The sequence below is a fragment of the Schistocerca nitens genome, chromosome 2, assembly GCF_023898315.1.
Source record: "Schistocerca nitens isolate TAMUIC-IGC-003100 chromosome 2, iqSchNite1.1, whole genome shotgun sequence".
Classification (NCBI taxonomy): domain Eukaryota; kingdom Metazoa; phylum Arthropoda; class Insecta; order Orthoptera; family Acrididae; genus Schistocerca; species Schistocerca nitens.
The window spans coordinates 1,131,285,443-1,131,357,531 of record NC_064615.1 but is presented as its reverse complement, the minus strand read 5'-3'; positions in this window follow the sequence as shown (position 1 = coordinate 1,131,357,531).

Genomic DNA, 72,089 nt, shown 5'->3' with positions numbered 1-72,089 from the left:
TCATATGGACGCAAATTGTATGTTAATTCGTCAATGTGAGGGAGCGAGGGATGCAGTAAAGGAGGAATAATGCATCGGAAAAGAGATACGCGGAACCCCAAAGAAAATTCTATCGTTTCCGTAGAAACGTATCTCGATTTAGAAGGACAATGCTAGGAATCCAGAGTATTTCATATGGGCGCAAATTGTGTGTTAATTCGACAATTTGAGGGAGCGATGGATGCAGTAAAGGAGGAATAATGCATCGGAAAAGAGATACTCGGAACCCCAAAGAAAATCCAATCATTTCCGTAGAAACGTATCTCGATTTAAAATCACAATGCAGGGAATCCAGAGTATTTCATATGGACGCATATTGTGTGTTAATTCGTCAATGTGAGGGAGCGAGGGATGCAGTAATGGAGGAATAATGCATCGGAAAAGGGATACGCGGAACCCCAAAGAAAATCCTATCGTTTCCGTAGAAACGTATCTCGATTTAGAAGGACAATGCAGGGAATCCTGAGTATTTCATATGGACGCAAATTGTGTGTTAATTCGTCAATGTGAGGGAGCGAGGGATGCAGTAAAGGAGGAATAATGCATCGGAAAAGAGATTCTCGGAACCCCAAAGAAAATCCTATCGTTTCCGTAGAAACGTATGTCGATTTAGAAGGACAATGCAGGGAATCCAGAGTATTTCATATGGACGCAAATTGTGTGTTAATTCGTCAATGTGAGGTAGCGAGGGATGCAGTAAAGGAGGAATAATGCATCGGAAAAGAGATACTCGGAACCCCAAAGAAAATCCTATCGTTTCCGTAGAAACGTATCTCGATTTAGAAGGACAATGCAGGGAATCTAGAGTATTTCATATGGACGCATATTGTGTGTTAATTCGTCAATGTGAGGGAGCGAGGGATGCAGTAATGGAGGAATAATGCATCGGAAAAGAGATACTCGACTCCCAAAAGAAAATCCTATAGTTTCCGTAGAAACGTATCTCGATTTAGAAAGATAATGCAGGGATCCCAGAGTATTTCATATTGACGAAATTTGTGTGTTAATTCGGCAATGTGAGGGAGCGAGGGGTGCAGTAAAGGAGGAATAATTCATCGGAAAAGAGATACTCGGAACCCCAAAGAAAATCCTATCGTTTCCGTAGAAACGTATCTCGATTTAGAAAGACAATGCAGGGAATCCAGAGTATTTCATATGGACGCAAATTGTGTGTTAATTCGTCAAAGTGAGGGAGCGAGGGATGCAGTAAAGGAGGAATAATGCATCGGAAAAGAGATACTCGGAACCCCAAAGAAAATCCTATCGTTTCCGTAGAAACGAATCCCGATTTAGAAGGACAATGCAGGGAATCCAGAGTATTTCTAATGGACGCAAATTGTGTGTTAATTCGTCAATGTGAGGGAACGAGGGATGCAGTAAAGGAGGAGTAATGCATCGGAAAAGAGATACTCGGGACCCCAAAGGAAATCCTATCCTTTCTGTAGAAACGTATCTCGATTTAGAAGGACAATGCAGGGAATCCAGAGTATTTCATATGGACGCAAATTGTGTGTTAATTCGTCAATGTGAGTAAGCGAGGGATGCAGTAAAGGAGGAATAATGCATCGGAAAAGAGATACTCGGGACCCCAAAGAAAATCTTGTCGTCTCCGTAGAATCGTATCTCGATTTAGAAGGACAATGCAGGGATTCCAGAGTATTTCATATGGACGCAAATTGTATGTTAATTCGTCAATGTGAGGGAGCGAGGGATGCAGTAAAGGAGTAATAATGCATCGGAAAAGAGATACTCGGAACCCCAAAAAAAATCCTATCGTTTCCGTAGAGACGTATCTCGATTTAGAAAGACAATGCAGGGAATCCAGAGTATTTCATATGGACGCAAATTGTGTGTTAATTCGTCAATGTGAGGGAGCGAGGGGTGCAGTAAAGGATGAATAATGCATCGGAAAAGAGATACTCGGAACCCAAAAGAAAATCCTATCGTTTCCGTAGAAACGTATCTCGATATAGAAGGACAATGCAGGGAATCCGGAGTATATCATATGGACGCAAATTGTGTGTTAATTCGTCAATGTGAGGGAGCGAGGGATGCAGTAAAGGAGGAATAGATGCATTAAAGGAGGAATAATGCATCGGAAAAGAGATACTCGACTCCCAAAAGAAAATCCTATCGTTTCCGTAGAAACGTATCTCGTTTTAGAAAGATAATGCAGGGAACCCAGAGTATTTCATATTGACGCAAATTGTGTGTTAATTCGGCAATGTGAGGGAGCGAGGGATGCAGTAAAGGAGGAATAATGCATCGGAAAAGAGATAATCGGAACCCCAAAGAAAACTCTATCGTTTCCGTAGAAACGTATCTCGATTTAGAAGGACAAAACAAGGAATCCAGAGTATTTCATATGGAAGCAAATTGTGTGTTAATTCGTCAATGTGAGGGAGCGAGGGATGCAGTAAAGGAGGAATAATGCATCGGAAAAGAGATACTCGTAACCCCAAAGAAAATCCTATCGTTTCCGTAGAAACGTATCTCGATTTAGAAAGACAATGCAGGGAATCCAGAGTATTTCATATGGACGCAAATTGTGTGTTAATTCGTCAATGTGAGGAAGCGAGGGATGCAGTAAAGGAGGAATAATGCATCGGAAAAGAGATACTAGGAACCCCAAAGAAAATCCTATCGTTTTCGTAGAAACGTATCTCGATTTAGAAGGACAATGCAGGGAATCCAGAGTATTTCATATGGACGCAAATTGTGTGTTAATTCGTCAATGTGAGGGAGCGAGGGATGCAGTAAAGGAGGAATAATGCAACGGAAAAGAGATACTCGGAACCCCAAAGAAAATCCTATCGTTTCCGTAGAAACGTATGTCGATTTAGAAGGACAATGCAGGGAATCCAGAGTATTTCATATGGACGCAAATTGTGTGTTAATTCGGCAATGTGAGGGAGCGAGGGTTGCAATAAAGGAGGAATAACGCATCGGAAAAGAGATACTCGGTACCCCAAAGAAAATCCTATCGTTTCTGTAGAAACGTACCTCGATTTAGAAGGACAATGCAGGGAATCTAGAGTATTTCATATGGACGCAAATTGTGTGTTAATTCGTCAATGTGAGAAAGCGAGAGATGCAGTAAAGGAGGAATAATGCATCGGAAAAGAGATACTCTAAACCCCAAAGAAAATCCTGTCGTTTCCGTAGAATCGTATCTCGATTTAGAAGGACAATGCAGGGATTCCAGAGTATTTCATATGGACGCAAATTGTGTGTTAATTCGTCAATGTGAGGGAGCGAGGGATGCAGTAAAGGATGAATAATGCTTCGGAAAAGAGATACTCGGAAACCCCAAAGAAAATCCTATCGTTTCCGTAGAAACGTATCTCGATATAGAAGGACAATGCAGGGAATCCGGAGTATATCATATGGACGCAAATTGTGTGTTAATTCGTCAATGTGAGGGAGCGAGGGATGCAGTAAAGGAGGAATAGATGCAGTAAAGGAGGAATAATGCATCGGAAAAGAGATACTCGACTCCCAAAAGAAAATCCTATCGTTTCCGTAGAAACGTATCTCGTTTTAGAAAGATAATGGAGGGAACCCAGAGTATTTCATATTGACGTAAATTGTGTGTTAATTCGGCAATGTGAGGGAGCGAGGGATGCAGTAAAGGAGGAATAATGCATCGGAAAAGAGATACTCGGAACCCCAAAGAAAATTCTATCGTTTCCGTAGAAACGTATCTCGATTTAGAAGGACAGTGCAAGGAATCCAGAGTATTTCATATGGACGCAAATTGTGTGTTAATTCGTCAATGTGAGGGAGCGAGGGATGCAGTAAAGGAGGAATAATGCATCGGAAAAGAGATACTCGGAACCCCAAAGAAAATCCTATCATTTCCGTAGAAACGAATCTCGGTTTAGAAGGACAATGCAGGGAATCCAGAGTATTTCATATGGACGCAAATTGTGTGTTATTTCGTCAATGTGAGGGAGCGAGGGATGCAGTAAAGGAGGAATAATGCATCGGAAAAGAGATACTCGGAACCCCAAAGAAAAGCCTATCGTTTCCGTAGAAACGTATCTCGATTTAGAAAGACAATGCAGGGAATCCAGAGTATTTCATATGGACGCAAATTGTGTGTTAATTCGTCAATGTGAGGAAGCGAGGGATGCAGTAAATGAGGAATAATGCATCGGAAAAGAGATAGGCGGAACCCCAAAAAAATCCTATCGTTTCCGTAGAAACGTATCTCGATTTAGAAAGACAATGCAGGGAATCCAGAGTATTTCATATGGACGCAAATTGTGTGTTAATTCGTCAATGTGAGGGAGCTAGGGATGCAGTAAAGGAGGAATAATGCATCGGAAAAGAGATACTCGGAACCCCAAAGAAAATCCTATCGTTTCCGTAGAAACGTATGTCGATTTAGAAGGACAATGCAGGGAATCCAGAGTATTTCATATGGACGCAAATTGTGTGTTAATTCGTCAATGTGAGGGAGCGAGGGATGCAGTAAAGGAGGAATAATGCATCGGAAAAGAGATACTCGGAACCCCAAAGGAAATCCTATCGTTTCCGTAGAAACGTATCTCGATTTAGAAGGACAATGCAGGGAATCCAGAGTATTTCATATTTACGCATATTGTGTGTTAATTCGTCAATGTGAGGGAGCGAGGGATGCAGTAATGGAGGAATAATGCATCGGATGAGAGATACTCGACTCCCAAAAGAAAATCCTATCGTTTCCGTAGAAACGTATCTCGATTTAGAAAGATAATGCCGGGATCCCAGAGTATTTCATATGGACGAAATTTGAGTGTTAATTCGGCAATGTGAGGGAGCGAGGGATGCAGTAAAGGAGGAATAATGCATCGGAAAAGAGATACTCGGAACCCCAAAGAAAATCCTGTCGTTTCTGTAGAAACGAATCCCGATTTAGAAGGACAATGCAGGGAATCCAGAGTGTTTCATATGGACGCAAATTGTGTGTTAATTCGTCTATGTGAGGGAGCGAGGGATGCAGTAAAGGAGGAATAATGCATCGGAAAAGAGATACTCGGAACCCCAAAGAAAATCCTATCCTTTCCGTAGAAACGTATCTCGATTTAGAAGGAAACTTCAGGGAATCCAGAGTATTTCATATGGACGCAAATTGTGTGTTAATTCTTCATTGTGAGGGAGCGAGGGATGCAGTAAAGGAGGAATAATGCATCGGAAAAGAGATACTCGGAACCCCAAAGAAAATCCTATCGTTTCCGTAGAAACGTATCTCGGTTTAGGAGGACAATGCAGGGAATCCAGAGTATTTCATATGGACGCAAATTGTGTGTTAATTCGTCAATGTGAGGGAGCGAGGGATGCAGTAAAGGAGGAATAATGCATCGGAAAAGAGATAGTCGGAGCCCCAAAGAAAATCCTATCGTTTCCGTAGAGACGTATCTCGATTTAGAAAGACAATGCAGGGAATCCAGAGTATTTCATGTGGACGCAAATTGTGTGTTAATTCGTCAATGTGAGGGAGCGAGGGATGCAGTAAAGGATGAATAATGCATCGGAAAAGAGATACTCGGAACCCCAAAGAAAATCCCATCGTTTCCGTAGAAACATATCTCGATATAGAAGGTTAATGCAGGGAATCCAGAGTATTTCATATGGACGCAAATTGTGTGTTAATTCGTCAGTGTGAGGGAGCAAGGGATGCAGTACAGGAGGAATAATGCATCGGAAAAGTGATACTCGGAACCCCAAGGAAAATCCTACCGTTTCCGTAGAAACGTATCTCGATTTAGAAGGACAATGCAGGGAATCCAGAGTATTTCATATAGACGCAAAATGTGTGTTAATTCTTCAATGTGAGGGAGCGAGGGATGCAGTAAAGGAGGAATAATGCATCGGAAAAGAGATACTCGGAAACCCAAAGAAAATCCTATCGTTTCTGTAGAAACGTATCTCGATTTAGAAGGACAATGCAGGGAATCCAGAGTATTTCATATGGACACAACTTGTGTGTCAATTCGTCAATGTGACGGAGCGAGGAGTGCAGTAAAGGAGGATTAATGCATCGGAAAAGAGATACTCGGAACCCCAAAGAAAATCCTATCGATTCCGTAGAAACGAATCCCGATTTAGAAGGACAATGCAGGGAACCCAGAGTATTTCATATGGACGCAAATTGTGTGTTAATTCGTCAATGTGAGGGAGCGAGGGATGCAGTAAAGGAGGAATAATGCATCGGAAAAGAGATACTCGGAACCCCAAAGAAAATGCTATCGTTTCCATAGAAACGTATCTCGATTTAGAAGGACAATGCAGGGAATCCAGAGTATTTCATATGGACGCAAATTGTGTGTTAATTCGTCAATGTGAGGGAGCGAGGGATGCAGTAAAGGAGGAATAATGCATCGGAAAAGAGATACTCGGAACCCCAAAGTAAATCCTATCGTTTCCATAGAAACGAATCTCGATTTAGAAGGACAATGCAGGGAATCCAGAGCATTTCAAATGGACGCAAATTGTGTGTTAATTCGTCAATGTGAGGGAGCGAGGGATGCAGTAAAGGAGGAATAATGCATCGGAAAAGAGATACTTCGAACCCCAAAGAAAATCCTATCGTTTCCGTAGAAACGTATCTCTATTTAGAAGGACAATGCAGGGAATCCAGAGTATTTCATATGGACGCAAATTGTGTGTTAATTCGTCAATTTGAGGGAGAGAGGGATGCAGTAAACGAGGAATAATGCGTCGGAAAAGAGATACTCGGAACACCAAAGAAAATCCTATCGTTTCCGTAGAAACGTATCTCGATTTAGAAGGACAATGCAAGGAATCCAGAGTATTTCATATGGAGGCAAATTGTGTGTTAATTCGTCTATGTGAGGGAGCGAGGGATGCAGTAAAGGAGAAATAATGCATCGGAAAGGAGATACTCGGAACCCCAAAGAAAATCCTATCGTTTCCGTAGAAACGTATCTCGATTTAGAAGGAAAATGCAGGGAATTCAGAGTATTTCATATGGACGCAAATTGTGTGTTAATTCGTCAATGTGAGGGAGCGAGGGATGCAGTAAAGGAGGAATAATGCATCGGAAAAGAGATACTCGGAACCCCAAAGAAAATCCTATTGTTTCCGTAGAAACGTATCTCGATTTAGGAGGACAATGCAGGGAATCCAGAGTATTTCATATGGACGCAAATTGTGTGTTAATTCGTCAATGTGAGGGAGCGAGGTATGCAGTAAGGGAGGAATAATGCATCGGAAAGAGATACTCGGAACCCCAAAGAAAATCCTATCGTTTCCGTAGAAACGTATCTCGATTTAGAAGGACAATGCAGGGAATCCAGAGTATTTCATATGGACACAAATTGTGTGTTAATTCGTCAATGTGAGGGAGCAAGGGATGCACTAAAGGAGGAATAATGCATCGGAAAAGAGATACTCGGAACCCCAAAGAAAATCCTATCGTTTCCGAAGAACGTATCTCGATTTACAAGGACAATGCAGGGAATCCAGAGTATTTCATATGGGCGCAAATTGTGTGTTAATTCGTCAATGTGAGGGAGCGAGGAATGCAGTAAAGGAGGAATAATGCATCGGAAAAGAGATACTCGGAACCCCAAGGAAAATCCTACCGTTTCCATAGAAACGTATCTCGATTTAGAAGGACAATGCAGGGAATCCAGAGTATATCATATGGACGCAAATTGTGTGTTAATTCGTCAATGTGAGGGAGCGAGGGATGCAGTAAAGGAGGAATAATGCATCGGAAAAGAGATACTCGGAACCCCAAAGAAAATCCTATCGTTTCCGAAGAACGTATCTCGATTTACAAGGACAATGCAGGGAATCCAGAGTATTTCATATGGACGCAAATTGTGTGTTAATTCGTCAATGTGAGGGAGCGAGGAATGCAGTAAAGGAGGAATAATGCATCGGAAAAGAGATACTCGGAACCCCAAGGAAAATCCTACCGTTTCCATAGAAACGTATCTCGATTTAGAAGGACAATGCAGGGAATCCAGAGTATTTCATATGGACGCAAATTGTGTGTTAATTCGTCAATGTGAGGGAGCGAGGGATGCAGTAAAGGAGGAATAATGCATCAGAAGAGAGATACTCGGAACCCCAAAGAAAATCCTATCGTTTCCATAGAAATGTATCTCGATTTGGAAGGACAATACAGGGAATCCAGAGTATTTCATATGGACGCAAATTGTGTGTTAATTCGTCAATGTGAGGGAGCGAGGGATGCAGTAAAGGAGGATTAATGCATCGGAAAAGAGATACTCGGAACCCCAAAGAAAATCCTATCGTTTCCGTAGAAACGAATCCCGATTTAGAAGGACAATGCAGGGAACCCAGGGTATTTCATATGGACGCAATTTGTGTGTTAATTCGTCAATGTGAGGGAGCGAGGGATGCAGTAATGGAGGAATAATGCATCGGAAAAGAGATACTCGGAACCCCAAAGAAAATCCTATCGTTTCCATAGAAACGTATCTCGATTTAAAAGGACAATGCAGGGAATCCAGAGTATTTCATATGGACGCAAATTGTGTGTTAATTCGTCAATGTGAGGGAGCGAGGGATGCAGTAAAGGAGGAATAATGCATCGCAAAAGAGATACTCGGAACCCCAAAGTAAATCATATCGTTTCCATAGAAACGTATCTCGATTTAGAAGGACAATGCAGGGAATCCAGAGCATTTCATATGGACGCAAATTGTGTGTTAATTCGTCAATGTGAGGGAGCGAGGGATGCAGTAAAGGAGGAATAATGCATCGGAAAAGAGATACTCGGAACCCCAAAGAAAATCCTATTGTTTCCGTAGAAACGTATCTCGATTTAGGAGGACAATGCAGGGAATCCAGAGTATTTCATATGGACGCAAATTGTGTGTTAATTCGTCAATGTGAGGGAGCGAGGTATGCAGTAAGGGAGGAATAATGCATCGGAAAGAGATACTCGGAACCCCAAAGAAAATCCTATCGTTTCCGTAGAAACGTATCTCGATTTAGAAGGACAATGCAGGGAATCCAGAGTATTTCATATGGACACAAATTGTGTGTTAATTCGTCAATGTGAGGGAGCAAGGGATGCACTAAAGGAGGAATAATGCATCGGAAAAGAGATACTCGGAACCCCAAAGAAAATCCTATCGTTTCCGAAGAACGTATCTCGATTTACAAGGACAATGCAGGGAATCCAGAGTATTTCATATGGGCGCAAATTGTGTGTTAATTCGTCAATGTGAGGGAGCGAGGAATGCAGTAAAGGAGGAATAATGCATCGGAAAAGAGATACTCGGAACCCCAAGGAAAATCCTACCGTTTCCATAGAAACGTATCTCGATTTAGAAGGACAATGCAGGGAATCCAGAGTATATCATATGGACGCAAATTGTGTGTTAATTCGTCAATGTGAGGGAGCGAGGGATGCAGTAAAGGAGGAATAATGCATCGGAAAAGAGATACTCGGAACCCCAAAGAAAATCCTATCGTTTCCGAAGAACGTATCTCGATTTACAAGGACAATGCAGGGAATCCAGAGTATTTCATATGGACGCAAATTGTGTGTTAATTCGTCAATGTGAGGGAGCGAGGAATGCTGTAAAGGAGGAATAATGCATCGGAAAAGAGATACTCGGAACCCCAAGGAAAATCCTACCGTTTCCATAGAAACGTATCTCGATTTAGAAGGACAATGCAGGGAATCCAGAGTATTTCATATGGACGCAAATTGTGTGTTAATTCGTCAGTGTGAGGGAGCGAGGGATGCAGTAAAGGAGGAATAATGCATCGGAAGAGAGATACTCGGAACCCCAAAGAAAATCCTATCGTTTCCATAGAAATGTATCTCGATTTGGAAGGACAATACAGGGAATCCAGAGTATTTCATATGGACGCAAATTGTGTGTTAATTCGTCAATGTGAGGGAGCGAGGGATGCAGTAAAGGAGGATTAATGCATCGGAAAAGAGATACTCGGAACCCCAAAGAAAATCCTATCGTTTCCGTAGAAACGAATCCCGATTTAGAAGGACAATGCAGGGAACCCAGGGTATTTCATATGGACGCAATTTGTGTGTTAATTCGTCAATGTGAGGGAGCGAGGGATGCAGTAAAGGAGGAATAATGCATCGGAAAAGAGATACTCGGAACCCCAAAGAAAATCCTATCGTTTCCATAGAAACGTATCTCGATTTAAAAGGACAATGCAGGGAATCCAGAGTATTTCATATGGACGCAAATTGTGTGTTAATTCGTCAATGTGAGGGAGCGAGGGATGCAGTTAAGGAGGAATAATGCATCGCAAAAGAGATACTCGGAACCCCAAAGTAAATCATATCGTTTCCATAGAAACGTATCTCGATTTAGAAGGACAATGCAGGGAATCCAGAGCATTTCATATGGACGCAAATTGTGTGTTAATTCGTCAATGTGAGGGAGCGAGGGATGCAGTAAAGGAGGAATAATGCATCGGAAAAGAGATACTTGGAACCCCAAAGAAAATCCTATCGTTTCCGTAGAAACGTATCTCTATTTAGAAGGACAATGCAGGGAATCCAGAGTATTTCATATGGACGCAAATTGTGTGTTAATTCGTCAATGTGAGGGAGCGAGGGATGCAGTAAGGGAGGAATAATGCATCGGAAAGAGATACTCGGAACCCCAAAGAAAATCCTATCGTTTCCGTAGAAACGTATCTCGATTTAGAAGGACAATGCAGGGAATCCAGAGTATTTCATATGGACGCAAATTGTGTGTTAATTCGTCAATGTGAGGGAGCGAGGGATGCAGTAAAGGAGGAATAATGCATCGGAAAAGAGATACTCGGAACCCCAAAGAAAATCCTATCGTTTCCGAAGAACGTAACTCGATTTACAAGGACAATGCAGGGAATCCAGAGTATTTCATATGGACGCAAATTGTGTGTTAATTCGTCAATGTGAGGGAGCGAGGGATGCAGTAAAGGAGGAATAATGCATCGGAAAAGAGATACTCGGAACCCCAAGGAAAATCCTACCGTTTCCATAGAAACGTATCTCGATTTAAAATCACAATGCAGGGAATCCAGAGTATATCATATGGACGCAAATTGTGTGTTAATTCGTCAATGTGAGGGAACGAGGGATGCAGTAAAGGAGGAATAATGCATCGGAAAAGAGATACTCGGAACCCCAAGGAAAATCCTACCGTTTCCATAGAAACGTATCTCGATTTAAAAGGACAATGCAGGGAATCCAGAGTATATCATATGGACGCAAATTGTGTGTTAATTCGTCAATGTGAGGGAGCGAGGGATGCAGTAAAGGAGGAATAATGCATCGGAAAAGAGATACTCGGTACCCCAAAGAAAATCCTATCATTTCCGAAGAACGTATCTCGATTTACAAGGACAATGCAGGGAATCCAGAGTATTTCATATGGACGCAAATTGTGTGTTAATTCGTCAATGTGAGGGAGCGAGGGATGCAGTAAAGGAGGAATAATGCATCGGAAAAGAGATACTCGGAACCCCAAAGAAAATCCTATCGTTTCCGTGGAAACGTATCTAGATTTAGAAGGACAATGCAGGGATTCCAGACTATTCAAATGGACGCAAATTGTGTGTTAATTCTTCAATGTGAGGGAGGGAGGGATGCAGTAAAGGAGGAATAATGCATCGGAAAAGAGATACTCGGAACCCCAAAGAAAATCCTATCGTTTCCGTAGAAACGTATCTCGATTTAGAAGGACAATGCAGGGAATCCAGAGTATTTCATACGGACACAACTTGTGTGTTAATTCGTCAATGTGAGGGAGCGTGGAGTGCAGTAAAGGAGGAATAATGCATCGGAAAAGAGATACTCTTAACCCCAAAGAAAATCCTATCTTATCCGTAGAAACGTATCTCGATTTAGAAGGACAATGCAGGGAATCCAGAGTATTTCATATGGACGCAAATTGTGTGTTAATTCGTCAATTTGAGGGAGAGAGGGATGCAGTAAACGAGGAATAATGCATCGGAAAAGAGATACTCGGAACCCCAAAGAAAATCCTATCGTTTCCGTAGAAACGTATCACGATTTAGAAGGACAATGCAAGGAATCCAGAGTATTTCATATGGACGCAAATTGTGTGTTAATTCGTCTATGTGAGGGAGCGAGGTTTGCAGTAAAGGAGGAATAATGCATCGGAAAAGAGATACTCGGAACCCCAAAGAAAATCCTATCGTTTCCGTAGAAACGTATCTCGATTTAGAAGGAAAATGCAGGGAATCCAGAGTATTTCATATGGACGCAAATTGTGTGTTAATTCGTCAATGTGAGGGAGCGAGGGATGCAGTAAAGGAGGAATAATGCATCGGAAAAGAGATACTCGGAACCCCAAAGAAAATCCTATCGTTTCCGTAGAAACGTATCTCGATTTACAAGGACAATGCAGGGAATCCAGAGTATTTCATATGGACGCAAATTGTGTGTTAATTCGTCAATTTGAGGGAGCGAGAGATGCAGTAAAGGAGGAATAATTCATCGGAAAGAGATACTCGGAACCCCAAAGAAAATCCTATCGTTTCCGTAGAAACGTATCTCGATTTAGAAGGACAATGCAGGGAATCCAGTGTATTTCATATGGACGCAAATTTTGTGTTAATTCGTCAATGTGAGGGAGCGAGGGATGCAGTAAAGGAGGAATAATGCATCGGAAAAGAGATACTCGGAACCCCAAAGAAAATCCTATTGTTTCCGAAGAACGTATCTCGATTTACAAGGACAATGCAGGGAATCCAGAGTATTTCATATGGACGCAAATTGTGTGTTAATTCGTCAATGTGAGGGAGCGAGGGATGCAGTAAAGGAGGAATAATGCATCGGAAAAGAGATACTCGGAACCCCAAAGAAAATCCTATTGTTTCCGAAGAACGTATCTCGATCTAGAAGGACAATGCAGGGAATCCAGAGTATTTCATATGGACGCAAATTGTGTGTTAATTCGTCAATGTGAGGGAGCGAGGGATGCAGTAAAGGAGGAATAATGCATCGGAAGAGAGATACTCGGAACCCCAAAGAAAATCCTATCGTTTCCATAGAAATGTATCTCGATTTGGAAGGACAATACAGGGAATCCAGAGTATTTCATATGGACGCAAATTGTGTGTTAATTCGTCAATGTGAGGGAGCGAGGGATGCAGTAAAGGAGGATTAATGCATCGGAAAAGAGATACTCGGAACCCCAAAGAAAATCCTATCGTTTCCGTAGAAACGAATCCCGATTTAGAAGGACAATGCAGGGAACCCAGGGTATTTCATATGGACGCAATTTGTGTGTTAATTCGTCAATGTGAGGGAGCGAGGGATGCAGTAAAGGAGGAATAATGCATCGGCAAAGAGATACTTGGAACCCCAAAGAAAATCCTATCGTTTCCATAGAAACGTATCTCGATTTAAAAGGACAATGCAGGGAATCCAGAGTATTTCATATGGACGCAAATTGTGTGTTAATTCGTCAATGTGAGGGAGCGAGGGATGCAGTAAAGGAGGAATAATGCATCGGAAAAGAGATACTCGGAACCCCAAAGTAAATCCTATCGTTTCCATAGAAACGTATCTCGATTTAGAAGGACAATGCAGGGAATCCAGAGCATTTCATATGGACGCAAATTGTGTGTTAATTCGTCAATGTGAGGGAGCGAGGGATGCAGTAAAGGAGGAATAATGCAACGGAAAAGAGATACTTGGAACCCCAAAGAAAATCCTATCGTTTCCGTAGAAACGTATCTCTATTTAGAAGGACAATGCAGGGAATCCAGAGTATTTCATATGGACGCAATTTGTGTGTTAATTCGTCAATTTGAGGGAGAGAGGGATGCAGTAAACGAGGAATAATGCATCGGAAAAGAGATACTCGGAACCCAAAAAGAAAATCCTATCGTTTCCGTAGAAACGTATCTCGATTTAGAAGGACAATGCAGGGAATCCAGAGTATTTCATATGGACGCAAATTGTGTGTTAATTCGTCAATGTGAGGGAGCGAGGGATGCAGTAAAGGAGGAATAATGCATCGGAAAAGAGATACTCGGAACCCCAAAGAAAATCCTATCGTTTCCGAAGAACGTTACTCGATTTACAAGGACAATGCAGGGAATCCAGAGTATTTCATATGGACGCAAATTGTGTGTTAATTCGTCAATGTGAGGGAGCGAGGGATGCAGTAAAGGAGGAATAATGCATCGGAAAAGAGATACTCGGAACCCCAAGGAAAATCCTACCGTTTCCATAGAAACATATCTCGATTTAAAAGGACAATGCAGGGAATCCAGAGTATATCATATGGACGCAAATTGTGTGTTAATTCGTCAATGTGAGGGAGCGAGGGATGCAGTAAAGGAGGAATAATGCATCGGAAAAGAGATACTCGGTACCCCAAAGAAAATCCTATCATTTCCGAAGAACGTATCTCGATTTACAAGGACAATGCAGGGAATCCAGAGTATTTCATATGGACGCAAATTGTGTGTTAATTCGTCAATGTGAGGGAGCGAGGGATGCAGTAAACGAGGAATAATGCATCGGAAAAGAGATACTCGGAACCCCAAAGAAAATCCTATCGTTTCCGTAGAAACGTATCACGATTTAGAAGGACAATGCAAGGAATCCAGAGTATTTCATATGGACGCAAATTGTGTGTTAATTCGTCTATGTGAGGGAGCGAGGTTTGCAGTAAAGGAGGAATAATGCATCGGAAAAGAGATACTCGGAACCCCAAAGAAAATCCTATCGTTTCCGTAGAAACGTATCTCGATTTACAAGGACAATGCTGGGAATCCAGAGTATTTCATATGGACGCAAATTGTGTGTTAATTCGTCAATTTGAGGGAGCGAGAGATGCAGTAAAGGAGGAATAATTCATCGGAAAGAGATACTCGGAACCCCAAAGAAAATCCTATCGTTTCCGTAGAAACGTATCTCGATTTAGAAGGACAATGCAGGGAATCCAGAGTATTTCATATGGACGCAAATTGTGTGTTAATTCGTCAATGTGAGGGAGCGAGGGATGCAGTAAAGGAGGAATAATGCATCGGAAAAGAGATACTCGGAACCCCAAAGAAAATCCTATTGTTTCCGAAGAACGTATCTCGATTTACAAGGACAATGCAGGGAATCCAGAGTATTTCATATGGACGCAAATTGTGTGTTAATTCGTCAATGTGAGGGAGCGAGGGATGCAGTAAAGGAGGAATAATGCATCGGAAAAGAGATACTCGGAACCCCAAAGAAAATCCTATTGTTTCCGAAGAACGTATCTCGATTTAGAAGGACAATGCAGGGAATCCAGAGTATTTCATATGGACGCAAATTGTGTGTTAATTCGTCAATGTGAGGGAGCGAGGGATGCAGTAAAGGAGGAATAATGCATCGGAAAAGAGATACTCGGAACCCCAAAGTAAATCCTATCGTTTCCATAGAAACGTATCTCGATTTAGAAGGACAATGCAGGGAATCCAGAGCATTTCATATGGACGCAAATTGTGTGTTAATTCGTCAATGTGAGGGAGCGAGGGATGCAGTAAAGGAGGAATAATGCAACGGAAAAGAGATACTTGGAACCCCAAAGAAAATCCTATCGTTTCCGTAGAAACGTATCTCTATTTAGAAGGACAATGCAGGGAATCCAGAGTATTTCATATGGACGCAAATTGTGTGTTAATTCGTCAATTTGAGGGAGAGAGGGATGCAGTAAACGAGGAATAATGCATCGGAAAAGAGATACTCGGAACCCAAAAAGAAAATCCTATCGTTTCCGTAGAAACGTATCTCGATTTAGAAGGACAATGCAGGGAATCCAGAGTATTTCATATGGACGCAAATTGTGTGTTAATTCGTCAATGTGAGGGAGCGAGGGATGCAGTAAAGGAGGAATAATGCATCGGAAAAGAGATACTCGGAACCCCAAAGAAAATCCTATCGTTTCCGAAGAACGTAACTCGATTTACAAGGACAATGCAGGGAATCCAGAGTATTTCATATGGACGCAAATTGTGTGTTAATTCGTCAATGTGAGGGAGCGAGGGATGCAGTAAAGGAGGAATAATGCATCGGAAAAGAGATACTCGGAACCCCAAGGAAAATCCTACCGTTTCCATAGAAACGTATCTCGATTTAAAAGGACAATGCAGGGAATCCAGAGTATATCATATGGACGCAAATTGTGTGTTAATTCGTCAATGTGAGGGAGCGAGGGATGCAGTAAAGGAGGAATAATGCATCGGAAAAGAGATACTCGGTACCCCAAAGAAAATCCTATCATTTCCGAAGAACGTATCTCGATTTACAAGGACAATGCAGGGAATCCAGAGTATTTCATATGGACGCAAATTGTGTGTTAATTCGTCAATGTGAGGGAGCGAGGGATGCAGTAAAGGAGGAATAATGCATCGGAAAAGAGATACTCGGAACCCCAAAGAAAATCCTATCGTTTCCGTGGAAACGTATCTCGATTTAGAAGGACAATGCAGGGATTCCAGACTATTCAAATGGACGCAAATTGTGTGTTAATTCGTCAATTTGAGGGAGAGAGGGATGCAGTAAACGAGGAATAATGCATCGGAAAAGAGATACTCGGAACCCCAAAGAAAATCCTATCGTTTCCGTAGAAACGTATCACGATTTAGAAGGACAATGGAAGGAATCCAGAGTATTTCATATGGACGCAAATTGTGTGTTAATTCGTCTATGTGAGGGAGCGAGGTTTGCAGTAAAGGAGGAATAATGCATCGGAAAAGAGATACTCGGAACCCCAAAGAAAATCCTATCGTTTCCGTAGAAACGTATCTCGATTTAGAAGGAAAATGCAGGGAATCCAGAGTATTTCATATGGACGCAAATTGTGTGTTAATTCGTCAATGTGAGGGAGCGAGGGATGCAGTAAAGGAGGAATAATGCATCGGAAAAGAGACACTCGGAACCCCAAAGAAAATCCTATCGTTTCCGTAGAAACGTATCTCGATTTACAAGGACAATGCAGGGAATCCAGAGTATTTCATATGGACGCAAATTGTGTGTTAATTCGTCAATTTGAGGGAGCGAGGGATGCAGTAAAGGAGGAATAATTCATCGGAAAGAGATACTAGGAACCCCAAAGAAAATCCTATCGTTTCCGTAGAAACGTATCTCGATTTAGAAGGACAATGCAGGGAATCCAGAGTATTTCATATGGACGCAAATTGTGTGTTAATTCGTCAATGTGAGGGAGCGAGGGATGCAGTAAAGGAGGAATAATGCATCGGAAAAGAGATACTCGGAACCCCAAAGAAAATCCTATTGTTTCCGAAGAACGTATCTCGATTTACAAGGACAATGCAGGGAATCCAGAGTATTTCATATGGACGCAAATTGTGTGTTAATTCGTCAATGTGAGGGAGCGAGGGATGCAGTAAAGGAGGAATAATGCATCGGAAAAGAGATACTCGGAACCCCAAAGAAAATCCTATTGTTTCCGAAGAACGTATCTCGATTTAGAAGGACAATGCAGGGAATCCAGAGTATTTCATATGGACGCAAATTGTGTGTTAATTCGTCAATGTGAGGGAGCGAGGGATGCAGTAGAGGAGGAATAATGCATCGGAAGAGAGATACTCGGAACCCCAAAGAAAATCCTATCGTTTCCATAGAAATGTATCTCGATTTGGAAGGACAATACAGGGAATCCAGAGTATTTCATATGGACGCAAATTGTGTGTTAATTCGTCAATGTGAGGGAGCGAGGGATGCAGTAAAGGAGGATTAATGCATCGGAAAAGAGATACTCGGAACCCCAAAGAAAATCCTATCGTTTCCATAGAAACGAATCCCGATTTAGAAGGACAATGCAGGGAACCCAGGGTATTTCATATGGACGCAATTTGTGTGTTAATTCGTCAATGTGAGGGAGCGAGGGATGCAGTAAAGGAGGAATAATGCATCGGAAAAGAGATACTCGGAACCCCAAAGAAAATCCTATCGTTTCCATAGAAACGTATCTCGATTTAAAAGGACAATGCAGGGAATCCAGAGTATTTCATATGGACGCAAATTGTGTGTTAATTCGTCAATGTGAGGGAGCGAGGGATGCAGTAAAGGAGGAATAATGCATCGGAAAAGAGATACTCGGAACTCCAAAGTAAATCCTATCGTTTCCATAGAAACGTATCTCGATTTAGAAGGACAATGCAGGGAATCCAGAGCATTTCATATGGACGCAAATTGTGTGTTAATTCGTCAATGTGAGGGAGCGAGGGATGCAGTAAAGAAGGAATAATGCAACGGAAAAGAGATACTTGGAACCCCAAAGAAAATCCTATCGTTTCCGTAGAAACGTATCTCTATTTAGAAGGACAATGCAGGGAATCCAGAGTATTTCATATGGACGCAAATTGTGTGTTAATTCGTCAATTTGAGGGAGAGAGGGATGCAGTAAACGAGGAATAATGCATCGGAAAAGAGATACTCGGAACCCAAAAAGAAAATCCTATCGTTTCCGTAGAAACGTATCTCGATTTAGAAGGACAATGCAAGGAATCCAGAGTATTTCATATGGTCGCAAATTGTGTGTTAATTCGTCTATGTGAGGGAGCGAGGGATGCAGTAAAGGAGGAATAATGCATCGGAAAAGAGATACTCGGAACCCCAAAGAAAATCCTTTCGTTTCCGTAGAAACCTATCTCGATTTAGAAGGAAAACGCAGGGAATCCAGAGTATTTCATATGGACGCAAATTGTGTGTTAATTCGTCAATGTGAGGGAGCGAGGGATGCAGTAAAGGAGGAATAATGCATCGGAAAAGAGATACTCGGAACCCCAAAGAAAATCCTATCGTTTCCGTAGAAACGTATCTCGATTTAGGAAGACAATGCAGGGAATCCAGAGTATTTCATATGGACGCAAATTGTGTGTTAATTCGTCAATGTGAGGGAGCGAGGGATGCAGTAAGGGAGGAATAATGCATCGGAAAGAGATACTCGGAACCCCAAAGAAAATCCTATCGTTTCCGTAGAAACGTATCTCGATTTAGAAGGACAATGCAGGGAATCCAGAGTATTTCATACGGACACAACTTGTGTGTTAATTCGTCAATGTGAGGGAGCGTGGAGTGCAGTAAAGGAGGAATAATGCATCGGAAAAGAGATACTCTTAACCCCAAAGAAAATCCTATCTTATCCGTAGAAACGTATCTCGATTTAGAAGGACAGTGCAGGGAATCCAGAGTATTTCATATGGACGCAAATTGTGTGTTAATTCGTCAATTTGAGGGAGAGAGGGATGCAGTAAACGAGGAATAATGCATCGGAAAAGAGATACTCGGATCCCCAAAGAAAATCCTATCGTTTCCGTAGAAACGTATCACGATTTAGAAGGACAATGCAAGGAATCCAGAGTATTTCATATGGACGCAAATTGTGTGTTAATTCGTCTATGTGAGGGAGCGAGGTTTGCAGTAAAGGAGGAATAATGCATCGGAAAAGAGATACTCGGAACCCCAAAGAAAATCCTATCGTTTCCGTAGAAACGTATCTCGATTTAGAAGGAAAATGCAGGGAATCCAGAGTATTTCATATGGACGCAAATTGTGTGTTAATTGGTCAATGTGAGGGAGCGAGGGATGCAGTAAAGGAGGAATAATGCATCGGAAAAGAGATACTCGGAACCCCAAAGAAAATCCTATCGTTTCCGTAGAAACGTATCTCGATTTACAAGGACAATGCAGGGAATCCAGAGTATTTCATATGGACGCAAAATGTGTGTTAATTCGTCAATTTGAGGGAGCGAGGGATGCAGCAAAGGAGGAATAATGCATCGGAAAGAGATACTCGGAACCCCAAAGAAAATCCTATCGTTTCCGTAGAAACGTATCTCGATTTAGAAGGACAATGCAGGGAATCCAGAGTATTTCATATGGACGCAAATTGTGTGCTAATTCGTCAATGCGAGGGAGCGAGGGATGCAGTAAAGGAGGAATAATGTATCGGAAAAGAGATACTCGGAACCCCAAAGAAAATCCTATTGTTTCCGAACAACGTATCTCGATTTACAAGGACAATGCAGGGAATCCAGAGTATTTCATATGGACGCAAATTGTGTGTTAATTCGTCAATGTGAGGGAGCGAGGGATGCAGTAAAGGAGGAATAATGCATCGGAAAAGAGATACTCGGAACCCCAAGGAAAATCCTACCGCTTCCATAGAAACGTATCTCGATTTCGAAGGACAATGCAGGGAATCCAGAGTATTTCATACGGACACAACTTGTGTATTAATTCGTCAATGTGAGGGAGCGTGGAGTGCAGTAAAGGAGGAATAATGCATCGGAAAAGAGATACTCTTAACCCCAAAGAAAATCCTATCTTATCCGTAGAAACGTATCTCGATTTAGAAGGACAATGCAGGGAATCCAGATTATTTCATATGGACGCAAATTGTGTGTTAATTCGTCAATTTGAGGGAGAGAGGGATGCAGTAAACGAGGAATAATGCATCGGAAAAGAGATACTCGGAACCCCAAAGAAAATCCTATCGTTTCCGTAGAAACGTATCACGATTTAGAAGGACAATGCAAGGAATCCAGGGTATTTCATATGGACGCAAATTGTGTGTTAATTCGTCTATGTGAGGGAGCGAGGTTTGCAGTAAAGGAGGAATAATGCATCGGAAAAGAGATACTCGGAACCCCAAAGAAAATCCTATCGTTTCCGTAGAAACGTATCTCGATTTAGAAGGAAAATGCAGGGAATCCAGAGTATTTCATATGGACGCAAATTGTGTGTTAATTCGTCAATGTGAGGGAGCGAGGGATGCAGTAAAGGAGGAATAATGCATCGGAAAAGAGATACTCGGAACCCCAAAGAAAATCCTATCGTTTCCGTAGAAACGTATCTCGATTTACAAGGACAATGCAGGGAATCCAGAGTATTTCATATGGACGCAAATTGTGTGTTAATTCGTCAATTTGAGGGGCGAGGGATGCAGTAAAGGAGGAATAATGCATCGGAAAGAGATACTCGGAACCCCAAAGAAAATCCTATCGTTTCCGTAGAAACGTATCTCGATTTAGAAGGACAATGCAGGGAATCCAGAGTATTTCATATGGACGCAAATTGTGTGTTAATTCGTCAATGTGAGGGAGCGAGGGATGCAGTAAAGGAGGAATAATGCATCGGAAAAGAGATACTCGGAACCCCAAAGAAAATCCTATTGTTTCCGAAGAACGTATCTCGATTTACAAGGACAATGCAGGGAATCCAGAGTATTTCATACGGACGCAAATTGTGTGTTAATTCGTCAATGTGAGGGAGCGAGGGATGCAGTAAAGGAGGAATAATGCATCGGAAAGAGATACTCGGAACCCCAAAGAAAATCCTATCGTTTCCGTAGAAATGTATCTCATTTTAGAAAGATAATGCAGGGAACCCAGAGTATTTCATATGGACGCAAATTGTGTGTTAATTCGGCAATGTGAGGGAGCGAGGGATGCAGTAAAGGAGGAATAATGCATCGGAAAAGAGATACTCAGAACCCCAAAGAAAATCCTATCGTTTCCGTAGAAACGTATCTCGATTTAGAAGGACAATGCAGGGAATCCAGAGTATTTCATATGGACGCATATTGTGTGTTAATTCGACAGTGTGAGGGAGCGAGGGATGTAGTAAAGGAGGAATAATGCATCGGAAAAGAGATACTCGATTCCCAAAAGAAAATCCTATCCTTTCCGTAGAAACGTATCTCGTTTTAGAAAGATAATGCAGGGAACCCAGAGTATTTCATATGGACGCAATTTGTGTGTTAATTCGGCAATGTGAGGGAGCGAGGTATGCAGTAAAGGAGGAATAATGCATCGGAAAAGAGATACTCGGAACCCCCAAAGAAAATCCTATCGTTTCCGTAGAAACGAATCCCGATTTAGATGGACAATGCAGGGAATCCAGAGTATTTCATATGGACGCAAATTGTGTTTTAATTCGTCAATGTGAGTTAGCGAGGGATGCAGTAAAGGAGGAATAATGCATCGGAAAGAGATACTCGGAACCCCAAAGAAAATCCTATCGTTTCCGTAGAAACGTATCTCGATTTAGAAGGACAATGCAGCGAATCCAGAGTATTTCATATGGACGCAAATTGTGTGTTAATTCGTCAATGTGAGGGAGCGAGGTATGCAGTAAAGGAGGAATAATGCATCGGAAAAGAGATATTCGGAACCCCAAAGAAAATCCCATCGTTTCCGAAGAACGTATCTCGATTTACAAGGACAATGCAGGGAATCCAGAGTATTTCATATGGACGCAAATTGTGTGTTAATTCGTCAATGTGAGGGAGCGAGGGATGCAGTAAAGGAGGAATAATGCATCGGAAAAGAGATACTCGGAACCCCAAGGAAAATCCTACCGTTTCCATAGAAACGTATCTCGATTTAGAAGGACAATGCAGGGAATCCAGAGTATTTCATATAGACGCAAATTGTGTGTTAATTCGGCAATGTGAGGGAGCGAGGGATGCAGTAAACGAGGAATAATGCATCGGAAAAGAGATACTCGGAACCCGAAAGAAAATCCTATCGTTTCCGTAGAAATGTATCTCGATTTAGAAGGACAATGCAGGGAATCCAGAGTATTCCAAATGGACGCAAACTGTGTGTTAATTCGTCAATGTGAGGGAGCGAGGGATGCAGTAAAGGAGGAATAATGCATCGGATAAGCGATACACGGAACCCCAAAGAAAATCCTATCGTTTCCGTAGAAACGTATCTCGATTTAGAAGGACAATGCAGGGAATCCAGAGTATTTCATATGGACGCAAATTGTGTGTCAATTCGTCAATGTGAGGGAGCGAGAAATGCAGTAAAGGAGGAATAATGGATTGGAAAAGAGATACTCGGAACCCCAAAGAAAATCCTATCGTTTCCGTAGAAACGTATCTCGATTTAGAAGGACAATGCAGGGAATCCAGAGTATATCATATGGACGCAAATTGTGTGTTAATTCGTCAATGTGAGGGAGCGAGAGATGCAGTAAAGGAGGAATAATGCATCGGAAAAGAGATACTCGACTCCCAAAAGAAAATCCTATCGTTTCCGTAGAAACGTATCTCATTTTAGAAAGATAATGCAGGGAACCCAGAGTATTTCATATGGACGCAAATTGTGTGTTAATTCGGCAATGTGAGGGAGCGAGGGATGTAGTAAAGGAGGAATAATGCATCGGAAAAGAGATACTCGGAACCCCAAAGAAAATCCTATCGTTTCCGTAGAAACGTATCTCGATTTAGAAGGACAATGCAGGGAATCCAGAGTATTTCATATGGACGCATATTGTGTGTTAATTCGACAGTGTGAGGGAGCGAGGGATGTAGTAAAGGAGGAATAATGCATCAGAAAAGAGATACTCGATTCACAAAAGAAAATCCAATCCTTTCCATAGAAACGTATCTCGTTTCAGAAAGATAATGCAGGGAACCCAGAGTATTTCATATGGACGCAATTTGTGTGTTAATTCGGCAATGTGAGGGAGCGAGGGATGCAGTAAAGGAGGAATAATGCATCGGAAAAGAGATACTCGGAACCCCCAAAGAAAATCCTATCGTTTCCGTAGAAACGAATCCCGATTTAGAAGGACAATGCAGGGAATCCAGAGTATTTCATATGGACGCAAATTGTGTGTTAATTCGTCAATGTGAGTTAGCGAGGGATGCAGTAAAGGAGAAATAATGCATCGGAAAGAGATACTCGGAACCCCAAAGAAAATCCTATCGTTTCCGTAGAAACGTATCTCGATTTAGAAGGACAATGCAGCGAATCCAGAGTATTTCATATGGACGCAAATTGTGTGTTAATTCGTCAATGTGAGGGAGCGAGGTATGCAGTAAAGGAGGAAAAATGCATCGGAAAAGAGATACTCGGAACCCCAAAGAAAATCCTATCGTTTCCGAAGAACGTATCTCGATTTACAAGGACAATGCAGGGAATCCAGAGTATTTCATATGGACGCAAATTGTGTGTTAATTCGTCAATGTGAGGGAGCGAGGGATGCAGTGAAGGAGGAATAATGCATCAGAAAGAGATACTCGGAACCCCAAAGAAAATCCTATCGTTTCCGTAGAAACGCATCTCGATTTAGAAGGACAATGCAGGGAATCCAGAGTATTTCATATGGACGCAAATTGTGTGTTAATTCGTCAATGTGAGGGGGCGAGGGATGCAGTAAAGGAGGAATAATGCATCGGAAAAGAGATACTCGGAACCCCAAAGAAAATCCTATTGTTTCCGAAGAACGTAACTCGATTTACAAGGACAATGCAGGGAATCCAGAGTATTTCATATGGACGCAAATTGTGTGTTAATTCGTCAATGTGAGGGAGCGAGGGATGCAGTAAAGGAGGAATAATGCATCGGAAAAGAGATACTCGGAACCCCAAGGAAAATCCTACCGCTTCCATAGAAACGTATCTCGATTTAGAAGGACAATGCAGGGAATCCAGAGTATTTCATATAGACGCAAATTGTGTGTTAATTCTTCAATGTGAGGGAGCGAGGGATGCAGTAAAGGAGGAATAATGCATCGGAAAAATGATACTCGGAACCCCAAAGAAAATCCTATCGTTTCCGTAGAAACGTATCACGATTTAGAAGGACAATGCAGGGAATCCAGAGTATTTCATACGGACGCAAATTGTGTGTTAATTCGTCAATGTGAGGGAGTGAGGGATGCAGTAAAGGAGGAATAATGCATCGGAAAAGAGATACTCGGAACCCCAAAGAAACCCTATCGTTTCCGTAGAAACGTATCTCGATTTAGAAGGACAATGCAGGGAATCCAGTGTATTTCATATGGACGCAAATTGTGTGTTAATTCCTCAATGTGAGGGAGCGAAGGATGCAGTAAAGGGGGAATAATGCATCGGAAAAGAGATACTCGGAACCCCAAAGAAAATCCTATCGTTTCCGTAGAAATGTATCTCGATTTAGAAGGACAATGCAGGGAATCCAGAGTATTCCATATGGACGCAAACTGTGTGTTAATTCGTCAATGTGAGGGAGCGAGGGATGCAGTAAAGGAGGAATAATGCATCGGATAAGCGATACACGGAATCCCAAAGAAAATCCTATCGTTTCCGTAGAAACGTATCTCGATTTAGAAGGACAATGCAGGGAATCCAGAGTATTTCATATGGACGCAAATTGTGTGTTAATTCGTCAATGTGAGGGAGCGAGAAATGCAGTAAAGGAGGAATAATGCATTGGAAAATAGATACTCGGAACCCCAAAGAAAATCCTATCGTTTCCGTAGAAACGTATCTCGATTTAGAAGGACAATGCAGGGAATCCAGAGTATATCATATGGACGCAAATTGTGTGTTAATTCGTCAATGTGAGGGAGCGAGGGATGCAGTAAAGGAGGAATAATGCATCGGAAAAGAGATACTCGACTCCCAAAAGAAAATCCTATCGTTTCCGTAAAAACGTATCTCATTTTAGAAAGATAATGCAGGGAACCCAGAGTATTTCATATGGACGCAAATTGTGTGTTAATTCGGCAATGTGAGGGAGCGAGGGATGCAGTAAAGGAGGAATAATGCATCGGAAAAGACATACTCGGAACCCCAAAGAAAATCCTATCGTTTCCGTAGAAACATATCTCGATTTAGAAGGACAATGCAGGGAATCCAGAGTATTTCATATGGACGCAAATTGTGTGTTAATTCGTCAATGTGAGAGAGCGAGGTATGCAGTAAAGGAGGAATAATGCATCGGAAAAGAGATACTCGGAACCCCAAAGAAAATCCTATCGTTTCCGAAGAACGTAACTCGATTTACAAGGACAATGCAGGGAATCCAGAGTATTTCATATGGACGCAAATTGTGTGTTAATTCGTCAATGTGAGGGAGCGAGGGATGCAGTAAAGGAGGAATAATGCATCGGAAAAGAGATACTCGGAACCCCAAGGAAAATCCTACCGTTTCCATAGAAACGTATCTCGATTTAGAAGGACAATGCAGGGAATCCAGAGTATTTCATATAGACGCAAATTGTGTGTTAATTCGGCAATGTGAGGGAGCGAGGGATGCAGTAAAGGAGGAATAATGCATCGGAAAAGAGATACTCGGAACCCGAAAGAAAATCCTATCGTTTCCGTAGAAATGTATCTCGATTTAGAAGGACAATGCAGGGAATCCAGAGTATTCCATATGGACGCAAACTGTGTGTTAATTCGTCAATGTGAGGGAGCGAGGGATGCAGTAAAGGAGGAATAATGCATCGGATAAGCGACACACGGAACCCCAAAGAAAATCCTATCGTTTCCGTAGAAACGTATCTCGATTTAGAAGGACAATGCAGGGAATCCAGAGTATTTCATATGGACGCAAATTGTGTGTTAATTCGTCAATGTGAGGGAGCGAGAAATGCAGTAAAGGAGGAATAATGGATTGGAAAAGAGATACTCGGAACCCCAAAGAAAATCCTATCGTTTCCGTAGAAACGTATCTCGATTTAGAAGGACAATGCAGGGAATCCAGAGTATATCATATGGACGCAAATTGTGTGTTAATTCGTCAATGTGAGGGAGCGAGGGATGCAGTAAAGGAGGAATAATGCATCGGAAAAGAGATACTCGACTCCCAAAAGAAAATCCTATCGTTTCCGTAGAAACGTATCTCATTTTAGAAAGATAATGCAGGGAACCCAGAGTATTTCATATGGACGCAAATTGTGTGTTAATTCGGCAATGTGAGGGAGCGAGGGATGCAGTAAAGGAGGAATAATGCATCGGAAAAGAGATACTCGGAACCCCAAAGAAAATCCTATCGTTTCCGTAGAAACGTATCTCGATTTAGAAGGACAATGCAGGGAATCCAGAGTATTTCATATGGACGCATATTGTGTGTTAATTCGACAGTGTGAGGGAGCGAGGGATGTAGTAAAGGAGGAATAATGCATCGGAAAAGAGATACTCGATTCCCAAAAGAAAATCCTATCCTTTCCGTAGAAACGTATCTCGTTTTAGAAAGATAATGCAGGGAACCCAGAGTATTTCATATGGACGCAATTTGTGTGTTAATTCGGCAATGTGACGGAGCGAGGGATGCAGTAAAGGAGGAATAATGCATCGGAAAAGAGATACTCGGAACCCCCAAAGAAAATCCGATCGTTTCCGTAGAAACGAATCCCGATTTAGAAGGACAATGCAGGGAATCCAGAGTATTTCATATGGACGCAAATTGTGTGTTAATTCGTCAATGTGAGTTAGCGAGGGATGCAGTAAAGGAGGAATAATGCATCGGAAAGAGATACTCGGAACCTTAAAGAAAATCCTATCGTTTCCGTAGAAACGTATCTCGATTTAGAAGGACAATGCAGCGAATCCAGAGTATTTCATATGGACGCAAATTGTGTGTTAATTCGTCAATGTGAGGGAGCGAGGTATGCAGTAAAGGAGGAATAATGCATCGGAAAAGAGATACTCGGAACCCCAAAGAAAATCCTATCGTTTCCGAAGAACGTATCTCGATTTACAAGGACAATGCTGGGAATCCAGAGTATTTCATATGGACGCAAATTGTGTGTTAATTCGTCAATGTGAGGGAGCGAGGGATGCAGTAAAGGAGGAATAATGCATCGGAAAAGAGATACTCGGAACCCCAAGGAAAATCCTACCGTTTCCATAGAAACGTATCTCGATTTAGAAGGACAATGCAGGGAATCCAGAGTATTTCATATAGACGCAAATTGTGTGTTAATTCGGCAATGTGAGGGAGCGAGGGATGCAGTAAAGGAGGAATAATGCATCGGAAAAGAGATACTCGGAACCCGAAAGAAAATCCTATCGTTTCCGTAGAAATGTATCTCGATTTAGAAGGACAATGCAGGGAATCCAGAGTATTCCATATGGACGCAAACTGTGTGTTAATTCGTCAATGTGATGGAGCGAGGGATGCAGTAAAGGAGGAATAATGCATCGGATAAGCGACACACGGAACCCCAAAGAAAATCCTATCGTTTCCGTAGAAACGTATCTCGATTTAGAAGGACAATGCAGGGAATCCAGAGTATTTAATATGGACGCAAATTGTGTGTTAATTCGTCAATGTGAGGGAGCGAGAAATGCAGTAAAGGAGGAATAATGGATTGGAAAAGAGATACTCGGAACCCCAAAGAAAATCCTATCGTTTCCGTAGAAACGTATCTCGATTTAGAAGGACAATGCAGGGAATCCAGAGTATATCATATGGACGCAAATTGTGTGTTAATTCGTCAATGTGAGGGAGCGAGGGATGCAGTAAAGGAGGAATAATGCATCGGAAAAGAGATACTCGACTCCCAAAAGAAAATCCTATCGTTTCCGTAGAAACGTATCTCATTTTAGAAAGATAATGCAGGGAACCCAGAGTATTTCATATGGACGCAAATTGTGTGTTAATTCGGCAATGTGAGGGAGCGAGGGATGCAGTAAAGGAGGAATAATGCATCGGAAAAGAGATACTCGATTCCCAAAAGAAAATCCTATCCTTTCCGTAGAAACGTATCTCGTTTTAGAAAGATAATGCAGGGAACCCAGAGTATTTCATATGGACGCAATTTATGTGTTAATTCGGCAATGTGAGGGAGCGAGGGATGCAGTAAAGGAGGAATAATGCATCGGAAAAGAGATACTCGGAACCCCCAAAGAAAATCCTATCGTTTCCGTAGAAACGAATCCCGATTTAGAAGGACAATGCAGGGAATCCAGAGTATTTCATATGGACGCAAATTGTGTGTTAATTCGTCAATGTGAGTTAGCGAGGGATGCAGTAAAGGAGGAATAATGCATCGGAAAGAGATACTCGGAACCCCAAAGAAAATCCTATCGTTTCCGTAGAAACGTATCTCGATTTAGAAGGACAATGCAGCGAATCCAGAGTATTTCATATGGACGCAAATTGTGTGTTAATTCGTCAATGTGAGGGAGCGAGGTATGCAGTAAAGGAGGAATAATGCATCGGAAAAGAGATACTCGGAACCCCAAAGAAAATCCTATCGTTTCCGAAGAACGTATCTCGATTTACAAGGACAATGCAGGGAATCCAGAGTATTTCATATGGACGCAAATTGTGTGTTAATTCGTCAATGTGAGGGAGCGAGGGATGCAGTGAAGGAGGAATAATGCATCGGAAAAGAGATACTCGGAACCCCAAGGAAAATCCTACCGTTTCCATAGAAACGTATCTCGATTTAGAAGGACAATGCAGGGAATCCAGAGTATTTCATATAGACGCAAATTGTGTGTTAATTTGGCAATGTGAGGGAGCGAGGGATGCAGTAAAGGAGGAATAATGCATCGGAAAAGAGATACTCGGAACCCGAAAGAAAATCCTATCGTTTCCGTAGAAACGTATCTCGATTTAGAAGGACAATGCAGGGAATCCAGAGTATTTCATACGGACGCAAATTGTGTGTTAATTCGTCAATGTGAGGGAGCGAGGGATGCAGTAAAGGAGGAATAATGCATCGGAAAAGAGATACTCGGAACCCCAAAGAAAATCCTATCGTTTCCGTAGAAACGAATCTCGATTTAGAAGGACAATGCAGGGAATCCAGAGTATTTCATATGGACGCAATTTGTGTGTTAATTCCTCAATGTGAGGGAGCGAAGGATGCAGTAAAGGGGGAATAATGCATCGGAAAAGAGATACTCGGAACCCCAAAGAAAATCCTATCGTTTCCGTAGAAACGTATCTCGATTTAGAAGGACAATGCAGGGAATCCAGAGTATTCCATATGGACGCAAACTGTGTGTTAATTCGTCAATGTGAGGGAGCGAGGGATGCAGTAAAGGAGGAATAATGCATCGGATAAGCGATACTCGGAACCCCAAAGAAAATCCTATCGTTTCCGTAGAAACGTATCTCGATTTAGAAGGACAATGCAGGGAATCCAGAGTATTTCATATGGACGCAAATTGTGTGTTAATTCGACAATGTTAGGGAGCGTGGGATGTAGTAAAGGAGGAATAATGCATCGGAAAAGAGATACTCGATTCCCAAAAGAAAATCCTATCATTTCCGTAGAAACGTATCTCGTTTTAGAAAGATAATGCAGGGAACCCAGAGTATTTCATATGGACGCAATTTGTGTGTTAATTCGGCAATGTGAGGGAGCGAGGGATGCAGTAAAGGAGGAATAATGCATCGGAAAAGAGATACTCGGAACCCCAAAGAAAATCCTATCGTTTCCGTAGAAACGAATCCCGATTTAGAAGGACAATGCAGGGAATCCAGAGTATTTCATATGGACGCAAATTGTGTGTTAATTCGTCAATGTGAGTTAGCGAGAAATGCAGTAAAGGAGGAATAATGCATCGGAGAAGAGATACGCGGAACCCCAAAGAAAATGCTATCGTTTCCGTAGAAACGTATCTCGATTTAGAAGGACAATGCAGGGAATCCAGAGTATTTCATATGGACGCAAATTGTGTGTTAATTCGTCAATGTGAGGGAGCGAGGGATGCAGTAAAGGAGGAATAATGCATCGGAAAAGAGATACTCGGAACCCCAAAGAAAATCCTATCGTTTCCCTAGAAACGTATCTTGATTTAGAAGGAAAATGCAGGGAATCCAGAGTATATCATATGGACGCAAATTGTGTGTTAATTCGTCAATGTGAGGGAGCGAGGGATGCACGAAAGGAGGAATAATGCATCGGAAAAGAGATACTCGGAACCCCAAAGAAAATCCTATCGTTTCCGTAGAAACGTATCTCGATTTAGAAGGACAATGCAGGGAATCCAGAGTATTTCATATGGACGCAAATTGTGTGTTAATTCGTCAATGTGAGGAAGCGAGGGATGCAGTAAAGGAGGAATAATGCATCGGAAAAGAGATACGCATAACCCCAAAGAAAATCCTATCGTTTCCGTAGAAACGTATCTCGATTTAGAATGACAATGCAGGGAATCCAGCGTATTTCATATGGACGCAAATTGTGTGTTAATTCGTCAATGTGAGGGAGCGAGGGATGCAGTAAAGGAGGAATAATGCATCGGAAAAGAGATACTCGGAACCCCAAAGAAAATCCTATCGTTTCCGTAGAAACGAATCTCGATTTAGAAGGACAATGCAGGGAATCCAGAGTATTTCATATGGACGCAAATTGTGTGTTAATTCCTCAATGTGAGGGAGCGAAGGATGCAGTAAAGGGGGAATAATGCATCGGAAAAGAGATACTCGGAACCCCAAAGAAAATCCTTTCGTTTCCGTAGAAACGTATCTCGATTTAGAAGGACAATGCAGGGAATCCAGAGTATTCCATATGGACGCAAACTGTGTGTTAATTCGTCAATGTGAGGGAGCGAGGGATGCAGTAAAGGAGGAATAATGCATCGGATAAGCGATACTCGGAACCCCAAAGAAAATCCTATCGTTTCCGTAGAAACGTATCTCGATTTAGAAGGACAATGCAGGGAATCCAGAGTATTTCATATGGACGCAAATTGTGTGTTAATTCGACAATGTGAGGGAGCGAGGGATGTAGTAAAGGAGGAATAATGCATCGGAAAAGAGATACTCGATTCCCAAAAGAAAATCCTATCATTTCTGTAGAAACGTATCTCGTTTTAGAAAGATAATGCAGGGAACCCAGAGTATTTCATATGGACGCAATTTGTGTGTTAATTCGGCAATGTGAGGGAGCGAGGGATGCAGTAAAGGAGGAATAATGCATCGGAAAAGAGATACTCGGAACCCCAAAGAAAATCCTATCGTTTCCGTAGAAACGAATCCCGATTTAGAAGGACAATGCAGGGAATCCAGAGTATTTCATATGGACGCAAATTGTGTGTTAATTCGTCAATGTGAGTTAGCGAGAAATGCAGTAGAGGAGGAATAATGCATCGGAAAAGAGATACGCGGAACCCCAAAGAAAATGCTATCGTTTCCGTAGAAACGTATCTCGATTTAGAAGGACAATGCAGGGAATCCAGAGTATTTCATATGGACGCAAATTGTGTGTTAATTCGTCAATGTAAGGGAGCGAGGGATGCAGTAAAGGAGGAATAATGCATCGGAAAAGAGATACTCGGAACCCCAAAGAAAATCCTATCGTTTCCCTAGAAACGTATCTTGATTTAGAAGGACAATGCAGGGAATCCAGAGTATATCATATGGACGCAATTTGTGTTAATTCGTCAATGTGAGGGAGCGAGGGATGCACGAAAGGAGGAATAATGCATCGGAAAAGAGATACTCGGAACCCCAAAGAAAATCCAATCGTTTCCGTAGAAACGTATCTCGATTTAGAAGGACAATGCAGGGAATCCAGAGTATTTCATATGGACGCAAATTGTGTGTTAATTCGTAAATGTGAGGAAGCGAGGGATGCAGTAAAGGAGGAATAATGCATCGGAAAAGAGATACGCATAACCCCAAAGCAAATCCTATCGTTTCCGTAGAAACGTATCTCGATTTAGAATGACAATGCAGGGAATCCAGCGTATTTCATATGGACGCAAATTGTGTGTTAATTCGTCAATGTGAGGGAGCGAGGGACGCAGTAAAGGAGGAATAATGCATCGGAAAAGAGATACTCGGAACACCAAAGAATATCCTATCGTTTCCGTAGAAACGTATCTCAATATAGGAAGACAATGCAGGGAATCCGGAGTATATCATATGGACGCAAATTGTGTGTTAATTCGTCAATGTGAGGGAGCGAGGGATGCAGTAAAGCAGGAATAGATGCAGAAAGGGAGGAATAATGCATCGGAAAAGAGATACTCGGAACCCCAAGGAAAATCCTACCGTTTCCATAGAAACGTATCTCGATTTAGAAGGACAATGCAGGGAATCCAGAGTATTTCATATAGACGCAAATTGTGTGTTAATTCTTCAATGTGAGGGAGCGAGGGATGCAGTAAAGGAGGAATAATGCATCGGAAAAGAGATACTCGGAACCCGAAAGAAAATCCTATCGTTTCTGTAGAAACGTATCTCGATTTAGAAGGACAATGCAGGGAATCCAGAGTATTTCATACGGACGCAAATTGTGTGTTAATTCGTCAATGTGAGGGAGCGAGGGATGCAGTAAAGGAGGAATAATGCATCGGAAAAGAGATACACGGAACCCCAAAGAAAATCCTATCGTTTCCGTAGAAACGAATCTCGATTTAGAAGGACAATGCAGGGAATCCAGAGTATTTCATATGGACGCAAATTGTGTGTTAATTCCTCAATGTGAGGGAGCGAAGGATGCAGTAAAGGGGGAATAATGCATCGGAAAAGAGATACTCGGAACCCCAAAGAAAATCCTATCGTTTCCGTAGAAACGTATCTCGATTTAGAAGGACAATGCAAGGAATCCAGAGTATTCCATATGGACGCAAACTGTGTGTTAATTCGTCAATGTGAGGGAGCGAGGGATGCAGTAAAGGAGGAATAATGCATCGGATAAGCGATACTCGGAACCCCAAAGAAAATCCTATCGTTTCCGTAGAAACGTATCTCGATTTAGAAGGACATTGCAGGGAATCCAGAGTATTTCATATGGACGCAAATTGTGTGTTAATTCGACAATGTGAGGGAGCGAGGGATGTAGTAAAGGAGGAATAATGCATCGGAAAAGAGATACTCGATTCCCAAAAGAAAATCCTATCGTTTCCGTAGAAACGTATCTCGTTTTAGAAAGATAATGCAGGGAACCCAGAGTATTTCATATGGACGCAATTTGTGTGTTAATTCGGCAATGTGAGGGAGCGATGGATGCAGTAAAGGAGGAATAATGCATCGGAAAAGAGATACTCGGAACCCCAAAGAAAATCCTATCGTTTCCGTAGAAACGAATCCCGATTTAGAAGGACAATGCAGGGAATCCAGAGTATTTCATATGGACGCAAATTGTGTGTTAATTCGTCAATGTGAGTTAGCGAGAAATGCAGTAAAGGAGGAATAATGCATCGGAAAAGAGATACGCGGAACCCCAAAGAAAATCCTATCGTTTCCGTAGAAACGTATCTCGATTTAGAAGGACAATGCAGGGAATCCAGAGTATTTCATATGGACGCAAATAGTGTGTTAATTCGACAATGTGAGGGAGCGAGGGATGCAGTAAAGGAGGAATAATGCATCGGAAAAGAGATACTCGGAACCCCAAAGAAAATCCTATCGTTTCCGTAGAAACGAATCCCGATTTAGAAGGACAATGCAGGGAATCCAGAGTATTTCATATGGACGCAAATTGTGTGTTAATTCGTCAATGTGAGTTAGCGAGAAATGCAGTAAAGGAGGAATAATGCATCGGAGAAGAGATACGCGGAACCCCAAAGAAAATGCTATCGTTTCCGTAGAAACGTATCTCGATTTAGAAGGACAATGCAGGGAATCCAGAGTATTTCATATGGACGCAAATTGTGTGTTAATTCGACAATGTGAGGGAGCGAGGGATGTAGTAAAGGAGGAATAATGCATCGGAAAGGAGATACTCGATTCCCAAAAGAAAATCCTATCGTTTCCGTAGAAACGTATCTCGTTTTAGAAAGATAATGCAGGGTACCCAGAGTATTTCATATGGACGCAATTTGTGTGTTAATTCGGCAATGTGAGGGAGCGAGGGATGCAGTAAAGGAGGAATAATGCATCGGAAAAGAGATACTCGGAACCCCAAAGAAAATCCTATCGTTTCCGTAGAAACGAATCTCGATTTAGAAGGACAATGCAGGGAATCCAGAGTATTTCATATGGACGCAAATTGTGTGTTAATTCCTCAATGTGAGGGAGCGAAGGATGCAGTAAAGGGGGAATAATGCATCGGAAAAGAGATACTCGGAACCCCAAAGAAAATCCTATCGTTTCCCTAGAAACGTATCTTGATTTAGAAGGAAAATGCAGGGAATCCAGAGTATATCATATGGACGCAAATTGTGTGTTAATTCGTCAATGTGAGGGAGCGAGGGATGCACGAAAGGAGGAATAATGCATCGGAAAAGAGATACTCGGAACCCCAAAGAAAATCCTATCGTTTCCGTAGAAACGTATCTCGATTTTGAAGGACAATGCAGGGAATCCAGAGTATTTCATATGGACGCAAATTGTGTGTTAATTCGTCAATGTGAGGAAGCGAGGGATGCAGTAAAGGAGGAATAATGCATCGGAAAAGAGATACGCATAACCCCAAAGAAAATCCTATCGTTTCCGTAGAAATGTATCTCGATTTAGAATGACAATGCAGGGAATCCAGCGTATTTCATATGGACGCAAATTGTGTGTTAATTCGTCAATGTGAGGGAGCGAGGGATGCAGTAAAGGAGGAATAATGCATCGGAAAAGAGATACTCGGAACACCAAAGAAAATCCTATCGTTTCCGTAGAAACGTATCTCAATATAGGAAGACAATGCAGGGAATCCGGAGTATATCATATGGACGCAAATTGTGTGTTAATTCGTCAATGTGAGGGAGCGTTGGATGCAGTAAAGCAGGAATAGATGCAGTAAAGGAGGAATAATGCATCGGAAAAGAGATACTCGGAACCCCAAGGAAAATCCTACCGTGTCCATGGAAACGTATCTCGATTTAGAAGGACAATGCAGGGAATCCAGAGTATTTCATATAGACGCAAATTGTGTGTTAATTCTTCAATGTGAGGGAGCGAGGGATGCAGTAAAGGAGGAATAATGCATCGGAAAAGAGATACTCGGAACCCGAAAGAAAATCCTATTGTTTCCGTAGAAACGTATCTCGAATTAGAAGGACAATGCAGGGAATCCAGAGTATTTCATACGGACGCAAATTGTGTGTTAATTCGTCAATGTGAGGGAGCGAGGGATGCAGTAAAGGAGGAATAATGCATCGGAAAAGAGATACTCGGAACCCCAAAGAAAATCCTATCGTTTCCATAGAAACGAATCTCGATTTAGAAGGACAATGCAGGGAATCCAGAGTATTTCATATGGACGCAAATTGTGTGTTAATTCCTCAATGTGAGGGAGCGAAGGATGCAGTAAAGGGGGAATAATGCATCGGAAAAGAGATACTCGGAACCCCAAAGAAAATCCTATCGTTTCCGTAGAAACGTATCTCGATTTAGAAGGACAATGCAGGGAATCCAGAGTATTCAGTATGGACGCAAACTGTGTGTTAATTCGTCAATGTGAGGGAGCGAGGGATGCAGTAAAGGAGGAATAATGCATCGGATAAGCGATACTCGGAACCCCAAAGAAAATCCTATCGTTTCCGTAGAAACGTATCTCGATTTAGAAGGACAATGCAGGGAATCCAGAGTATTTCATATGGACGCAAATTGTGTGTTAATTCGACAATGTGAGGGAGCGAGGGATGTAGTAAAGGAGGAATAATGCATCGGAAAGGAGATACTCGATTCCCAAAAGAAAATCCTATCGTTTCCGTAGAAACGTATCTCGTTTTAGAAAGATAATGCAGGGTACCCAGAGTATTTCATATGGACGCAATTTGTGTGTTAATTCGGCAATGTGAGGGAGCGAGGGATGCAGTAAAGGAGGAATAATGCATCGGAAAAGAGATACTCGGAACCCCAAAGAAAATCCTATCGTTTCCGTAGAAACGAATCCCGATTTAGAAGGACAATGCAGGGAATCCAGAGTATTCCATATGGACGCAAATTGTGTGTTAATTCGTCAATGTGAGTTAGCGAGAAATGCAGTAAAGGAGGAATAATGCATCGGAAAAGAGATACGCGGAACCCCAAAGAAAATCCTATCGTTTCCGTAGAAACGTATCTCGATTTATAAGGACAATGCAGGGAATCGAGAGTATTTCATATGGACGCAAATTGTGTGTTAATTCGTCAATGTGAGGGAGCGAGGGATGCAGTAAAGGAGGAATAATGCATCGGAAAAGAGATACTCGGAACCCCAAAGAAAATCCTATCGTTTCCCTAGAAACGTATCTTGATTTAGAAGGAAAATGCAGGCAATCCAAAGTATTTCATATGGACGCAAATTGTGTGTTAATTCGTCAATGTGAGGGAGCGAGGGATGCAGGAAAGGAGGAATAATGCATCGGAAAAGAGATACTCGGAACCCCAAAGAAAATCCTATCGTTTCCGTAGAAACGTATCTATATTTAGAAGGACAATGCAGGGAATCCAGAGTATTTCATATGGACGCAAATTGTGTGTTAATTCGTCAATGTGAGGAAGCGAGGGATGCAGTAAAGGAGGAATAATGCATCCGAAAAGAGATACGCATATCCACAAAGAAAATCCTATCGTTTCCGTAGAAACGTATCTCGATTTAGAATGACAATGCAGGGAATCCAGCGTATTTCATATGGACGCAAATTGTGTGTTAATTCGTCAATGTGAGGGAGCGAGGGATGCAGTAAAGGAGGAATAATGCATCGGAAAAGAGATACTCGGAACACCAAAGAAAATCCTATCCTTTACGTAGAAACGTATCACAATATAGGAAGACAATGCAGGGAATCCGGAGTATATCATATGGACGCAAATTGTGTGTTAATTCGTCAATGTGAGGGAGCGAGGGATGCAGTCAAGCAGGAATAGATGCAGTAAAGGAGGAATAATGCATCGGAAAAGAGATACTCGACTCCCAAAAGAAAATCCTATCGTTTCCGTAGAAACGTATCTCGATTTAGGAGGACAATGCAGGGAATCCAGAGTATTTCATATGGACGCACATTGTGTGTTAATTCGTCAATGTGAGGGAGCGAGGGATGCAGTAAAGGAGGAATAATGCATCGGAAAGAGATACTCGGAACCCCAAAGAAAATCCTATCGTTTCCAAGGAAACGTATCTCGATTTAGAAGGACAATGCAGGGAATCCAGAGTATTTCATATGGACGCAAATTGTGTGTTAATTCGTCAATGTGAGGGTGCGAGGGATGCAGTAAAGGAGGAATAATGCATCGGAAAAGAGATACTCGGAACCCCAAAGAAAATCCTATCGTTTTCGAAGAACGTATCTCGATTTACAAGGACAATGCAGGGAATCCAGAGTATTTCATATGGACGCAAATTGTGTGTTAATTCGTCAATGTGAGGGAGCGAGGGATGCAGTAAAGGAGGAATAATGCATCGGAAAAGAGATACTCGGAACCCCAAATAAGATCCTACTGTTTCCATAGAAACGTATCTCGATTTAGAACGACAATGCAGGGAATCCAGAGAATTTCATATAGACGCAAATTGTGTGTTAATTCTTCAATGTGAGGGAGCGAGGGATGCAGTAAAGGAGGAATAATGCATCGGAAAAGAGATACTCGAAACCCGAAAGAAAATCCTATCGTTTCCGTAGAAACGTATCTCGATTTAGAAGGACAATGCAGGGAATCCAGAGTATTTCATACGGACGCAAATTGTGTGTTAATTCGTCAATGTGAGGGAGCGAGGGATGCAGTAAAGGAGGAATAATGCATCGGAAAAGAGATACTCGGAACCCCAAAGAAAATCCTATCGTTTCCGTAGAAACGAATCTCGATTTAGAAGGACAATGCAGGGAATACAGAGTATTTCATATGGACGCAAATTGTGTGTTAATTCCTCAATGTGAGGGAGCGAAGGATGCAGTAGAGGGGGAATAATGCATCGGAAAAGTGATACTCGGAACCCCAAAGAAAATCCTATCGTTTCCGTAGAAACGTATCTCGATTTAGAAGGACAATGCAGGGAATCCAGAGTATTCCATATGGACGCAAACTGTGTGTTAATTCGTCAATGTGAGGGAGCGAGGGATGCAGTAAAGGAGGAATAATGCATCGGATAAGCGATACACGGAACCCCAAAGAAAATCCTATCGTTTCTGTAGAGACGTATCTCGATTTAGAAGGACAATGCAGGGAATCCAGAGTATTTCATATGGACGCAAATTGTGTGTTAATTCGTCAATGTGAGTTAGCGAGAAATGCAGTAAAGGAGGAATAATGCATCGGAAAAGAGATACGCGGAACCCCAAAGAATATCCTATCGTTTCCGTAGAAACGTATCTCGATTTAGAAGGACAATGCAGGGAATCCAGAGTATTTCATATGGACGCAAATTGTGTGTTAATTCGTCAATGTGAGGGAGCGAGGGATGCAGTAAAGGAGGAATAATGCATCGGAAAAGAGATACGCGGAACCCCAAAGAAAATCCTATCGTTTCCCTAGAAACGTATCTTGATTTAGAAGGAAAATGCAGGCAATCCAAAGTATTTCATATGGACGCAAATTGTGTGTTAATTCGTCAATGTGAGGGAGCGAGGGATGCAGGAAAGGAGGAATAATGCATCGGAAAAGAGATACTCGGAACCCCAAAGAAAATCCTATCGTTTCCGTAGAAACGTATCTAGATTTAGAAGGACAATGCAGGGAATCCAGAGTATTTCATATGGACGCAAATTGTGTGTTAATTCGTCAATGTGAGGAAGCGAGGGATGCAGTAAAGGAGGAATAATGCATCGGAAAAGAGATACGCATATCCACAAAGAAAATCCTATCGTTTCCGTAGAAACGTATCTCGATTTAGAAGGACAATGCAGGGAATCCAGAGTATTTCATATGGACGCAAATTGTGTGTTAATTCGTCAATGTGAGGGAGCGAGGGATGCAGTAAAGGAGGAATAATGCATCGGAAAAGAGATACTCGGAACACCAAAGAAAATCCTATCCTTTCCGTAGAAACGTATCTCAATATAGGAAGACAATGCAGGGAATCCGGAGTATATCATATGGACGCAAATTGTGTGTTAATTCGTCAATGTGAGGGAGCGAGGGATGCAGTAAAGCAGGAATAGATGCAGTAAAGGAGGAATAATGCATCGGAAAAGAGATACTCGACTCCCAAAAGAAAATCCTATCGTTTCCGTAGAAACGTATCTCGATTTAGGAGGACAATGCAGGGAATCCAGAGTATTTCATATGGACGCAAATTGTGTGTTAATTCGTCAATGTGAGGGAGCGAGGGATGCAGTAAAGGAGGAATAATGCATCGGAAAGAGATACTCGGAACCCCAAAGAAAATCCTATCGTTTCCGTAGAAACGTATCTCGATTTAGAAGGACAATGCAGCGAATCCAGAGTATTTCATATGGACGCAAATTGTGTGTTAATTCGTCAATGTGAGGGTGCGAGGGATGCAGTAAAGGAGGAATAATGCATCGGAAAAGAGATACTCGGAACCCCAAAGAAAATCCTATCGTTTCCGAAGAACGTATCTCGATTTACAAGGACAATGCAAGGAATCCAGAGTATTTCATATGGACGCAAATTGTGTGTTAATTCGTCAATGTGAGGGAGCGAGGGATGCAGTAAAGGAGGAATAAAGCATCGGAAAAGAGATACTCGGAACCCCAAGGAAAATCCTACCGTTTCCATAGAAACGTATCTCGATTTAGAAGGACAATGCAGGGAATCCAGAGTATTTCATATAGACGCAAATTGTGTGTTAATTCTTCAATGTGAGGGAGCGAGGGATGCAGTAAAGGAGGAATAATGCATCGGAAAAGAGATACTCGAAACCCGAAAGAAAATCCTATCGTTTCCGTAGAAACGTATCTCGATTTAGAAGGACAATGCAGGGAATCCAGAGTATTTCATACGGACGCAAATTGTGTGTTAATTCGTCAATGTGAGGGAGCGAGGGATGCAGTTAAGGAGGAATAATGCATCGGAAAAGAGATACTCGGAACCCCAAAGAAAATCCTATCGTTTCCGTAGAAACGAATCTCGATTTAGAAGGACAATGCAGGGAATACAGAGTATTTCATATGGACGCAAATTGTGTGTTAATTCCTCAATGTGAGGGAGCGAATGATGCAGTAGAGGGGGAATAATGCATCGGAAAAGTGATACTCGGAACCCCAAAGAAAATTCTATCGTTTCCGTAGAAACGTATCTCGATTTAGAAGGACAATGCAGGGAATCCAGAGTATTTCATATGGACGCTAATTGTGTGTTAATTCGTCAATGTGAGGGAGCGAGGGATGCAGTAAAGGAGGAATAATGCATCGGAAAAGAGATACTCGGAACCCCAAAGAAAATCCTATCGTTTCCGTAGAAACGAATCTCGATTTAGAAGGACAATGCAGGGAATCCAGAGTATTTCATATGGACGCAAATTGTGTGTTAATTCCTCAATGTGAGGGAGCGAAGGATGCAGTAAAGGGGGAATAATGCATCGGAAAAGAGATACTCGGAACCCCAAAGAAAATCCTATCGTTTCCGTAGAAACGTATCTCGATTTAGAAGGACAATGCAGGGAATCCAGAGTATTCCATATGGACGCAAACTGTGTGTTAATTCGTCAATGTGAGGGCGCGAGGGATGCAGTAAAGGAGGAATAATGCATCGGATAAGCGATACACGGTACCCCAAAGAAAATCCTATCGTTTCTGTAGAAACGTATCTCGATTTAGAAGGACAATGCAGGGAATCCAGAGTATTTCATATGGACGCAAATTGTGTGTTAATTCGTCAATGTGAGGGAGCGAGAAATGCAGTAAAGGAGGAATAATGCATTGGAAAAGAGATAGTCGGAACCCCAAAGAAAATCCTATCGTTTCCGTAGAAACGTATCTCGATTTAGAAGGACAATGCAGGGAATCCAGAGTATATCATATGGACGCAAATTGTGTGTTAATTCGTCAATGTGAGGGAGCGAGGGATGCAGTAAAGGAGGAATAATGCATCGGAAAAGAGATACTCGACTCCCAAAAGAAAATCCTATCGTCTCCGTAGAAACGTATCTCGTTTTAGAAAAATAATGCAGAGAACCCAGAGTATTTCATATGGACGCAAATTGTGTGTTAATTCGGCAATGTGAGGGAGCGAGGGATGCAGTAAAGGAGGAATAACGCATCGGAAAAGAGATACTCGGAACCCCAAAGAAAATCCTATCGTTTCCGTAGAAACGTATCTCGATTTAGAAGGACAATGCAAGGAATCCAGAGTATTTCATATGGACGCAAATTGTGTGTTAATTCGTCAATGTGGGGGAGCGAGGGATGCAGTAAAGGAGGAATAATGCATCGGAAAAGAGATACTCGGAACCCCAAAGAAAATCCTATCGTTTCCGTAGAAACGTATCTCGATTTAGAAGGACAATGCAGGGAATCCAGAGTATTTCATATGGACGCTAATTGTGTGTTAATTCGTCAATGTGAGGGAGCGAGGGATGCAGTAAAGGAGGAATAATGCATCGGAAAAGAGATACCCGGAACCCCAAAGAAAATCCTATCGTTTCCGTAGAAACGTATCTCGATTTAGAAGGACAATGCAGGGAATCCAGAGTATATCATATGGACGCAAATTGTGTGTTAATTCGTCAATGTGAGGGAGCGAGGGATGCAGTAAAGGAGGAATAATGCATCGGAAAAGAGATACTCGACTCCCAAAAGAAAATCCTATCGTCTCCGTAGAAACGTATCTCGTTTTAGAAAAATAATGCAGAGAACCCAGAGTATTTCATATGGACGCAAATTGTGTGTTAATTCGTCAATGTGAGGGAGCGAGGGATGCAGTAAAGGAGGAATAATGCATCGGAAAAGAGATACTCGGAACACCAAAGAAAATCCTATCCTTTCCGTAGAAACGTATCTCAATATAGGAAGACAATGCAGGGAATCCGGAGTATATCATATGGACGCAAATTGTGTGTTAATTCGTCAATGTGAGGGAGCGAGGGATGCAGTAAAGCAGGAATAGATGCAGTAAAGGAGGAATAATGCATCGGAAAAGAGATACTCGACTCCCAAAAGAAAATCCTATCGTTTCCGTAGAAACGTATCTCGATTTAGGAGGACAATGCAGGGAATCCAGAGTATTTCATATGGACGCAAATTGTGTGTTAATTCGTCAATGTGAGGGAGCGAGGGATGCAGTAAAGGAGGAATAATGCATCGGAAAGAGATACTCGGAACCCCAAAGAAAATCCTATCGTTTCCGTAGAAACGTATCTCGATTTAGAAGGACAATGCAGCGAATCCAGAGTATTTCATATGGACGCAAATTGTGTGTTAATTCGTCAATGTGAGGGTGCGAGGGATGCAGTAAAGGAGGAATAATGCATCGGAAAAGAGATACTCGGAACCCCAAAGAAAATCCTATCGTTTCCGAAGAACGTATCTCGATTTACAAGGACAATGCAAGGAATCCAGAGTATTTCATATGGACGCAAATTGTGTGTTAATTCGTCAATGTGAGGGAGCGAGGGATGCAGTAAAGGAGGAATAAAGCATCGGAAAAGAGATACTCGGAACCCCAAGGAAAATCCTACCGTTTCCATAGAAACGTATCTCGATTTAGAAGGACAATGCAGGGAATCCAGAGTATTTCATATAGACGCAAATTGTGTGTTAATTCTTCAATGTGAGGGAGCGAGGGATGCAGTAAAGGAGGAATAATGCATCGGAAAAGAGATACTCGAAACCCGAAAGAAAATCCTATCGTTTCCGTAGAAACGTATCTCGATTTAGAAGGACAATGCAGGGAATCCAGAGTATTTCATACGGACGCAAATTGTGTGTTAATTCGTCAATGTGAGGGAGCGAGGGATGCAGTTAAGGAGGAATAATGCATCGGAAAAGAGATACTCGGAACCCCAAAGAAAATCCTATCGTTTCCGTAGAAACGAATCTCGATTTAGAAGGACAATGCAGGGAATACAGAGTATTTCATATGGACGCAAATTGTGTGTTAATTCCTCAATGTGAGGGAGCGAATGATGCAGTAGAGGGGGAATAATGCATCGGAAAAGTGATACTCGGAACCCCAAAGAAAATTCTATCGTTTCCGTAGAAACGTATCTCGATTTAGAAGGACAATGCAGGGAATCCAGAGTATTCCATATGGACGCAAACTGTGTGTTAATTCGTCAATGTGAGGGAGCGAGGGATGCAGTAAAGGAGGAATAATGCATCGGATAAGCGATACACGGAACCCCAAAGAAAATCCTATCGTTTCTGTAGAAACGTATCTCGATTTAGAAGGACAATGCAGGGAATCCAGAGTATTTCATATGGACGCAAATTGTGTGTTAATTCGTCAATGTGAGGGAGCGAGAAATGCAGTAAAGGAGGAATAATGCATTGGAAAATAGATACTCGGAACCCCAAAGAAAATCCTATCGTTTCCGTAGAAACGTATCTCGATTTAGAAGGACAATGCAGGGAATCCAGAGTATATCATATGGACGCAAATTGTGTTAATTCGTCAATGTGAGGGAGCGAGGGATGCAGTAAAGGAGGAATAATGCATCGGAAAAGAGATACTCGACTCCCAAAAGAAAATCCTATCGTTTCCGTAGAAACGTATCTCGTTTTAGAAAGATAATGCAGAGAACCCAGAGTATTTCATATGGACGCAAATTGTGTGTTAATTCGGCAATGTGAGGGAGCGAGGGATGCAGTAAAGGAGGAATAACGCATCGGAAAAGAGATACTCGGAACCCCAAAGAAAATCCTATCGTTTCCGTAGAAACGTATCTCGATTTAGAAGGACAATGCAAGGAATCCAGAGTATTTCATATGGACGCAAATTGTGTGTTAATTCGTCAATGTGGGGGAGCGAGGGATGCAGTAAAGGAGGAATAATGCATCGGAAAAGAGATACTCGGAACCCCAAAGAAAATCCTATCGTTTCCGTAGAAACGTATCTCGATTTAGAAGGACAATGCAGGGAATCCAGAGTATTTCATATGGACGCTAATTGTGTGTTAATTCGTCAATGTGAGGGAGCGAGGGATGCAGTAAAGGAGGAATAATGCATCGGAAAAGAGATACTCGGAACCCCAAAGAAAATCCTATCGTTTCCGTAGAAACGAATCTCGATTTAGAAGGACAATGCAGGGAATCCAGAGTATTTCATATGGACGCAAATTGTGTGTTAATTCCTCAATGTGAGGGAGCGAAGGATGCAGTAAAGGGGGAATAATGCATCGGAAAAGAGATACTCGGAACCCCAAAGAAAATCCTATCGTTTCCGTAGAAACGTATCTCGATTTAGAAGGACAATGCAGGGAATCCAGAGTATTCCATATGGACGCAAACTGTGTGTTAATTCGTCAATGTGAGGGCGCGAGGGATGCAGTAAAGGAGGAATAATGCATCGGATAAGCGATACACGGTACCCCAAAGAAAATCCTATCGTTTCTGTAGAAACGTATCTCGATTTAGAAGGACAATGCAGGGAATCCAGAGTATTTCATATGGACGCAAATTGTGTGTTAATTCGTCAATGTGAGGGAGCGAGAAATGCAGTAAAGGAGGAATAATGCATTGGAAAAGAGATACTCGGAACCCCAAAGAAAATCCTATCGTTTCCGTAGAAACGTATCTCGATTTAGAAGGACAATGCAGGGAATCCAGAGTATATCATATGGACGCAAATTGTGTGTTAATTCGTCAATGTGAGGGAGCGAGGGATGCAGTAAAGGAGGAATAATGCATCGGAAAAGAGATACTCGACTCCCAAAAGAAAATCCTATCGTCTCCGTAGAAACGTCTCGTTTTAGAAAAATAATGCAGAGAACCCAGAGTATTTCATATGGACGCAAATTGTGTGTTAATTCGGCAATGTGAGGGAGCGAGGGATGCAGTAAAGGAGGAATAACGCACCGGAAAAGAGATACTCGGAACCCCAAAGAAAATCCTATCGTTTCCGTAGAAACGTATCTCGATTTAGAAGGACAATGCAAGGAATCCAGAGTATTTCATATGGACGCAAATTGTGTGTTAATTCGTCAATGTGGGGGAGCGAGGGATGCAGTAAAGGAGGAATAATGCATCGGAAAAGAGATACTCGGAACCCCAAAGAAAATCCTATCGTTTCCGTAGAAACGTATCTCGATTTAGAAGGACAATGCAGGGAATCCAGAGTATTTCATATGGACGCTAATTGTGTGTTAATTCGTCAATGTGAGGGAGCGAGGGATGCAGTAAAGGAGGAATAATGCATCGGAAAAGAGATACCCGGAACCCCAAAGAAAATCGTATCGTTTCCGTAGAAACGTATCTCGATTTAGAAGGACAATGCAGGGAATCCAGAGTATTTCATACGGACGCAAATTGTGTGTTAATTCGTCATTGTGAGGGAGCGAGGGATGCAGTAAAGGAGGAATAATGCATCGGAAAAGAGATACTCGACTCCCAAAAGAAAATCCTATCGTCTCCGTAGAAACGTATCTCGTTTTAGAAAAATAATGCAGAGAACCCAGAGTATTTCATATGGACGCAAATTGTGTGTTAATTCGGCAATGTGAGGGAGCGAGGGATGCAGTAAAGGAGGAATAACGCATCGGAAGAGAGATACTCGGAACCCCAAAGAAAATCCTATCGTTTCCGTAGAAACGTATCTCGATTTAGAAGGACAATGCAAGGAATCCAGAGTATTTCATATGGACGCAAATTGTGTGTTAATTCGTCAATGTGGGGGAGCGAGGGATGCAGTAAAGGAGGAATAATGCATCGGAAAAGAGATACTCGGAACCCCAAAGAAAATCCTATCGTTTCCGTAGAAACGTATCTCGATTTAGAAGGACAATGCAGGGAATCCAGAGTATTTCATATGGACGCTAATTGTGTGTTAATTCGTCAATGTGAGGGAGCGAGGGATGCAGTAAAGGAGGAATAATGCATCGGAAAAGAGATACCCGGAACCCCAAAGAAAATCGTATCGTTTCCGTAGAAACGTATCTCGATTTAGAAGGACAATGCAGGGAATCCAGAGTATTTCATACGGACGCAAATTGTGTGTTAATTCGTCATTGTGAGGGAGCGAGGGATGCAGTAAAGGAGGAATAATGCATCGGAAAAGAGATACTCGGAACCCCAAAGAAAATGCTATCGTTTCCGTAGAAACGTATCTTGATTTAGAAGGACAATGCAGGGAATCCAGAGTATTTCATATGGACGCAAATTGTGTGTTAATTCGTCAATGTGAGGGAGCGAGGGATGCAGTAAAGGAGGAATAATGCATCGGAAAAGAGATACTCGGAACCCCAAAGAAAATCCTATCGTTTCCGAAGAACGTATCTCGATTTACAAGGACAATGCAGGGAATCCAGAGTATTTCATATGGACGCAAATTGTGTGTTAATTCGTCAATGTGAGGGAGCGAGGGATGCAGTAAAGGAGGAATAATGCATCGGAAAAGAGATACTCGGAACCCCAAGGAAAATCCTACCGTTTCCATAGAAACGTATCTCGATTTAGAAGGACAATGCAGGGAATCCAGAGTATTTCATATAGACGCAAATTGTGTGTTAATTCTTCAATGTGAGGGAGCGAGGGATGCAGTAAAGGAGGAATAATGCATCGGAAAAGAGATACTCGACTCCCAAAAGAAAATCCTATCGTTTCCATAGAAACGTATCTCGTTTTAGTAAGATAATGCAGGGAACCCAGAGTATTTCATATGGACGCAATTTGTGTGTTAATTCGGCAATGTGAGGGAGCAAGGGATGCAGTAAAGGAGGAATAATGCATCGGAAAAGAGATACTCGGAACCCCAAAGAAAATCCTATCGTTTCTGTAGAAACGAATCCCGATTTAGAAGGACAATGCAGGGAATCTAGAGTATTTCATATGGACGCAAATTGTGTGTTAATTCGTCAATGTGAGTTAGCGAGAAATGCAGTAAAGGAGGAATAATGCATCGGAAAAGAGATACGCGGAACCCCAAAGAAAATCCTATCGTTTCCGTGGAAACGTATCTCGATTTAGAAGGACAATGCAGGGAATCCAGAGTATTTCATATGGACGCAAATTGTGTGTTAATTCGTCAATGTGAGGGAGCGAGGGATGCAGTTAAGGAGGAATAATGCATCGGAAAAGAGATACTCGGAACCCCAAAGAAAATCCTATCGTTTCCCTAGAAACGTATCTTGATTTAGAAGGAAAATGCAGGGAATCCAGAGTATTTCATATGGACGCAAATTGTGTGTTAATTCGTCAATGTGAGGGAGCGAGGGATGCAGGAAAGGAGGAATAATGCATCGGAAAAGAGATACGCATAACCCCAAAGAAAATCCTATCGTTTCCGTAGAAACGTATCTCGATTTAGAATGACAATGCAGGGAATCCAGCGTATTTCATATGGACGCAAATTGTGTGTTAATTCGTCAATGTGAGGGAGCGAGGGATGCAGTAAACGAGGAGTAATGCATCGGAAAAGAGATACTCGGAACACCAAAGAAAATCCTATCGTTTCCGTAGTAACGTATCTCAATATAGGAAGACAATGCAGGGAATCCGGAGTATATCATATGGACGCAAATTGTGTGTTAATTCGTCAATGTGAGGGAGCGAGGGATGCAGTAAAGGAGGAATAGATGCAGCAAAGGAGGAATAATGCATCGGAAAAGAGATACTCGACTCCCAAAAGAAAATCCTATCGTTTCCGTAGAAACATATCTCGTTTTAGAAAGATAATGCAGGGAACCCAGAGTATTTCATATGGACGCAATTTGTGTGTTAATTCGGCAATGTGAGGGAGCGAGGGATGCAGTAAAGGAGGAATAATGCATCGGAAAAGAGATACTCGGAACCCCAAAGAAAATCCTATCGTTTCCGTAGAAACGTATCTCGATTTTGAAGGACAATGCAAGGAAACCAGAGTATTTCATATGGACGCAAATTGTGTGTTAATTCGTCTATGTGAGGGAGCGAGGGATGCAGTAAAAGAGGAATAATGCATCGGAAAAGAGATACTCGGAACCCCAAAGAAAATCCTATCGTTTCCGTAGAAACGTATCTCGATTTAGAAGGAAAATGCAGGGAATCCAGAGTATTTCATATGGACGCAAATTGTGTGTTAATTCATCAATGTGAGGGAGCGAGGGATGCAGTAAAGGAGGAATAATGCATCGGAAAAGAGATACGCGGAACCCCAAAGAAAATCCGATCGTTTCCGTAGAAACGTATCTCGATTTAGAAGGACAATGCAGGGAATCCAAAGTATTTCATATGGACGCAAATTTTGCGTTAATTCGTCAATGTGAGAGAGCGAGGGATGCAGTAAAGGAGGAATAATGCATCGGAAAAGAGATACTCGGATCCCCAAACAAAATCCTATCGTTTCCGTAGAAACGTATCTTGATTTAGAAGGACAATGCAGGGAATCCAGAGTAATTCATATGGACGCAAATTGTGTGTTTAATCGTCAATGTGAGGAAGCGAGGGATGCAGTAAAGGAGGAATAATGCATCGGAAAAGAGATACGCGGAACCCCAAAGATAATCCTATCGTTTCCGTAGAAACGTATCTCGATTTAGAAGGACAATGCAGGGAATCCAGAGTATTCCATATGGACGCAAATTGTGTGTTAATTCGTCAATGTGGAGGAGCGAGGGATGCAGTAAAGGAGGAGTAATGCATCGGATAAGCGATACACGGAACCCCAAAGAAAATCCTATCGTTTCCGTAGAAACGTATCTAGATTTAGAAGGACAATGCAGGGAATCCAGAGTATTTCATATGGACGCAAATTGTGTGTTAATTCGACAATGTGAGGGAGCGAGGGATGTAATAAAGGAGGAATAATGCATCGGAAAAGAGATACTCGATTCCCAAAACAAAATCCTATCGTTTCCGTAGAAACGTATCTCGTTTTAGAAAGATAATGCAGGGAACCCAGAGTATTTCATATGGACGCAATTTGTGTGTTAATTCGGCAATGTGAGGGAGCGAGGGATGCAGTAATGGAGGAATAATGCATCGGAAAAGAGATACTCGGAACCCCAAAGAAAATCCTATCGTTTCCGTAGAAACGAATCCCGATTTAGAAGGACAATGCAGGGAATCCAGAGTATTTCATATGGACGCAAATTGTGTGTTAATTCGTCAATGTGAGTTAGCGAGAAATGCAGTAAAGGAGGAATAATGCATCGGAAAAGAGATACGCGGAACCCCAAAGAAAATCCTATCGTTTCCGTAGAAACGTATCTCGATTTAGAAGGACAATGCAGGGAATCCTGAGTATTTCATATGGACGCAAATTGTGTGTTAATTCGTCTATGTGAGGGAGCGAGGGATACAGTAAAGGAGGAATAATGCATCGGAAAAGAGATACTCGGAACCCCAAAGAAAATCCTATCGTTTCCCTAGAAACGTATCTTGATTTAGAAGGAAAATGCAGGGAATCCAGAGTATTTCATATGGACGCAAATTGTGTGTTAATTCGTCAATGTGAGGGAGCGAGGGATGCAGGAAAGGAGGAATAATGCATCGGAAAAGAGATACTCGGAACCCCAAAGAAAATCATATCGTTTCCGTAGAAACGTATCTCGATTTAGAAGGACAATGCAGGGAATCCAGAGTATTTCATATGGACGCAAATTGTGTGTTAATTCGTCAATGTGAGGAAGCGAGGGATGCAGTAAAGGAGGAATAATGCATCGGAAAAGAGATAGGCATAACCCCAAAGAAAATCCTATCGTTTCCGTAGAAACGTATCTCGATTTAGAATGACAATGCAGGGAATCCAGCGTATTTCATATGGACGCAAATTGTGTGTTAATTCGTCAATGTGAGGGAGCGAGGGATACAGTAAAGGAGGAATAGTGCATCGGAAAAGAGATACTCGGAACACCAAAGAAAATCCTATCGTTTCCGTAGAATCGTATCTCAATATAGGAAGACAATGCAGGGAATCCGGAGTATATCATATGGACGCAAATTGTGTGTTAATTCGTCAATGTGAGGGAGCGAGGGATGCAGTAAAGGAGGAATAGATGCAGTAAAGGAGGAATAATGCATCGTAAAAGAGATACTCGACTCCCAAAAGAAAATCCTAAAGTTTCCGTAGAAACGTATCTCGTTTTAGAAAGATAATGCAGGGAACCCAGAGTATTTCATATGGACGCAAATTGTGTGTTAATTCGGCAATGTGAGGGAGCGAGGGATGCAGTAAAGGAGGAATAATGCATCGGAAAAGAGATACTCGGAACCCCAAAGAAAATCCTATCGTTTCCGTAGAAACGTATCTCGATTTAGAAGGACAATGCAGGGAATCCAGAGTATATCATATGGACGCCAATTGTGTGTTAATTCGTCAATGTGAGGGAGCGAGGGATGCAGTAAAGGAGGAATAATGCATCGGAAAAGAGATACTCGACTCCCAAAAGAAAATCCTATCGTTTCCATAGAAACGTATCTCGTTTTAGTAAGATAATGCAGGGAACCCAGAGTATTTCATATGGACGCAATTTGTGTGTTAATTCGGCAATGTGAGGGAGCGAGGGATGCAGTAAAGGAGGAATAATGCATCGGAAAAGAGATACTCGGAACCCCAATGAAAATCCTATCGTTTCCGTAGAAACGAATCCCGATTTAGAAGGACAATGCACGGAATCTAGAGTATTTCATATGGACGCAAATTGTGTGTTAATTCGTCAATGTGAGTTAGCGAGAAATGCAGTAAAGGAGGAATAATGCATCGGAAAAGAGATACGCGGAACCCCAAAGAAAATCCTATCGTTTCCGTAGAAACGTATCTCGATTTAGAAGGACAATGCAGGGAATCCAGAGTATTTCATATGGACGCAAATTGTGTGTTAATTCGTCAATGTGAGGGAGCGAGGGATGCAGTAAAGGAGGAATAATGCATCGGAAAAGAGATACTCGGAACCCCAAAGAAAATCCTATCGTTTCCGTAGATACGTATCTCGATTTAGAAGGAAAATGCAGGGAATCCAGAGTATTTCATATGGATGCAAATTGTGTGTTAATTCATCAATGTGAGGGAGCGAGGGATGCAGTAAAGGAGGAATAATGCATCGGAAAAGAGATACGCGGAACCCCAAAGAAAATCCTATCGTTTCCGTAGAAACGTATCTCGATTTAGAAGGACAATGCAGGGAATCCAAAGTATTTCATATGGACGCAAATTTTGTGTTTAATCGTCAATGTGAGGAAGCGAGGGATGCAGTAAAGGAGGAATAATGCATCGGAAAAGAGATACGCGGAACCCCAAAGAAAATCCTATCGTTTCCGTAGAAACGTATCTCGATTTAGAAGGACAATGCAGGGAATCCAGAGTATTCCATATGGACGCAAATTGTGTGTTAATTCGTCAATGTGGAGGAGCGAGGGATGCAGTAAAGGAGGAGTAATGCATCGGATAAGCGATACACGGAACCCCAAAGAAAATCCTATCGTTTCCGTAGAAACGTATCTCGATTTAGAAGGACAATGCAGAGAATCCAGAGTATTTCATATGGACGCAAATTGTGTGTTAATTCGACAATGTGAGGGAGCGAGGGATGTAATAAAGGAGGAATAATGCATCGGAAAAGAGATACTCGATTCCCAAAACAAAATCCTATCGTTTCCGTAGAAATGTATCTCGTTTTAGAAAGATAATGCAGGGAACCCAGAGTATTTCATATGGACGCAATTTGTGTGTTAATTCGGCAATGTGAGGGAGCGAGGGATGCAGTAAAGGTGGAATAATGCATCGGAAAAGAGATACTCGGAACCCCAAAGAAAATCCTATCGTTTCCGTAGAAACGAATCCCGATTTAGAAGGACAATGCAGGGAATCCAGAGTATTTCATATGGACGCAAATTGTGTGTTAATTCGTCAATGTGAGTTAGCGAGAAATGCAGTAAAGGAGGAATAATGCATCGGAAAAGAGATACGCGGAACCCCAAAGAAAATCCTATCGTTTCCATAGAAACGTATCTCGATTTAGAAGGACAATGCAGGGAATCCAGAGTATTTCATATGGACGCAAATTGTGTGTTAATTCGTCTATGTGAGGGAGCGAGGGATGCAGTAAAGGAGGAATAATGCATTGGAAAAGAGATACTCGGAACCCCAAAGAAAATCCTATCCTTTCCCTAGAAACGTATCTTGATTTAGAAGGAAAATGCAGGGAATCCAGAGTATTTCATATGGACGCAAATTGTGTGTTAATTCGTCAATGTGAGGGAGCGAGGGATGCAGGAAAGGAGGAATAATGCATCGGAAAAGAGATACTCGGAACCCCAAAGAAAATCCTATCGTTTCCGTAGAAACGTATCTCGATTTAGAAGGACAATGCAGGGAATCCAGAGTATTTCATATGGACGCAAATTGTGTGTTAATTCGTCAATGTGAGGAAGCGAGGGATGCAGTAAAGGAGGAATAATGCATCGGAAAAGAGATAGGCATAACCCCAAAGAAAATCCTATCGTTTCCGTAGAAACGTATCTCGATTTAGAATGACAATGCAGGGAATCCAGCGTATTTCATATGGACGCAAATTGTGTGTTAATTCGTCAATGTGAGGGAGCGAGGGATACAGTAAAGGAGGAATAATGCATCGGAAAAGAGATACTCGGAACACCAAAGAAAATCCTATCGTTTCCGTAGAATCGTATCTCAATATAGGAAGACAATGCAGGGAATCCAGAGTATTTCATATGGACGCAAATTGTGTGTTAATTCGTCAATGTGAGGGAGCGAGGGATGCAGTAAAGGAGGAATAGATGCAGTAAAGGAGGAATAATGAATCGTAAAAGAGATACTCGACTCCCAAAAGATAATCCTAAAGTTTCCGTAGAAACGTATCTCGTTTTAGAAAGATAATGCAGGGAACCCAGAGTATTTCATATGGACGCAAATTGTGTGTTAATTCGGCAATGTGAGGGAGCGAGGGATGCAGTAAAGGAGGAATAATGCATCGGAAAAGAGATACTCGGAACCCCAAAGAAAATCCCATCGTTTCCGTAGAAACGTATCTCGATTTAGAAGGACAATGCAAGGAATCCAGAGTATTTCATATGGACGCAAATTGTGTGTTAATTCGTCTATGTGAGGGAGCGAGGGGTGCAGTAAAGGAGGAATAATGCATCGGAAAAGAGATACTCGGAACCCCAAAGAAAATCCTATCGTTTCCGTAGAAACGTATCTCGATTTAGAAGGACAATGCAGGGTATCCAGAGTATTTCATATGGACGCAAATTGTGTGTTAATTCGTCAATATGAGGAAGCGAGGGATGCAGTAAAGGAGGAATAACGCATCGGAAAAGAGATACGCGGAACCCCAAAGAAAATCCTATCGTTTCCGTAGAAACGTATCTCGATTTAGAAGGACAATGCAGGGAATCCAGAGTATATCATATGGACGCAAATTTTGTGTTAATTCGTCAATGTGAGAGAGCGAGGGATGCAGTAAAGGAGGAATAATGCATCGGAAAAGAGATACTCGGATCCCCAAACAAAATCCTATCGTTTCCGTAGAAACGTATCTTGATTTAGAAGGACAATGCAGGGAATCCAGAGTAATTCATATGGACGCAAATTGTGTGTTTAATCGTCAATGTGAGGAAGCGAGGGATGCAGTAAAGGAGGAATAATGCATCGGAAAAGAGATACGCGGAACCCCAAAGAAAATCCTATCGTTTCCGTAGAAACGTATCTCGATTTAGAAGGACAATGCAGGGAATCCAGAGTATTCCATATGGACGCAAATTGTGTGTTAATTCGTCAATGTGAGGGAGCGAGGGATGCAGTAAAGTAGGAGTAATGCATCGGATAAGCGATACACGGAACCCCAAAGAAAATCCTATCGTTTCCGTAGAAACGTATCTCGATTTAGAAGGACAATGCAGGGAATCCAGAGTATTTCATATGGACGCAAATTGTGTGTTAATTCTTCAATGTGAGGGAGCGAGAAATGCAGTAAAGGAGGAATAATGCATTGGAAAAGAGATACTCGGAACCCCAAAGAAAATCCTATCGTTTCCGTAGAAACGTATCTCGATTTAGAAGGACAATGCAGGGAATCCAGAGTATATCATATGGACGCAAATTGTGTGATAATTCGTCAATGTCAGGGAGCGAGGGATGCAGTAAAGGAGGAATAAATCATCGGAAAAGAGATACTCGACTCCCAAAAGAAAATACTATCGTTTCCGTGGAAACGTATCTTGATTTAGAAGGAAAATGCAGGGAATCCAGAGTATTTCATATGGACGCAAATTGTGTGTTAATTCGACAATGTGAGGGAGCGAGGGATGCAGGAAAGGAGGAATAATGCATCGGAAAAGAGATACTCGGAACCCCAAAGAAAATCCTATCGTTTCCGTAGAAACGTATCTCGATTTAGAAGGACGATGCAGGGAATCCAGAGTATTTCATATAGACGCAAATTGTGGGTTAATTCGTCAATGTGAGGAACCGAGGGATGCAGTAAAGGAGGAATAAAGCATCGGAAAAGAGATACGCGGAACCCCAAGGAAAATCCTATCGTTTCCGTAGAAACGTATCTCGAATTAGAAGGACAATGCAGGGAATCCAGAGCATTTCATATGGACGCTAATTGTGTGTTAATTCGTCAATGTGAGAAAGCGAGGGATGCAGTAAAGGAGGAATAATGCATCGGAAAAGAGATACTCGGAACCCCAAACAAAATCCTATCGTTTCCGTAGAAACGTATCTTGATTTAGAAGGACAATGCAGGGAATCCAGAGTAATTCATATGGATGCAAATTGTGTGTTAATTCGTCAATGTGAGGAAGCGAGGGATGCAGTAAAGGAGGAATAATGCATCGGAAAAGAGATACGCAGAACCCCAAAGAAAATCCTATCGTTTCCGTGGAAACGTATCTCGATTAAGAAGGACAATGCAGGAAATACAGACTATTCAAATGGACGGAAATTGTGTGTTAATTCGTCAATGTGAGGGAGCGAGGGATGCAGTAAAGGAGGAATAATGCATCGGATAAGCGATACACGGAACCCCAAAGAAAATCCTATCGTTTCCGTAGAAACGTATCTCGATTTAGAAGGACAATGCAGGGAATCCAGAATATTTCATATGGACGCAAATTGTGTGTTAATTCGTCATTGTGAGGGAGCGAGAAATGCAGTAAAGGAGGAATAATGCATTGGAAAAGAGATACTGGGACCCCAAAGAAAATCCTATCGTTTCCGTAGAAACGTGTCTCGATTTAGAAGGACAATGCAGGGAATCCAGAGTATATCGTATGGACGCAAATTGTGTGTTAATTCGTCAATGTGAGGGAGCGAGGGATGCAGTAAAGGAGGAATAATGCATCGGAAAAGAGATACTCGGAACCCCAAAGAAAATCCTATCGTTTCCGTAGAAACGAATCCCGATTTAGAAGGACAATGCAGGGAATCTAGAGTATTTCATATGGACGCAAATTGTGTGTTAATTCGTCAATGTGAGTTAGCGAGAAATGCAGTAAAGGAGGAATAATGCATCGGAAAAGAGATACGCGGAACCCCAAAGAAAATCCTATCGTTTCCGTAGAAACGTATCTCGATTTAGAAGGACAATGCAGGGAATCCAGAGTATTTCATATGGATGCAAATTGTGTGTTAATTCGTCAATGTGAGGGAGCGAGGGATGCAGTAAAGGAGGAATAATGCATCGGAAAAGAGATACTCGGAACCCCAAGGAAAATCCTATCGTTTCCCTAGAAACGTATCTTGATTTAGAAGGAAAATGCAGGGAATCCAGAGTATTTCATATGGACGCAGATTGTGTGTTAATTCGTCAATGTGAGGGAGCGAGGGATGCAGGAAAGGAGGAATAATGCATCGGAAAAGAGATACGCATAACCCCAAAGACAATCCTATCGTTTCCGTAGAAACGTATCTCGATTTAGAATGACAATGCATGGAATACAGCGTATTTCATATGGACGCAAATTGTGTGTTAATTCGTCAATGTGAGGGAGCGAGGGATGCAGTAAAGGAGGAATAGATGCAGCAAAGGAGGAATAATGCATCGGAAAAGAGATACTCGACTCCCAAAAGAAAATCCTATCGTTTCCGTAGAAACGTATCTCGTTTTAGAAAGATAATGCAGGGAACCCAGAGTATTTCATATGGACGCAATTTGTGTGTTAATTCGGCAATGTGAGGGAGCGAGGGATGCAGTAAAGGAGGAATAATGCATCGGAAAAGAGATACTCGGAACCCCAAAGAAAATCCTATCGTTTCCGTAGAAACGTATCTCGATTTAGAAGGACAATGCAAGGAAACCAGATTATTTCATATGGACGCAAATTGTGTGTTAATTCGTCTATGTGAGGGAGCGAGGGATGCAGTAAAGGAGGAATAATGCATCGGAAAAGAGATACTCGGAACCCCAAAGAAAATCCTATCGTTTCCGTAGAAACGTATCTCGATTTAGAAGGAAAATGCATGGAATCCAGAGTATTTCATATGGACGCAAATTGTATGTTAATTCATCAATGTGAGGGAGCGAGGGATGCAGTAAAGGAGGAATAATGCATCGGAAAAGAGATACGCGGAACCCCAAAGAAAATCCTTTCGTTTCCGTAGAAACGTATCTCGATTTAGAAGGACAATGCAGGGAATCCAAAGTATTTCATATGGACGCAAATTTTGTGTTAATTCGTCAATGTGAGAGAGCGAGGGATGCAGTAAAGGAGGAATAATGCATCGGAAAAGAGATACTCGGATCCCCAAACAAAATCCTATCGTTTCCGTAGAAACGTATCTTGATTTAGAAGGACAATGCAGGGAATCCAGAGTAATTCATATGGACGCAAATTGTGTGTTTAATCGTCAATGTGAGGAAGCGAGGGATGCAGTAAAGGAGGAATAATGCATCGGAAAAGAGATACGCGGAACCCCAAAGAAAATCCTATCGTTTCCGTAGAAACGTATCTCGATTTAGAAGGACAATGCAGGGAATCCAGAGTATTCCATATGGACGCAAATTGTGTGTTAATTCGTCAATGTGGAGGAGCGAGGGATGCAGTAAAGGAGGAGTAATGCATCGGATAAGCGATACACGGAACCCCAAAGAAAATCCTATCGTTTCCGTAGAAACGTATCTCGATTTAGAAGGAAAATGCAGGGAATCCAGAGTATTTCATATGGACGCAAATTGTGTGTTAATTCGTCAATGTGAGGGAGCGAGGGATACAGTAAAGGAGGAATAATGCATCGGAAAAGAGATACTCGGAACACCAAAGAAAATCCTATCGTTTCCGTAGAATCGTATCTCAATATAGGAAGACAATTCAGGGAATCCGGAGTATATCATATGGACGCAAATTGTGTGTTAATTCGTCAATGTGAGGGAGCGAGGGATGCAGTAAAGGAGGAATAGATGCAAAAAAGGAGGAATAATGCATCGTAAAAGAGATACTCGACTCCCAAAAGAAAATCCTAAAGTTTCCGTACAAACGTATCTCGTTTTAGAAAGATAATGCAGGGAACCCAGAGTATTTCATATGGACGCAAATTGTGTGTTAATTCGGCAATGTGAGGGAGCGAGGGATGCAGTAAAGGAGGAATAATGCATCGGAAAAGAGATACTCGGCACCCCAAAGAAAATCCCATCGTTTCCGTAGAAACGTATCTCGATTTAGAAGGACAATGCAAGGAATCCAGAGTATTTCATATGGACGCAAATTGTGTGTTAATTCGTCTATGTGAGGGAGCGAGGGGTGCAGTAAAGGAGGAATAATGCATCGGAAAAGAGATACTCGGAACCCCAAAGAAAATCCTATCGTTTCCGTAGCAACGTATCTCGATTTAGAAGGACAATGCAGGGAATCCAGAGTATTTCATATGGACGCAAATTGTGTGTTAATTCGTCAATATGAGGAAGCGAGGGATGCAGTAAAGGAGGAATAACGCATCGGAAAAGAGATACGCGGAACCCCAAAGAAAATCCTATCGTTTCCGTAGAAACGTATCTCGATTTAGAAGGACAATGCAGGGAATCCAGAGTATATCATATGGACGCAAATTTTGTGTTAATTCGTCAATGTGAGAGAGCGAGGGATGCAGTAAAGGTGGAATAATGCATCGGAACAGAGATACTCGGATCCCCAAACAAAATCCTATCGTTTCCGTAGAAACGTATCTTGATTTAGGAGGACAATGCAGGGAATCCAGAGTAATTCATATGGACGCAAATTGTGTGTTTAATCGTCAATGTGAGGAAGCGAGGGATGCAGTAAAGGAGGAATAATGCATCGGAAAAGAGATACGCGGAACCCCAAAGAAAATCCTATCGTTTCCGTAGAAACGTATCTCGATTTAGAAGGACAATGCAGGGAATCCAGAGTATTCCATATGGACGCAAATTGTGTGTTAATTCGTCAATGTGAGGGAGCGAGGGATGCAGTAAAGGAGGAGTAATGCATCGGATAAGCGATACACAGAACCCCAAAGAAAATCCTATCGTTTCCGTAGAAACGTATCTCGATTTAGAAGGACAATGCAGGGAATCCAGAGTATTTCATATGGACGCAAATTGTGTGTTAATTCTTCAATGTGAGGGAGCGAGAAATGCAGTAAAGGAGGAATAATGCATTGGAAAAGGGATACTCGGAACCCCAAAGAAAATCCTATCGTTTCCGTAGAAACGTATCTCGATTTAGAAGGACAATGCAGGGAATCCAGAGTATATCATATGGACGCAAATTGTGTGTTAATTCGTCAATGTGAGGGAGCGAGGGATGCAGTAAAGGAGGAATAATGCATCGGAAAAGAGATACTCGACTCCCAAAAGAAAATCCTATCGTTTCCGTGGAAACGTATCTTGATTTAGAAGGAAAATGCAGGGAATCCAGAGTATTTCATATGGACGCAAATTGTGTGTTAATTCGACAATGTGAGGGAGCGAGGGATGCAGGAAAGGAGGAATAATGCATCGGAAAAGAGATACTCGGAACCCCAAAGAAAATCCTATCGTTTCCGTAGAAACGTATCTCGATTTAGAAGGACGATGCAGGGAATCCAGAGTATTTCATATGGACGCAAATTGTGGGTTAATTCGTCAATGTGAGGAACCGAGGGATGCAGTAAAGGAGGAATAAAGCATCGGAAAAGAGATACGCGGAACCCCAAGGAAAATCCTATCGTTTCCGTAGAAACGTATCTCGATTTAGAAGGACAATGCAGGGAATCCAGAGCATTTCATATGGACGCTAATTGTGTGTTAATTCGTCAATGTGAGAAAGCGAGGGATGCAGTAAAGGAGGAATAATGCATCGGAAAAGAGATACTCGGAACCCCAAACAAAATCCTATCGTTTCCGTAGAAACGTATCTTGATTTAGAAGGACAATGCAGGGAATCCAGAGTAATTCATATGGACGCAAATTGTGTGTTAATTCGTCAATGTGAGGAAGCGAGGGATGCAGTAAAGGAGGAATAATGCATCGGAAAAGAGATACGCGGAACCCCAAAGAAAATCCTATCGTTTCCGTGGAAACGTATCTCGATTTAGAAGGACAATGCAGGGAATACAGACTATTCAAATGGACGGAAATTGTGTGTTAATTCGTCAATGTGAGGGAGCGAGGGATGCAGTAAAGGAGGAATAATGCATCGGATAAGCGATACACGGAACCCCAAAGAAAATCCTATCGTTTCCGTAGAAACGTATCTCGATTTAGAAGGACAATGCAGGGAATCCAGAATATTTCATATGGACGCAAATTGTGTGTTAATTCGTCATTGTGAGGGAGCGAGAAATGCAGTAAAGGAGGAATAATGCATTGGAAAAGAGATACTGGGAACCCCAAAGAAAATCCTATCGTTTCCGTAGAAACGTGTCTCGATTTAGAAGGACAATGCAGGGAATCCAGAGTATATCATATGGACGCAAATTGTGTGTTAATTCGTCAATGTGAGGGAGCGAGGGATGAAGTAAAGGAGGAATAATGCATCGGAAAGAGATACGCGGAACCCCAAAGAAAATCCTATCGTTTGCGTAGAAACGTATCTCGATTTAGAAGGACAATGCAGGGAATCCAGAGTATTCCATATGGACGCAAATTGTGTGTTAATTCGTCAATGTGAGGGAGCGGGGGATGCAGTAAAGGAGGAATAATGCATCGGATAAGCGATACTCGGGACCCCAAAGAAAATCCTATCGTTTCCATAGAAACGTATCTCGATTTAGAAGGACAATGCAAGGAATCCAGAGTATATCATATGGACGCAAATTGTGTGTTAATTCGTCAGTGTGAGGGAGCGAGGGATGCAGTAAAGGAGGAATAATGCATCGGAAAAGAGATACTCGACTCCCAAAAGAAAATCCTATCGTTTCCGTATAAACGTACCTCGTTTTAGAAAGATAATGCAGGGAACCCAGAGTATTTCATATGGACGCAAATTGTGTGTTATTTCGGCAATGTGAGGGAGCGAGGGATGCAGTAAAGGAGGAATAATGCATCGGAAAAGAGATACTCGGAACCCCAAAGAAAATCCTATCGTTTCCGTAGAAACGTATATCGATTTAGAAGGACAATGCAAGGAATCCAGAGTATTTCATATGGACGCAAATTGTGTGTTAATTCGTCAATGTGAGGGAGCGAGGGATGCAGTAAAGGAGGAATAATGCATCGGAAAGGAGATACGCGGAACCCCAAAGAAAATCATATCGTTTCCGTAGAAACGTATCTCGATTTAGAAGGACAATGCAGGGAATCCAGAGTAATTCATATGGACGCAAATTGTGTGTTAATTCGTCAATGTGAGGAAGCGAGGGATGCAGTAAAGGAGGAATAATGCATCGGAAAAGAGATACGCGGAACCCCAAAGAAAATCCTATCGTTTCCGTGGAAACGTATCTCGATTTAGAAGGACAATGCAGGGAATACAGACTATTCAAATGGACGGAAATTGTGTGTTAATTTGTCAATGTGAGGGAGCGAGGGATGCAGTAAAGGAGGAATAATGCATCGGATAAGCGATACACGGAACCCCAAAGAAAATCCTATCGTTTCCGTAGAAACGTATCTCGATTTAGAAGGACAATGCAGGGAATCCAGAATATTTCATATGGACGCAAATTGTGTGTTAATTCGTCATTGTGAGGGAGCGAGAAATGCAGTAAAGGAGGAATAATGTATTGGAAAAGAGATACTGGGAACCCCAAAGAAAATCCTATCGTTTCCGTAGAAACGTGTCTCGATTTAGAAGGACAATGCAGGGAATCCAGAGTATATCATATGGACGCAAATTGTGTGTTAATTCGTCAATGTGAGGGAGCGAGGGATGAAGTAAAGGAGGAATAATGCATCGGAAAGAGATACGCGGAACCCCAAAGAAAATCCTATCGTTTGCGTAGAAACGTATCTCGATTTAGAAGGACAATGCAGGGAATCCAGAGTATTCCATATGGACGCAAATTGTGTGTTAATTCGTCAATGTGAGGGAGCGGGGGATGCAGTAAAGGAGGAATAATGCATCGGATAAGCGATACTCGGGACCCCAAAGAAAATCCTATCGTTTCCGTAGAAACGTATCTCGATTTAGAAGGACAATGCAAGGAATCCAGAGTATATCATATGGACGCAAATTGTGTGTTAATTCGTCAGTGTGAGGGAGCGAGGGATGCAGTAAAGGAGGAATAATGCATCGGAAAAGAGATACTCGACTCCCAAAAGAAAATCCTATCGTTTCCGTATAAACGTACCTCGTTTTAGAAAGATAATGCAGGGAACCCAGAGTATTTCATATGGACGCAAATTGTGTGTTAATTCGGCAATGTGAGGGAGCGAGGGATGCAGTAAAGGAGGAATAATGCATCGGAAAAGAGATACTCGGAACCCCAAAGAAAATCCTATCGTTTCCGTAGAAACGTATATCGATTTAGAAGGACAATGCAAGGAATCCAGAGTATTTCATATGGACGCAAATTGTGTGTTAATTCGTCAATGTGAGGGAGCGAGGGATGCAGTAAAGGAGGAATAATGCATCGGATAAGCGATACACGGAACCCCAAAGAAAATCCTATCGTTTCCGTAGAAACGAATCTCGATTTAGAAGGACAATGCAGGGAATCCAGAGTATTTCATATGGACGCAAATTGTGTGTTAATTCGTCATTGTGAGGGAACGAGAAATGCAGTAAAGTAGGAATAATGCATTGGAAAAGAGATTCTCGGAACCCCAAAGAAAGTCCCATCGTTTCCGTAGAAACGTATCTTGATTTAGAAGGACAATGCAGGGAATCCAGAGGAAATCATATGGATGCAAATTGTGTGTTAATTCGTCAATGTGAGGGAGCGAGGGATGCAGTAAAGGAGGAATAATGCATCGGAAAAGAGATACTCGGAACCCCAAAGAAAATCCTATCGTTTCCCTAGAAACGTATCTTGATTTAGAAGGAAAATGCAGGGAATCCAGAGTATTTCATATGGATGCAAATTGTGTGTTAATTCGTCAATGTGAGGGAGCGAGGGATGCAGTAAAGGAGGAATAATGCATCGGATAAGCGATACACGGAACCCCAAAGAAAATCCTATCGTTTCCGTAGAAACGTATCTCGATTTAGAAGGACAATGCAGGGAATCCAGAATATTTCATATGGACGCAAATTGTGTGTTAATTCGTCATTGTGAGGGAGCGAGAAATGCAGTAAAGGAGGAATAATGCATTGGAAAAGAGATACTGGGAACCCCAAAGAAAATCCTATCGTTTCCGTAGAAACGTGTCTCGATTTAGAAGGACAATGCAGGGAATTCAGAGTATATCATATGGACGCAAATTGTGTGTTAATTCGTCAATGTGAGGGAGCGAGGGATGAAGTAAAGGAGGAATAATGCATCGGAAAAGAGATACGCGGAACCCCAAAGAAAATCCTATCGTTTGCGTAGAAACGTATCTCGATTTAGAAGGACAATGCAGGGAATCCAGAGTATTCCATATGGACGCAAATTGTGTGTTAATTCGTCAATGTGAGGGAGCGGGGGATGCAGTAAAGGAGGAATAATGCATCGGATAAGCGATACTCGGGACCCCAAAGAAAATCCTATCGTTTCCGTAGAAACGTATCTCGATTTAGAAGGACAATGCAAGGAATCCAGAGTATATCATATGGACGCAAATTGTGTGTTAATTCGTCAGTGTGAGGGAGCGAGGGATGCAGTAAAGGAGGAATAATGCATCGGAAAAGAGATACTCGACTCCCAAAAGAAAATCCTATCGTTTCCGTATAAACGTACCTCGTTTTAGAAAGATAATGCAGGGAACCCAGAGTATTTCATATGGACGCAAATTGTGTGTTATTTCGGCAATGTGAGGGAGCGAGGGATGCAGTAAAGGAGGAATAATGCATCGGAAAAGAGATACTCGGAACCCCAAAGAAAATCCTATCGTTTCCGTAGAAACGTATATCGATTTAGAAGTACAATGCAAGGAATCCAGAGTATTTCATATGGACGCAAATTGTGTGTTAATTCGTCAATGTGAGGGAGCGAGGGATGCAGTAAAGGATAAATAATGGATCGGAAAAGAGATACTCGGAACCACAAAGAAAATCCTATCGTTTCCGTAGAAACGTATCTCGATTTAGAAGGACAATGCAGGGAATCCAGAGTATTTCATATGGACGCAAATTGTGTGTTAATTCGTCATTGTGAGGGAACGAGAAATGCAGTAAAGTAGGAATAATGCATTGGAAAAGAGATTCTCGGAACCCCAAAGAAAGTCCCATCGTTTCCGTAGAAACGTATCTTGATTTAGAAGGACAATGCAGGGAATCCAGAGGAAATCATATGGACGCAAATTGTGTGTTAATTCGTCAATGTGAGGGAGCGAGGGATGCAGTAAAGGAGGAATAATGCATCGGAAAAGAGATACTCGGAACCCCAAAGAAAATCCTATCGTTTCCCTAGAAACGTATCTTGATTTAGAAGGAAAATGCAGGGAATCCAGAGTATTTCATATGGATGCAAATTGTGTGTTAATTCGTCAATGTGAGGGAGCGAGGGATGCAGGAAAGGAGGAATAATGCATCGGAAAAGAGATACGCATAACCCCAAAGAAAATCCTATCGTTTCCGTAGAAACGTATCTCGATTTAGAATGACAATGCAGGGAATCCAGCGTATTTCATATGGACGCAAATTGTGTGTTAATTCGTCAATGTGAGGGAGCGAGGGATGCAGTAAAGGAGGAGTAATGCATCGGAAAAGAGATACTCGGAACACCAAAGAAAATCCTATCGTTTCCGTAGAAACGTATCTCAATATAGGAAGACAATGCAGGGAATCCGGAGTATATCATATGGACGCAAATTGTGTGTTAATTCGTCAATGTGAGGGAGCGAGGGATGCAGTAAAGGAGGAATAGATGCAGCAAAGGAGGAATAATGCATCGGAAAAGAGATACTCGACTCCCAAAAGAAAATCCTATCGTTTCCGCAGAAACGTATCTCGTTTTAGAAAGATAATGCAGGGAACCCAGAGTATTTCATATGGACGCAATTTGTGTGTTAATTCGGCAATGTGAGGGAGCGAGGGATGCAGTAAAGGAGGAATAATGCATCGGAAAAGAGATACTCGGAACCCCAAAGAAAATCCTATCGTTTCCGTAGAAACGTATCTCGATTTAGAAGGACAATGCAAGGAAACCAGAGTATTTCATATGGACGCAAATTGTGTGTTAATTCGTCTATGTGAGGGAGCGAGGGATGCAGTAAAGGAGGAATAATGCATCGGAAAAGAGATACTCGGAACCCCAAAGAAAATCCTATCGTTTCCGTAGAAACGTATCTCGATTTAGAAGGAAAATGCAGGGAATCCAGAGTATTTCATATGGACGCAAATTGTGTGTTAATTCATCAATGTGAGGGAGCGAGGGATGCAGTAAAGGAGGAATAATGCATCGGAAAATAGATACGCGGAACCCCAAAGAAAATCCTATCGTTTCCGTAGAAACGTATCTCGATTTAGAAGGACAATGCAGGGAATCCAAAGTATTTCATATGGACGCAAATTTTGTGTTAATTCGTCAATGTGAGAGAGCGAGGGATGCAGTAAAGGAGGAATAATGCATCGGAAAAGAGATACTCGGATCCCCAAACAAAATCCTATCGTTTCCGTAGAAACGTATCTTGATTTAGAAGGACAAGGCAGGGAATCCAGAGTAATTCATATGGACGCAAATTGTGTGTTTAATCGTCAATGTGAGGAAGCGAGGGATGCAGTAAAGGAGGAATAATGCATCGGAAAAGAGATACCCGGAACCCCAAAGAAAATCCTATCGTTTCCGTAGAAACGTATCTCGATTTAGAAGGACAATGCAGGGAATCCAGAGTATTCCATATGGACGCAAATTGTGTTGTTAATTCGTCAATGTGGAGGAGCGAGGGATGCAGTAAAGGAGGAGTAATGCATCGGATAAGCGATACACGGAACCCCAAAGAAAATCCTATCGTTTCCGTAGAAACGTATCTCGATTTAGAAAGACAATGCAGGGAATCCAGAGTATTTCATATGGACGCAAATTGTGTGTTAATTCGACAATGTGAGGGAGCGAGGGATGTAGTAAAGGAGGAATAATGCATCGGAAAAGAGATACTCGATTCCCAAAAGAAAATCCTATCGTTTCCGTAGAAACGTATCTCGTTTTAGAAAGATAATGCAGGGAACCCAGAGTATTTCATATGGACGCAATTTGTGTGTTAATTCGGCAATGTGAGGGAGCGAGGGATGCAGTAAAGGAGGAATAATGCATCGGAAAAGAGATACTCGGAACCCCAAAGAAAATCCTATCGTTTCCGTAGAAACGAATCCCGATTTAGAAGGACAATGCAGGGAATCCAGAGTATTTCATATGGACGCAAATTGTGTGTTAATTCGTCAATGTGAGTTAGCGAGAAATGCAGTAAAGGCGGAATAATGCATCGGAAAAGAGATACGCGGAACCCCAAAGAAAATCCTATCGTTTCCGTAGAAACGTATCTCGATTTAGAAGGACAATGCAGGGAATCTAGAGTATTTCATATGGACGCAAATTGTGTGTTAATTCGTCTATGTGAGGGAGCGAGGGATGCAGTAAAGGAGGAATAATGCATCGGAAAAGAGATACTCGGAACCCCAAAGAAAATCCTATCGTTTCCCTAGAAACGTATCTTGATTTAGAAGGAAAATGCAGGGAATCCAGAGTATTTCATATGGACGCAAATTGTGTATTAATTCGTCAATGTGAGGGAGCGAGGGATGCAGGAAAGGAGGAATAATGCATCGGAAAAGAGATACTCGGAACCCCAAAGAAAATACTATCGTTTCCGTAGAAACGTATCTCGATTTAGAAGGACAATGCAGGGAATCCAGAGTATTTCATATGGACGCAAATTGTGTGTTAATTCGTCAATGTGAGGAAGGGAGGGATGCAGTAAAGGAGGAATAATGCATCGGAAAAGAGATAGGCATAACCCCAAAGAAAATCCTATCGTTTCCGTAGAAACGTATCTCGATTTAGAATGACAATGCAGGGAATCCAGCGTATTTCATATGGAGGCAAATTGTGTGTTAATTCGTCAATGTGAGGGAGCGAGGGATACAGTAAAGGAGGAATAATGCATCGGAAAAGAGATACTCGGAACACCAAAGAAAATCCTATCGTTTCCGTAGAATCGTAATTCAATATAGGAAGACAATGCAGGGAATCCGGAGTATATCATATGGACGCAAATTGTGTGTTAATTCGTCAATGTGAGGGAGCGAGGGATGCAGTAAAGGAGGAATAGATGCAGTAAAGGAGGAATAATGCATCGTAAAAGAGATACTCGACTCCCAAAAGAAAATCCTAAAGTTTCCGTAGAAACGTATCTCGTTTTAGAAAGATAATGCAGGGAACCCAGAGTATTTCATATGGACGCAAATTGTGTGTTAATTCGGCAATGTGAGGGAGCGAGGGATGCAGTAAAGGAGGAATAATGCATCGGAAAAGAGATACTCGGAACCCCAAAGAAAATCCTATCGTTTCCGTAGAAACGTATCTCGATTTAGAAGGACAATGCAAGGAATCCAGAGTATTTCATATGGACGCAAATTGTGTGGTAATTCGTCCATGTGAGGGAGCGAGGGGTGCAGTAAAGGAGGAATAATGCGTCGGAAAAGAGATACTCGGAACCCCAAAGAAAATCCTATCGTTTCCGTAGAAACGTATCTCGATTTAGAAGGACAATGCAGGGAATCCAGAGTATTTCATATGGACGCAAATTGTGTGTTAATTCGTCAATATGAGGAAGCGAGGGATGCAGTAAAGGAGGAATAACGCATCGGAAAAGAGATACGCGGAACCCCAAAGATAATCCTATCGTTTCCTTAGAAACGTATCTCGATTTAGAAGGACAATGCAGGGAATCCAGAGTATTTCATATGGACGCAAATTATGTGTTAATTCGTCAATGTGAGAGAGCGAGGGATGCAGTAAAGGAGGAATAATGCATCGGAAAAGAGATACTCGGATCCCCATACAAAATCCTATCGTTTCTGTAGAAACGTATCTTGATTTAGAAGGACAATGCAGGGAATCCAGAGTAATTCATATGGACGCAAATTGTGTGTTTAATCGTCAATGTGAGGAAGCGAGGGATGCAGTAAAGGAGGAATAATGCATCGGAAAAGAGATACGCGGAACCCCAAAGAAAATCCTATCGTTTCCGTAGAAACGTATCTCGATTTAGAAGGACAATGCAGGGAATCCAGAGAATTCCATATGGACGCAAATTGTGTGTTAATTCGTCAATGTGAGGGAGCGAGGGATGCAGTAAAGGAGGAGTAATTCATCGGATAAGCGATACACGGAACCCCAAAGAAAATCCTATCGTTTCCATAGAAACGTATCTCGATTTACAAGGACAATGCAGGGAATCCAGAGTATTTCATATGGACGCAAATTGTGTGTTAATTCGTCAATGTGAGGGAGCGAGAAATGCAGTAAAGGAGGAATAATGCATTGGAAAAGAGATACTCGGAACCCCAAAGAAAATCCTATCGTTTCCGTAGAAACGTATCTCGATTTAGAAGGACAATGCAGGGAATCCAGAGTATATCATATGGACGCAAATTGTGTGTTAATTCGTCAATGTGAGGGAGCGAGGGATGCAGTAAAGGAGGAATAATGCATCGGAAAAGAGATACTCGACTCCCAAAAGAAAATCCTATCGTTTCCGTAGAAACGTATCTCGTTTTAGAAAGATAATGCAGGGAACCCAGAGTATTTCATATGGACGCAAATTGTGTGTTAATTCGGCAATGTGAGGGAGCGAGGGATGCAGTAAAGGAGGAATAATGCATCGGAAAAGAGATACTTGGAACCCCAAAGAAAATCCTATCGTTTCCGTAGAAACGTATCTCGATTTAGAAGGACAATGCAAGGAATCCAGCGTATTTCATATGGACGCAAATTGTGTGTTAGTTCGTCAATGTGAGGGAGCGAGGAATGCAGTAAAGGAGGAATAATGCATCGGAAAAGAGATACGCGGAACCCCAAAGAAAATCCTATCGTTTCCGTAGAAACGTATCTCGATTTAGAAGGACAATGCAGGGAATCCAGAGTATTTCATATGGACACAAATTGTGTGTTAATTCGTCAATGTGAGGGAGCGAGGGATGCAGTAAAGGAGGAATAATGCATCGGAAAAGAGATACGCGGAACCCCAAAGAAAATCCTATCGTTTCCGTAGAAACGTATCTCGATTTAGAAGGACAATGCAGGGAATCCAGAGTATTTCATATGGACGCAAATTGTGTGTTAATTCGTCAATGTGAGAGAGCGAGGGATGCAGTAAAGGAGGAATAATGCATCGGAAAAGAGATACTCGGAACCCCAAAGAAAATCCTATCGTTTCCGTAGAAACGTATCTTGATTTAGAAGGAAAATGCAGGGAATCCAGAGTATTTCATATGGACGCAAATTGTGTGTTAATTCGACAATGTGAGGGAGCGAGGGATGCAGGAAAGGAGGAATAATGCATCGGAAAAGAGATACTCGGAACCCCAAAGAAAATCCTATCGTTTCCGTAGAAACGTATCTCGATGTAGAAGGACGATGCAGGGAATCCAGAGTATTTCATATGGACGCAAATTGTGGGTAAATTCGTCAATGTGAGGAACCCAGGGATGCAGTAAAGGAGGAATAAAGCATCGGAAAAGAGATACGCGGAACCCCAAGGAAAATCCTATCGTTTCCGTAGAAACGTATCTCGATTTAGAAGGACAATGCAGGGAATCCAGAGCATTTCATATGGACGCTAATTGTGTGTTAATTCGTCAATGTGAGGAAGCGAGGGATGCAGTAAAGGAGGAATAATGCATCGGAAAAGAGATACGCGGAACCCCAAAGAAAATCCTATCGTTTCCGTGTAAACGTATCTCGATTTAGAAGGACAATGCAGGGAATCCAGACTATTCAAATGGACGGAAATTGTGTGTTAATTCTTCAATGTGAGGGAGCGAGGGATGCAGTAAAGGAGGAATAATGCATCGGATAAGCGATACACGGAACCCCAAAGAAAATCCTATCGTTTCCGTAGAAACGTATCTCGATTTAGAAGGACAATGCAGGGAATCCAGAATATTTCATATGGACGCAAATTGTGTGTTAATTCGTCATTGTGAGGGAGCGAGAAATGCAGTAAAGGAGGAATAATGCATTGGAAAAGAGATACTGGGAACCCCAAAGAAAATCCTATCGTTTCCGTAGAAACGTATCTCGATTTAGAAGGACAATGCAGGGAATCCAGAGTATATCATATGGACGCAAATTGTGTGTTAATTCGTCAATGTGAGGGAGCGAGGGATGAAGTAAAGGAGGAATAATGCATCGGAAAAGAGATACGCGGAACCCCAAAGAAAATCCTATCGTTTGCGTAGAAACGTATCTCGATTTAGAAGGACAATGCAGGGAATCCAGAGTATTCCATATGGACGCAAATTGTGTGTTAATTCGTCAATGTGAGGGAGCGAGGAATGCAGTAAAGGAGGAATAATGCATCGGATAAGCGATACTCGGGACCCCAAAGAAAATCCTATCGTTTCCGTAGAAACGTATCTCGATTTAGAAGGACAATGCAAGGAATCCAGAGTATATCATATGGACGCCAATTGTGTGGTAATTCGTCAGTGTGAGGGAGCGAGGGATGCAGTAAAGGAGGAATAATGCATCGGAAAAGAGATACTCGACTCCCAAAAGAAAATCCTATCGTTTCCGTATAAACGTACCTCGTTTTAGAAAGATAATGCAGGGAACCCAGAGTATTTCATATGGACGCAAATTGTGTGTTATTTCGGCAATGTGAGGGAGCGAGGGATGCAGTAAAGGAGGAATAATGCATCGGAAAAGAGATACTCGGAACCCCAAAGAAAATCCTATCGTTTCCGTAGAAACGTATCTTGATTTAGAAGGACAATGCAGGGAATCCAGAGTATTTCATATGGACGCAAATTGTGTGTTTATTCGTCAATGTGATGGAGCGAGGGATGCAGTAAAGGAGGAATTAGGCATCGGAAAAGAGATACTCGGAACCCCAAAGAAAATCCTATCGTTTCCGTAGAAACGTATCTCGATTTAGAAGGACAATGCAGGGAATCCAGAGTATTTCATATGGACGCAAATTTTGTGTTAATTCGTCAGTGTGAGAGAGCGAGGGATGCAGAAAAGGAGGAATAATGCATCGGAAAAGAGATACTCGAAACCCCAAACAAAATCCTATCGTTTCCGTAGAAACGTATCTTGATTTAGAAGGACAATGCAGGGAATCCAGAGTAATTCATATGGACGCAAATTGTGTGTTAATTCGTCAATGTGAGGAAGCGATGGATGCAGTAAAGGATAAATAATGGATCGGAAAAGAGATACGCGGAACCACAAAGAAAATCCAATCGTTTCCGTAGAAACGTATCTCGATTTAGAAGGACAATGCAGGGAATCCAGAGTATTCCATATGGGCGCAAATTGTGTGTTAATTCGTCAATGTGAGGGAGCGAGGGATGCAGTAAAGGAGGAATAATGCATCGGAAAGGAGATACGCGGAACCCCAAAGAAAATCATATCGTTTCCGTAGAAACGTATCTCGATTTAGAAGGACAATGCAGGGAATCCAGAGTATTTCATATGGATGCAAATTGTGTGTTAATTCGTCAATGTGAGGAAGCGAGGGATGCAGTAAAGGATAAATAATGGATCGGAAAAGAGATACGCGGAACCACAAAGAAAATCCTATTGTTTCCGTAGAAACGTATCTCGATTTAGAAGGACAATGCAGGGAATCCAGAGTATTCCATATGGGCGCAAATTGTGTGTCAATTCGTCAATGTGAGGGAGCGAGGGATGCAGTAAAGGAGGAATAATGCATCGGAAAGGAGATACGCGGAACCCCAAAGAAAATCATATCGTTTCCGTAG